General features: G+C 60.9%; 4 protein-coding genes across 8 annotated transcripts in view; 2 read left to right on the top strand and 2 right to left on the bottom strand.

Moving 5' to 3' along the window:
* Srp9 (signal recognition particle 9) overlaps nt 1-3,297 on the top strand; it is a 5,917-nt gene extending 2,620 nt beyond the window's left edge. Inside the window, exon 3 of the mRNA XM_090341581.1 lies at nt 2,830-3,297. Coding sequence (XP_090197707.1) covers nt 2,830-2,952 — 123 coding nt within the window. The 3' untranslated portion in view covers nt 2,953-3,297. The remainder of the gene's footprint in view (nt 1-2,829) is intronic.
* Nucleotides 3,298-8,964: 5,667 nt separating this feature from the next.
* Nucleotides 8,965-25,896, top strand: Ephx1 (epoxide hydrolase 1). 3 transcript variants are annotated; one of them, XM_090341579.1, is made up of 9 exons: nt 8,965-9,215; nt 16,729-16,919; nt 18,943-19,123; nt 21,138-21,365; nt 21,807-21,936; nt 22,255-22,463; nt 23,341-23,449; nt 25,159-25,284; nt 25,577-25,896. In XM_090341579.1, exons 2-9 carry the CDS (start codon nt 16,734-16,736, stop codon nt 25,776-25,778), a joined length of 1,371 nt encoding a protein of 456 aa, XP_090197705.1. In that variant the 5' UTR covers nt 8,965-9,215; nt 16,729-16,733; the 3' UTR covers nt 25,779-25,896. The 3 variants fall into 3 exon arrangements, with proteins under 3 accessions (XP_090197705.1, XP_090197706.1, XP_090197704.1); XM_090341580.1 differs by lacking the exon at nt 8,965-9,215 and adding an exon at nt 14,913-14,965; XM_090341578.1 differs by lacking the exon at nt 8,965-9,215 and adding an exon at nt 14,922-15,027.
* A 431-nt stretch (nt 25,897-26,327) lies between these two features.
* On the bottom strand, nt 26,328-55,272 carry Tmem63a (transmembrane protein 63A). 3 transcript variants are annotated; one of them, XM_090341577.1, is made up of 23 exons: nt 55,171-55,271; nt 52,223-52,425; nt 51,164-51,243; nt 49,453-49,519; nt 49,004-49,041; nt 48,455-48,597; nt 47,892-47,943; nt 47,620-47,728; nt 46,401-46,471; nt 42,867-42,947; nt 42,571-42,694; nt 39,872-40,005; nt 38,944-39,081; nt 37,379-37,532; nt 36,681-36,787; nt 36,486-36,572; nt 35,833-35,895; nt 34,123-34,285; nt 33,597-33,702; nt 33,015-33,182; nt 28,174-28,289; nt 27,719-27,781; nt 26,328-26,955 (listed from the first exon to the last, which is right to left on the bottom strand). In XM_090341577.1, exons 2-23 carry the CDS (start codon nt 52,409-52,411, stop codon nt 26,770-26,772), a joined length of 2,439 nt encoding a protein of 812 aa, XP_090197703.1. In that variant the 5' UTR covers nt 52,412-52,425; nt 55,171-55,271; the 3' UTR covers nt 26,328-26,769. The 3 variants fall into 3 exon arrangements, with proteins under 3 accessions (XP_090197703.1, XP_090197702.1, XP_090197701.1); XM_090341576.1 differs by lacking the exons at nt 26,328-26,955; nt 27,719-27,781; nt 28,174-28,289; nt 33,015-33,182; nt 33,597-33,702 and having other exon boundaries at nt 33,929-34,285; nt 47,620-47,725; nt 55,171-55,272; XM_090341575.1 differs by lacking the exons at nt 26,328-26,955; nt 27,719-27,781; nt 28,174-28,289; ... (1 more) ...; nt 33,597-33,702; nt 55,171-55,271 and adding an exon at nt 54,807-54,858 and having other exon boundaries at nt 33,929-34,285.
* A 2,256-nt stretch (nt 55,273-57,528) lies between these two features.
* Nucleotides 57,529-59,518, bottom strand: LOC150058646 (left-right determination factor 2-like). The gene is made up of 4 exons (XM_090339974.1): nt 59,269-59,518; nt 58,928-59,168; nt 58,610-58,846; nt 57,529-57,898 (listed from the first exon to the last, which is right to left on the bottom strand). The coding sequence occupies exons 1-4, from the start codon at nt 59,516-59,518 to the stop codon at nt 57,529-57,531; spliced, it is 1,098 nt and encodes a 365-aa protein (XP_090196100.1).
* Between the last annotated feature and the right edge of the window lie 7,650 nt (nt 59,519-67,168).

Below are 67,168 nucleotides of genomic sequence, written 5' to 3'. Positions count from 1 at the left end.
TGGTCTCTGCAGTCGTTACCCTTTGTTTCCAGGCTTTTGCACTCAGCTGACATCGCTCTTGATGAGTAGCAGTCTTCCCTCTCCTGTCCAGGGATCTCCTTAGTTCAGATTTGGCTTAATCTCGTCACTTTTGGTATGAAGATCACTCTGGTGGAAGTCCTGGCCTCCATTTTATCTTTGTTTCCTGTGATTCTGTTGTTTCATTCCTTATCAGTGGGTTTTTTTTTTTTTGCCCCAGTCTTCTGTCCTTGTGGCATCTTCATACCACTTCCTGTAAAGCAGTCCATTCCTGGGGGGGTCTGTTGGCCATGTTTGTGTATATTTTCAGAAATGTGTGTATAGCTTCCTCTGACATCCTCACTGCCCCTTGGAGAAGCTTGTGAGCTCCTCTCTGTTTCTTTTCCTGCCTTTAGACCGTTCTTATCCTCCTGGGCAGGAACCCGGAGACCGTGGTTGGTCCCTTTGCCTGGTTCCCTTGCCGTTCTTCATATACTTGAAAGGTATTCGTCTTTCGGTGCATCATATATATACTTCACTAGGTGTCTAGAGTCATGGATTGAAACCCCTGCCCCTTATTTCCTGTCATGAAGTCTCCATCTTCATAGCTACCATTTCTCTTAAGTTAGTTCTTGATCACATTGCTACATATCCATTAGAAAAGTTTGTTAACTACATCCTTGCTTTTGGTTCTGTGTTTCTGCCTGAGGGCATCCATCTATCCTTCCTCCCCTCTCCCTTTTTTTTGTGGGTCCTGGGGCTTGAGCTCCGTCTGGGCACTGTTCCTGAGCTCTTCAGCTTAAGGCTACCACCTGAACTTTGAGCCAATCCTCACTTCCCCTTTTCTATCTCAGGTCTTTTTATGCCAAGCTGGCTTTGAACTTTGAGCCTCAGATCTCAGCCTCCTGAGTAGCTAGGATTACAAGTGTGAGCCACTGCCTGGCTCTCCTTCCCCTTTTATAAAGTACATCCTCTATTACTTGATGGTTGCTCTCTTGTAAAAAACTTAGACTCCATTCTCATATCCCCCGGGTATCTCCCCCCCCCGCCCCCCCGCCCTTCTCTCTCTTTTGTTGGATGTGGGGCTTAAACTCTGGGCTTGGGCCTGGGCCTGGGCACTGTCCCTGAGCTTAGGGCTATCTACCACTTGAGCAACAGCCGCCACTTTTAGAGATAAGAGTCTCACAGGCTTTTGTGCCCAGGCTAGCTTTGAACCTTGGTCCTCAGTTCTCAGCCTCCTAAGTAGTTAGAATCACAATGTGAGCCACCAGGGTCCTGTTCTCCCTCCTTCTCTCTCTCTCTCTCTCTCTCTCTCTCTCTCTCTCTCTCTCTCTCTCTCTCTCTCTCTCCCTCTCCCCCCCTCCCTCTCTCCCTCTCTCTCCCTCTCTCCCTCTCTCCCCCCTTCTCCCTCTCCCCCTCCCCCTCCCTCTCTTTCCCTCTGTCCTCCTCCCCCCTACCTCCCCCCCCTTGAACTCAGGGCCTAGGCACTGTCCCTGAGCTTCTTTTTTGCTGAACGCTACCATTCTGCCACTTGAGCCACAGCACCACTTCTGCCTTTTTCTGTTCAGTAATCGGACCCAGAGCTTCATGCGTGTTAAGGCTACTAGGTAAACACTCTACCACTAAACCACCTTCTCAGCTCAGTCTCTCACTTTTGTATCACTCATTTCTGTATCATATTCTATTTCTTTGCAATTTTCAATCTGCCTTAGTATGACAAGACTATCTTTCAAAACCCAGTTCAAGAGAATTGCTTTATCTCTTGCATTTCTCTTTTGATGCCTTTTGAGTTGATTGACAGTTGATATCATATCTAGCTTTTTAATGGGCCTCAAGTTTCAAGCCAGTAGAGATAGGTGAGTTAATATTCTTATCTGAATTTCCAGTGCTCAATAAGAAACTTTGATCCAGGGCCGGGAATGTGGCCGGGAGTTTGCCAGCTTGCACAAAGACCTGGGTTCTATTCCTTGGTACCACATACATAGAAAAAAGCTGGAAGTGGTGCCGAGCTCAAGCGGTAGAGCTCTAGATTTGAGAAAGTCCAATGACAGTGCTCAGGCTCTGAGCTCAAGCCCGGGACTGGCAAAATAAATAAACTTTGATCCAGAGAATACTCAGTAAATGGTTTTAGAGTCATTTCTTCAAAAAGTCTTACATGATTATTCACCACTTTTTGTTTTTGGTCATATATTGTAATGCGTGATATTTACTAAAGAGTTTGCATGCAGTCAGACTGCTTAGTGGTTGTCACATCATCTAAGACCCAACTAAATTTGGTGATACAACTGAAAATGTAAAATGGGAAGAATAAATGAATACCTAGTATGTGCTATACATAGATGCGTGTGAATCTGAATCAGAGCTTAACCATTTATTGGCATTTTGTCCTTGGAAAAATGTAGGCTGTTTTGTAGAACATGACAATGATAGCCTACTTAACCTAATTGTGCTGTTGTGGAAAGCACACAAACCATGTACGAATACCTAGCAGAAAGATTCCCAGGCAGCCTGAAGCAAGACAGGAGGCAGGAGGGCTAGGTGTCATTGTGTATACCTACCTATCTAGTCCCAGTTCAGTAGGAGAATCACCAACAAAGTCACCACTACCTCCTGCAAAAGCACACTTGAAAAGTAAGCCAGCACAGAAAGGACTGGGAGTGTAACTCAAGAAGAGAGCACTTGTCTAGCAAGTCCAAGGCCCTGAGTTCAAACCCCAGGACCACCAGAAGGGTCGGGTGGGAAAGGAAGAGAATGGAAAGACTCAAATTTTCACCACTTGTATGCTCTCCAATAAGCAGTTTTACTTAATGTGTATGTTTACCATCCTGACAGTGTTTGGTCTATAGAACAGAGCAAGCTCAAGATGTAAAGAAGATTGAGAAATTCCACAGTCAACTCATGCGGCTTATGGTAGCCAAGGAGTCCCGAGCTGTGGCTGTGGCAGAAGCGGACTGAGTGACAGGTGTGAAGACTCACCGTGTTTAGAAAATAAATATCTTTTGGATTTGAGTAAGTGTTGGGACAGAAGATACAGAGTGGGCTCTTGAGTGTTTAAAGAACTTGGAATAAAAAAGCTTTCAGTTGGGAAACCTTTAGTTTTGGAAATTGAACAAGATAGACTAACTCAGAAAAATTTATATCAGTCATTTGAAAATGAAATACCAAGAGAAGCCCATTCATCTTTAAACTTAGTTCATCTGTTTTTTAAGAGAAAATTAAATAGACCCCATTTTGCCTGGACCCATATATTTCTTTTGAAACATAAAATTTATGCTGTTAATAAATAAATGGTTCACTGTGTCCTTAGTGTGAGATGTGTGATAGTGTACCTCTGTTGGGAGTAGCATGCACAGTTAGCTTGTTCCACTCCGAAATGGTCATTAGGGATCAGCTCACTGAGCAGTGGCCAACTTTCAAAATAAGCAGTTATGACTTGAATGCATGAGCAGAGTTCTGACCACTGTGTCTGCAGCCACCATGAGAAAAATCACTCCATGGGCCTGGAGTTTGGCCTAGTGGTTAAAGTGCTTGCCTAGCATGCATGAAGACCCGGGTTCGATTCCACGGTACCACATATATAGAAAAAAGCCGGAAGTGGTGCTGAGGCTCAAAGTGGTAGAGCTCTAGCCTTGAGAGAGTCCAAGGACAGTGCTCAGGCCCTGAGCTCAAGCCCACCACTGGCAAAAAAAAAAAAAAAAAAAAAAAAAGAGAGAGAGAAATCACTCCACATTACCTACCCACAGTGTCTCAGGAGGCTAACAGTTGTTCAGCATGAACTAGAGCGAATGTGACTGCTGTGCTTTTACCCAGAAAGCCAGAAGAATGACAGTGTCACACATCAACCTTCATTTGTCTTCTGATCTTACCATCCAAACATAATGTTTCTGTGTTCTCAGAAGACTCTAAACTTTTGCAATGTTGAACATTTTAGTGTGGGAAGTTTCCTCACTTTTTTTTTTTTTTTTTTTTTGCCAGTCCTGGGCTTGAGCTCAGGGCCTGAGCACTGTCCTTGGACTTTCTCAAGGCTAGAGCTCTACCACTTGAGCCTCAGCACCACTTCCGGCTTTTTTCTATATATGTGGTACCGAGGAATCGAACCCGGGGCTTCGTGCTTGCTAGGCAAGCACTTTAACCACTAGGCCAAATTCCCAGCCCAAGTTTCCTCACTTTTAAGAATTTTGGTTACGTGGGCCTAGTGGTAGAGTGCTTGCCTAGCACGCATGAAGACTTGGGTTCGATTTCTTGGTACCACATACATAGAAAAAGCTGGAAGTGATGCTGTGGCTCAAGGGGTAGAGCACACTAGCCTTGAGAAAGCCCAAGGACAGTGCCCAGGCCCTGAGTTAAAGCCCCAAAACTGGGGAAAAAAAAAAAAAATTTGGCGACATGTTTCAGAGAGGTCAGTAAATATTATATAAACATGCTTAACTTCTCAAGTATTGGCTTCTTCACTGGCATACACCATATTCATTTATCCTGATATGTAGTGGTGAGTCACGAAAGCAGTGGTTTTGCTGATACATGACTTAGAGCTGTATGTTGATGGCATGATTGTTTTCTTGAATTTAGGAAATAGAGAAATATAGTACATACTCTATTCTATACACTGGGAATGTAATAGGAAATAGTGTACGGTGTTTCTGGCTTCAGGGTTTTCCTCAGAATGAATGGGGGAGGAAGGCACTTTCTCTTTCCTCATGTACACCATCTGTTGTGTACTACCTTATATCTAGGGAGGGCCTGGGAGGAGGCCCTGCACATGGGCTCTTGGCGCCCTTGCAGCTTACAGCAGAAGCTCTCTCATCATACATCGTCCCATTTGTAAGGAAATGGAAAGACTTGGAAAAAAATATTAAATGAGGTAAGCCAGACCCAAAGGAACATAGGCTCTATGGTTTCTCTCCTTTGTAATAACTAGTACAAACCTAGAACTCTCCTAGCAGAGGTTGCAATAGCTCAAAACCTAGATACAAAAGGCCCTATCGGATGAGACTAAGTGACCTCCAGAATGCGGAGCTACATAATATGTGATTGCTGTTCTCAATGCACTGTGTTATTTCTCATCTCTTGCTGTCCCTTTGGCTAATCTCATATTGTGACTGCATCTGACCTTGGTACCTAGTATATTGTATAGACGTTTGTTTATTTGAAATAGGAAAGGGAAGGGGGGGAAACAAGATGAGGGGAGGGTAATAGGGACAAAAACAGGAGAAGGGGTATCAATGTGTGTGAAGTCCTGCACCTTCTATCTAGTGAATATAACTGTAACCCCTCTATTAATTGCAATTAAAAATATATGAAAAAAGGGGGGAAAGTTAAGAATTAAGAGAATTACTAGAAAAGTAATGTCTTAAAAATGATGTGCATAGCTGGCGAGGTGGCTCACGCCTGTCACCCTAGAGCTACTCAGGAGACTGAGATCTGAGGATCAGGGTTCAAAGCCAGCCCGGGCACAAAAGAACCCAAGACTCGTATCTCCAGTGAACCTCTAGAAAACAGGAAGTGGGGCTTGGCTCAAAGGTAGGGTGGCAGCCTTGAGCTGAAGAGCTCAGGGACAGCGCCCAGGCCGGGTTCAAGTCCCATGTGCATAGCCAGGCACCAGTGGCTCACGCCTGTAATCCTAGCTGCTCAGGAGGGTGAGATCTGAGGATCCTGATTCAAAACCAGCCCAGACAAGAAAGTCCTTATGAGACTCTTAACCTCCAGTTAATTACTCAAAAACTCAGAGTTAGCTCAAAGTAATAGAGCTCTAACCTTGAGCAGAAGAGCTCAGGGTCAGTGCCCAGGCTCTGAGTTCAAGCCCTAAAAACAACCAAAAAAAAAAAAAAAACATTACCTGACTCTTGAAATGGTAACCCTTGTGTACAACACCTTAATAACATAAAATTATAGTTTTTATTATATTATGTTTGCCAGTCCTGGAGCTTAAACACAGAGCCTGAGCACTGTCCTTGGACACTTTGCTCAAGGCTAGTGCTCTGCCACTTGAGCAACAGCTCCACTTCAGCTTTTTCTGTGTATATGATACCACTAGGCCACATACGGCATATATACAGTAAAAGACCAGATTATAGGCATTTTAAATACGCCTTTTCTCAGAGACTTCCTGAATGTTATAATCAGTTGTATAAATTTGTTTTTACTACACATTTGCTCCAAATACCTTGACTTGGAGCCCAGAGTCTATTATTAAAGTTTCCTGTTGGGGTACATGTGTCCTCTATTCTGAAGTGTTGGCTTCTGTCTTTTAAGAATTAACCTAGCCTGCCAACTTTGTCTTTGAAACAAAATTCCTTTAGTCCTCACTCTAAGTCATTGATTAGGGCAGTGTCTGCAGCACTGTTAACTTCTAGAGTAATCTAACATTAACTCTGCGGTGGCAGTAGTCCTCAAAATACTGTAAAACTGACTCAGAATAACTCAAATGTGAAAGAAGCCAGTTGCCAGGAACGGTAGGTAGGAGATCCTGTTCTGCTTACTGAAAATGAGAAAGCAGCCGAGCTGCCTCTGTGCGCCCTTTACCAAGTGCCCTGCACGGAAAGTATGGTGATGTGAGGTGGCCCTCCTCCATTAGAAGGCGCGGGTGGGTGTGAGGTAGGGTGCAGTGGCACTCCATGTGGGTCTCTTGATGTGTCTGCACAAGTGCCTACCCAAGGTCCTAACAAGAGACTTGAGCAACTATACTGGGGAAAGACGGAGTAGAAGTACTCGTGAGCCAGGGTGAAGCCTGCTAGCGTCTGGTAGCCCAAAAGTGAGTACTGGGATGCCTAAGGTAGGTCCGGAAGCCCTCGGGGGTTGGAGAGGAATTCTAGAATCCAAACGGTGCAGAAGCCTTTCACTTGTTTTCATTTTCTGGCTTGCATTCTGGTAGGCCAGGCTAAACAAAGGACTGCAGCAGAGTGCTTCTGAGAAGGGCAGCCTCCTTGCCATGCCTGTCTGACTCCTTGCCCAGGCCATTCTCAGCCCCGTGTGACGCAGAGGCTGCTGTAGCACCTTACCTACCTCTCCCAGAGAAGTGGGAGGGCAGATGAAAAGCAATTTCGTGCATTCGCTGACCAAGTCGTGTTTACTTTGCACACACCCTGTCTTGAGAGCTTTCTAGGGGATTTACACTAGTTCAGTACAAAGGGGAGGGCAGGGCACTAAGGCAGAAGAGCAGCCCAGGGTGTTTGAGCTTGACCACTGTGAGGCAAACGCGATAACCATCACTGTGCACATAACTGAGCCTGACGCCTGTGCTGCAAGCAGGTTCCACTCCCAGCACTGGCAGAAAGATCCCCAGTGGCACTGCCTGTGCCTCGGGATTGGCAAGCCCACCGGAGAGGAACAGAGGCATAGGTCGGGATACCAGCCTCCTGAGTAGCTAGGGTTGCAGGTGTGAACCTCCACACCCTGCTCTTGGAAACCTATTCCTTACTCTCACCCAGGCCTCTCGAGATCTGTGAACACAGTTGCTGTCTGGTTGTGTTTCTGGGTGTTCCTCTGTTCCACTGGTCTTCAGGCATGTATTTTTGTTAGTGTCATGCTTTTGTTACTGTGGTCTGTAGTAAATTTGAAGTCTAGTCTTGTGTCACAAGCATTGTCCTTTTTGCTTAGGATCACTTTTGCTATTCAAGGTCCTTTATGTTCCCATATGGATTTTAAGATTGATTTATTTCTGCAAAATATCACTTGGGGACTGCACAATGGATATTTCATTAAACCTCGATTGCTTTCGATAGTACAGCCATTTTCACATGCATTCTTCCAATGCCTGAGCATGGGAGGTCATTATCTCTTAGAGTCTGCATTGTCTTTCTTCAAGGTTCTACCGTCTTCATGGTAGAGGCTTCCTTGGTTAAGTTTATGCTTGGGTTTTTTGGTTTGTTTCCTATTATGACTAAAACTGTTTTCTTGATTTCTTTCCCATGAAATACATGAATGACACTTCTTTTTCAGTGTATTTAAATTATTTTGTCAGTCATGGGGCTGAACTTGGCCTGGGTGTGGTCTCTGCCACTTTGAGCCACAGAGCCACTTCCAGTTTTCTGGTGATTAATTGGAGATAAGGAGCTGGTTTTGAACCACAATCCTCAGATCTCAGCCTCCTGAGTAGATAGGATTACAGATGTGAGCTCCTGGCACCTGACTTTAATTTTGTGTGTGTGTGGGGGGGGGGGTTCATGGGGCTTGAACTCTTGGCCTGGGAGCTGTCCCTGAGCTCTTCAGCTCAAGGCCACTGACCTCGATCCTCAGATCTGAGCCACCACACCTGGCTTCAGTTCTTTATTTTCGTCCTGGAATAGTTGTAGGGAGGAATATCAACTCAACCCATCAGTGTATGTGTATGCTATGGTGTTTCATTTCCTAGTGTGCTGCAGGCGGGCGGATCCCATTTTGTGTGTTTTAGTGGAGTCTGAGCCTCTCATGACAGTGTGCGTGCGTGCTAAGCTCCCTCAGGGTGCTGCTTGTGGAACATTCACACACGGGAGGGCAGGGCGGGGAGGTCTCTGTCCACCCAGCTCACTCGGGGTGCTGCTGGCTTGTGGTTCACACAGGGAGGGCAGGGTGGGGGAGGTCTCTGTCCACCCAGCTCCCTCGGGGTGCTGCTTGTGGTTCACACAGGGAGGGCAGGGCGGGGGAGGTCTCTGTCCACCCAGCTCACTCGGGGTGCTGCTGGCTTGTGGTTCACACAGGGAGGGCAGGGCGGGGAGGTCTCTGTCCACCCAGCTCCCTCGGGGTGCTGCTTGTGGTTCACACAGGGAGGGCAGGGCGGGGAGGTCTCTGTCCACCCAGCTCGGGCCCTGGCCCTGGCGGTTTGGCAGCAGGAGCTGTGGAGAGCTGGTGCTGGGCAGGTAGGGGAGAGGCCGGTGCTGGCCTGGCGGGGCGTCCGCCCTGACACCGAGGCCCCCCTTCCCCGCCTCCCCATCCCCACAGCCGGGGTGGGGCAGACGGCAGGAAGGAGGGGGTGAGGGGGCCACCTGCTGGGCCCAGGGGCCAAGCGTGGTGGCCGGCTGGGAAGGCCGGGGCCTCGGGTCACAGGCCAGCGCGGCCGCCCCCAGTCTGCCGGCCCCGGGACTCCCTCCCGGCCTCTCCCTGGGCCCCGTCTGGGCCCTGGGCTCCATTTCTGGCCTTGGGCGCCCGGGAGGCGGAGCCTCGTGGAGGCACAGGAAGACGGGAGCCGCCATTCCCGGCGAGGCCCAGGCCCAGACCCAGACCCAGACCCGACAGCGAGCGCTGTGAGTGGAGGGGGGCGGAGGAGGAGGGGGGGCGGAGGAGGAGGGGAGGCGGAGGGGGGGCGGCGGCCTAGGCCGGGCGCCCGCTGCCCCGCCCGCCCCGCCGCGCCTCCGGGCCCGCACGCCGCCGGCCTGGGTGGCTGCTGGATGGCGGGGGCTGCGGGGCGCGTGCACGTTCGCGTGTTCCTTTTGCAATGCCCCCCCCCCCCCGTCTCCTCTGGGGTCGGGAGGCCCCGAGGGGAGCCCCGCCGCCGCTTCAGTGCCCCCCAGCAGCCAGCGCCCCTCCCTGTCCCCACACCTGGCGGAGCCCTGGCCTGCAGCGGCTCTGGACTGGGGCCGGGAGGGGGCCGAGTGGTAGAGGGCTGGGCTAGCATGCACGAAGGCCCGGGTTCGACTCCTCGGTACCCCTACATGGAAAAAACCGAACGGGTGCCGAGGCTCCAGCGGTAGAGTCCAAGGACCTGCTCAGCCTGAGCTCAAGTTCTGAACCCCCCCCCCCCCCCCGTGCTGTGCCGTGGCCCTAAAGCGCGGAGTGTTGAGTGAGGGCCTGTGTAAGAGGCACCAGGCGCAGCTGTGGGGAGCGGGCGAGGTCCAGCGAAGGCCCACGGTGGGGGGGTAGCGCGGACCTTCACGTCCAGTGCGGGCCAAGCTGCTACTCCGCGACCAGCCGGTGTGAGAGTGCCCAGGTGTTTTCTCCACGCGTCCCCAGACCTCACTGCGGTGTCCTGCTTGCTCAGGTGGCAGAGGTGCTGCTGCTGGGCTGCCCTGAGGCTCTGCAGTGTGCTGGCCAGAGGAAGTGGTGTCCACTCTATGCCCAGTGCCTGCCCATGCAGACAAGCTGGCGTGCCCGGGCACTTCAGCCATTCCTAGTACCCTGGCGCAGGGCCAGGTATGCGGAGGTAGAAGCTACGAGACTCCATTTTCAGCACGGATCACAAAAGGAGTGCATGGGGGCGCCCTGCAGAAGCGAGGCCCAGAGTGTGCCACCCCAGCTGGTGTGGGGGGGCAGGGGAGCCTGCAGGCCATATCTGGGGCCTCTGGGAACTTGTGTTCCAAACCACCAATGATGGGCCTGAGTCCTCTCGCTGATGGTTCTCTCCTTCAAGGAGAAACGCAGAGTGAGGATGGCCTAGGGAGCAGGCCTGCTTCTTCCTCATCCAGGCCTCCCGGCAGGACAAGGGCTCCAGGAAGCTGTTTAAATGGTTCTGTGGACAAAGGGTCCTGGGACCTTACGAAAGTGGAGAGTCAAGCGGCACAGCACTGCTTCTACTCAGTTGGCTTACTCACCTGGGGGTCCAGGCGGTTTCCCCAGGTGTCCTCTCCCACTGCTGCCCTGCAGACGTGTGGGACGTTGCTGCTCGTCTTCCCTCAGCCCTCCAAGGCTGGCCAGGCCCATGCTAGGGGACAGTCTTGTCCTGCTGGAGTTTGACAGGTGTTCTTGGCCTTGGCATGGGTGAGGGTGGTAGAGCTGAGCTCACATCTCCACCTGCTGGCTGGGGTGGTCTGGAGCCATATTGCCATATTAGACCACTTTACCTCCTGGCTCAGTGCTGTCTGAGCTGACCCCTCCAGCATCACCGCCGGCCTCTCAGGGCTGCCTGTCCTGTGTCTATACCCGTCCTGCACTGGGGAGGTCTGACAGCGGACCCTGTAGACACACTTAGCTAGCCGCAGAGGTGGGCAGCCCGGGACCTCCACAGAGGTCAGAGGCCACAGCACTGCCCCTTGGGGTGGGCATGCCCCGAAGGCTTGTTCACCAGCCCAGCGTGCTCTCCCTCAGCAACGGGCCACAGAGGCAGCACTGAGAACCAACGTTCTCTTATGCAAGTGTGCAACCCTTTTTTTTTTTTTCCAGTCCTGGGCTTGAGCTCAGGGCCTGAGCACTGTCTTTGGACTTTCTCAAGGCTAGAGTGGAGCCTCAGCACCACTTCCAGCGTTTTTCTATATGTGTGGTACCGAGGAATCGCACCCGGGTCTTCGTGCATGCTGGGCAAGCACTTTAACCACTAGGTCACACTCCCGGCCATGTGCAACCCTTCTTTAGAGATGGAAGACTTGCATCTTTTGGAAAGCCCAGGAATTCTTAGTAGGGAACCTGACGGGAAGGCCGCGCTGCCTCCAGTGGAAGAGCTCGGGAAGCGGCGGGGCTGTGGGGCCACGGAGTGGAGGGAGTTGATCTGCTCCCTTGCTCCTGGCAGGGACTTACCAGACAGTGAGGAAGCTGGAACCCAAGTTCAAGCAGTGCCCTCTCTGCATGCACCACTGGGCGGTGCCCCGGCCCCGCCAGGAAGGTGGACAGAGCGATGCCTGGTGCAGCAGGTGTGGGACTGCAGGTGGTCCCTTCATTTTTAGGCAGTGCGGGGGTGAGCCGGGCCTGGCTCCTCGAGCTCCACCCTAGCTTGCCCTCAGGGCTTTAATGGGACTCCAGTGTACTTTTAGCCTTTGGAACTCCTCATTCCTTTGCAACCTAGATATTGCCACTGGCACCAGATAAAACCCTTTCTCCAACCCCTGCAGGAAGCTGGCTCGGCCCTCACTACTCACTGCTCAGACCAGAAAGCCCGGGTATCGGGTATCAGACTATCTTGTTACACGCTGTTGAAGAAGCTTCTAGATCCCAGGGTATGGAAAAGCAGCCTGGGAGAGCTGGGAGGCTCAAAGAGAGGGTGGTTAACAGGGAAGGACAGAGCATGCCACCCTCCTAAGGCCTGAAGCTCACGCTGTGAAGCTACACACACCTGCTGGCCCGGGCTGAGCCCCACCAGAGCTCTCCCTTGCAGGGACCCAGCTTTGTTCCACTTGGGTTTTCTCCAGTCATTAAAGCCAGTGCAGCCCTGGACAGCTGCCACTCTAATTGGCGAAGCAGGTGATGGACATCTCTTGCCCCTCCCACCTGCCAGAGTGCTCAAGGAGGAGGGCGAACGGGAGACCCTACAAAACCTAGAGAATAATAAACATGTAACAGGGAGGCCAGACGTGGTGGCTCAGGCCTGTAAATCTGGTGACAGAGATCTAGGAATCTAGTTGAACCAACCTGGGCCCTCTTGTTCCACGGCCGGGGCGGTGGCTGCCCATGACCCCAGCTGTTGAGGGAGTGGACTGGAGGACTGTGGTCCAGTCTGGCCAGCCTCGGGAAGCAAGGCTGCAGAGTGAGATCAAACCCCAGAGCTGTGCCCTGGTGAGGGCACACACAGGGCTTCAGGTCCGCGCGGCTCCACCAGCTCACTCGGTTCCAGGCCTGTTAGCTACGTGATCCCCAGCCACCTGGGACGGGCCAGTGCAGCCCATCCTCAGGCTGCATGGATCACCTGCGCCTGGCGTGCACCTGGATCTCAGTCCTAATCAGACCTTTGTTCTCCGCTAGGCTGACTTCATCAGGAGTCCTCAGGGCTCTGTGCGTGTGTGAAGTGTGTGTGACACTTCAGCACAGAGGAAGTAACTGTCCCCTCCGTGTCCTGACAGCAGCAGGCCAGCCCCGTGGTCCCTGTGGCCCTGTCCCCCACACGCACACCGCCTGCATGTAGAGACAGGCCTTTGTGGGGGAGGCCGAGTGGTCCTCAGGCTTCCTGGCTGGCTGTGGTTGGGGTAGGAGAGCCTAGACCGGGCACACCACGGCCCCTCAGCCCCTGTCTCTCCCTCACTGGGCCACCCCCTTTGTCTCCTTTTGTTTTTTTGCAAATTACATTTTCCTCTTTTCTTCCTTTCTGATTCTGAGCTGTTCTGGGCCTCATTCCAAGTCCTGCACAGAGATAAACAAGGACTTCACTCCCCAGCTGGGCTGGCAAAGTTCAGGGCTGGGCCGAGGGTGCAAGGACAGGTTCACCCAAGCTTCCTGCCGCCCTCGCCCCCGACCCCTGCTCCAGTGAGCAGCCAGAGCTGTGGAGGGGCCTTGGGGCCGGGGCTTGCTGAAGTGTTTGCCGCCCGCTGCTTGGCTGGGCTGTTGGCTTCCTCTCTTAGTCCCCCAGAGCCTCAGAGCGGGGTCTGGCTGCAGTGGGCACCGCCTCATAGGCCTTTGTTTTGGAAAAGTCCCTTCTCTTGGCATCCAGCCAGGGGCCTTTTGCTGAATCACAGTTAGCTGGCATTCACTGTGGTTGGGGGCCTTTGTGACTCTGAGGTGACCCTCTCTGTAAGTTGAAGGGTGGCCTTCATCTCCAGGCGGAACCCACCCTCCCGCATCTGATCCACAGATCAAACCCTACCTGCTGTCTGCCCTCCTGCTCTCCTCCTGCCTCTGCCCACCTGCCCCTACCCAGTGACCTCTGCTTTTATTTTTGTTTTTGTTTTTGTGGGTCATGGGGCTTGAACTCTGGGCCTGGGTGCTGTCCCTGAGCTTTTCAGCTCAAGGCTACCACCCTACCCTGGAGCCAAGCCCCACTTCCCATTTTCTAGAGGTGAATTGGAGATAAGAGATCCTGGGATCTCAGCCTCCTGAGTCGCTAGGACGACAGGCGAGAGCCTCTGCTCACCCGGCCCCTCTTCTTCAGTCGATGCTTTTCCTCAGCTCTCGGCATCTGCTATTCCTTAACAAGAATTGCCCCTCTTGTCCAGAAATGTGTTCACTTTCCACATGGCTATGCAAAGGTAATGAACAGTTACTTCAGTATTTGCCGTGCACCCAGGGAAGGCCAGGCCTGGAAGCCAAGGGCGGCCTGGGGTGGAGGTGTTTCTCCAGCTCAGTCAGGTGGGCATGGGACCTGAGGAAGGTGAGGTGCTGGAGAGACGACCGGAGTGCAGGGCCCAGGAGGGTGGGCAGGGGCAGGGGCAGCAGTTCCTGCCCAGCAGCCACCTGCATGGCAGTGAGCAGCAGAGGCCCCCATGGCCCCCAGGGGCAGCGGCTCTGTCAGTCAGCTGAGGACGGAGCAGGCCTGCAGCCCCCAGGGGCAGCGGCTCTGTCAGCTGATGGGGGATGGCCTGCTCTGGCCAGGGAGGCAGGGGAGGCAGGGCTGGGCAGTTGCCAGGAGACCCAGGCTCCAGCAGTACATCCACTGGCAGAGATTGTTTTTCAAGGTACGGAAGTGGACTTAGAGCATTTCTTGTCCTGTGGTGGGAGCCCATGTTCTCGGCAGCAGGGTGCAGCTCCCAGACAGAAGCTATCCCTGGCTTCTTTCAGTGCTGGATTTGAACCCAGCTGGCGTGCCAAGCCCGCTCCACTGGGCCACACTCCTGACCCTGCTTTACTTCCTCACACAAGCAGTTGGTCTGAGTGGACAGGCTGTGTCTCCCGGTACTGCCCGGCAGTACCGCTCCTGCACGCTCCAAGGACCAGGACTGGTTCCTGACACGGGCCCGCAGGGACCAGACCCCAGCCCTCTCCCACCAGAGGCTGGGCCAGGCCGGGAGGCTCCCATCACGGCAGGATGGCGTGGAGTGGAGCCCATCCTGCTGCACAGGACCGCAGCCCGGGGGCTATGGATTTGTTCAGAGACGCTCCAGACCAAGACCTTTCAGACCAAAGCTGAGCGTGGATAGTGAGCCTGGGGGCGGGGGGGCTCGTCCCAGCCCTTCGCTGTAGAGTCTGGGGTGAGCAGGGTTCAGTTTGCCGTTAGAAGTCCAGGGCAATAGGAGCTGTGCAAACTCGGGATCAGCTGAGTCATGAGGGTTGTGCAAGGGTAGGAAGGGAGGGGCCAGCACACCCTGCATCCTCTCTACAGGCTGGGCCAGAGGAGGGAGGAGGGAGGGAGGAGCGCCAGGCACAGAGGGCGGGCCGGCCTGGGGCCCCAGGGCATGGGCTGATTCTCCCCGAAAGGGGAAAGGTGAGCATTTAAGCCCAGGAGGGTGGTGACAGCCAGCTCTTGTGGTTCCCTGCCGAAGTCAGGTAAGGAGGCCATCGGCAGGCCCCCTGCTAGCCTGGGGGGGGCCTCTGAGCCGGGCAGCTCTGGGAAGTGACCACTTAGTCTCCTGACCTGGAAATGCCAGAAGCCATGCATGTTTTCCTTCCTGAGTTCCTTCACAGCAGATGGCTTGTCTCCAGCCATCCCTGCCTTCTGGGTGGGGGCCTTGGGTCAGCGCTTTGTCTCTTGAGTCATGCCTTGGCCCCTCTGGCCCTCATGACAGGGAGGGGCGGAATCTGTGTGCGCTGTACCTGGAGATGGCTGGGTGAGCAGGAAGGAAGGACAGGGCTGGCTCCAGGTGAAGATGGGGTCAGGGGTGGGTAGGGACCCCGCTGGGCACGGTCAGTGCCCACTAGACTGTGTCTGTGCCCACGGCCCAGCACACAGCTTGCAATGCTGTCCCTGGCAAGAGCAAGCCTAGGGTCTGCAGAGCCCAGCAGGGTCCTGGGGGTCTCATGCATAGTATAGATAGGGGCGTGAAAACCCACTCAGGGGCTAGGGTGCATGTGCGTGCACATACACGCGCACGCGCGCGTGCACACACACACACACCCCACCCCACACCCCTGCCTCTGCTGAGGTCTGAGTTCACATGCCTTCACGCCCTGGCTGGTGAATTCCCGGTATTGGTTGGCAGTAAACAGGTTCTCCTTATGAGAAGAAAGGCTTGAGAGTCTGACAATGGGGATTACAGCTCAGCCAAGCTTCCTGAGGCCTGAGAGGCACAGATGACACGGGGGGAGGAAGGGCGCCCTTGTGTCCACCAGACTGGAAGTGAATGGAGTGTGCACTTCTCTGATGCGTGGTGGTCACACACAGCTGTGAATACGCTCAGCCCCTCTGAGTGGACGCGTAAGCCACATTCCCACATTCCAGCCCTTCCTGCTCCCGGTACTTGGGGTCTTGGTGTATTGAGCCAGGCTGCGGACTCCTGTTCCTCTAGTTATGCTTCCCACCTCGCTGAGGTGCCCGTTATGAATCCACACATCCGGCTTGGCCTTTTCCCTCAAGGCTGGAGCTCTGCCACTGGAGCCTCAGCACCGCTTCTGGCTTTTTCCTATGTATGCGGCACCGAGGACTGGAACCCGGGTCTTGGTGCGTGCTGGCAAGCAGTCCACCACTAGGCTGTGCTCCGGCCCGTGTCTGTTGGGAGGGAGTGTTTCTAACTCTTTGCCCAGGCTTGCTCTGACCTCTTCCTCTGAGGGGCTGGGATCACAGGTCTGAGCCACTGTGCTCAGCTCAGCAGCAAGGAGCCTTCAAGACTGGGTGGACCAGTTCCCTGTCCTGTGCTGAATTTGGGCTACATCCCCAGAGAACTAAACTATGTGCAGACAAAGGGGCCTGGGGCCCGGGCCTGGCCGGGCCTCTCACTGGAGGGTGGGGGGCTGTGGGCCAGGCCTGGCCGGGTCTCTCACTGGGTGGGGGGTGGGGGTGGTTGGGGGAGAGGGGCCTGTGGCCCAGGCCTGGCCGGGTCTCTTACTGGGCAGGGCTGGTGGGGGGGGGGTACTGTGGGCCAGGCCTGTGGCTGGGTCTCTCACTGGGGGGGGGGGGGCTGTGGGCCAGGCCTGGCTGGGTCTCTCACTGGGGGGGGGCTGTGGGCCAGGCCTGGCTGGGTCTCTCACTGGGGGGGGGCTGTGGGCCAGGCCTGGCTGGGTCTCTCACTGGCCTCCCTTGTTTTAACTCAGGAGTCATGTGGCTGGAAATCCTCCTGGCCTGGGTGCTGGGCTTTGCTGTCTACTACTGGTTCACCACCCGGGACAAGGAGGAGACATTGCCACTTGAGGATGGCTGGTGGGGACCAGGAGCCAGGCCCTCGGCCGCAGAAGACCAGAGTATCCGTCCTTTCAAGGTGGAAACGTCCGATGATGAGATCAATGTGAGGCCCTTCTACCACCAGGAGCTGCGGGGTCCTGGGAACACCGGGGGCTGAGGGGGTCCTGGGGCACTGGGGGGGCTGAGGGGGTCCTGGGATACTCGGGGGGGCTGAGGGGGTCCTGGGGCACTGGGGGGGCTGAGGGGGTCCTGGGATACTCGGGGGGGCTGAGGGGGTCCTGGGACACTCGGGGGGGCTGAGGGGGTCCTGGGAACACCGGGGGGCTGAGGGGGTCCTGGGGCACTGGGGGGGCTGAGGGGTCCTGGGACACTGGGGGGGGCTGAGGGGGTCCTGGGATACTCGGGGGGGCTGAGGGGGTCCTGGGGCACTGGGGGGGCTGAGGAGGTCCTGGGGCACTGGGGGGGCTGAGGGGGTCCTGGGGCACTGAGGGGGCTGAGGGGGTCCTGGGACACTGGGGGGGCTAAGGGGGTCCTGGGGCACCAGGGCCTGCACCTGGAGCCAGCGCAAGCAGTCTAGGAGGGGCTGGGGCAGGCACCTGGCTCTCCTCCCCAGCTCTGCCCTCCACCGTGTAACTGGCTGCAGGTGAGGGAGGGCATCAGGAAGTTCAGGAGAGAGCAAAGATGAAAGGTTCCTTCAAAGAGGGGGAGACTGAGGAGGGCTCTGGGACTGGGAGGACTCTTCCGGCAGGACAGTTGAACCTCCTGGATGCCCAAGGCTTCCAGAATCTTCCTGGGAGGGCTGGAGTATAAGAGGGTGAGGCATAGCATGCACAGCCGGCCTGGCGCTGCCCTCACCCGGACCCTCCTGTCAGCGGCTCCCGGCACAGTGTTGTGACCAGGGCAGAGGCTGGCACAGGCCCTGGTCCTGCACTGCTCACATGAGAACCATGTTTGCCCTTTCAAAGACTAGAGGACAAAAATCAAAAGAACGGTTCTTGGTGGCATGTGACAATTCTGTGGCATTCAGCTTTCATCGTCCAGACAGTGTCATAGAAAGTGACATACCTCCTGACACACAGCAGCTGTTGTCCTCTCCACATCTGACAAAGACCTGGTTCTAAGAAGCCTGGAAAATAAAGACGAGGCTTTGAATATGTCTAAGAAATGAGGCTGGGACTTTGGCCCAGTGGTAGAGTGCTTGCCTAGCATGCACGGGCCCCGGGTTCAATTTCTGGGTACCACGAACAGAGAAAAAGCCAAAAGTGGTGCTGTGGCTCAAGTGGTAGAACTCTAGCCTTAAGAAAGTCCAAGAACTGGCCAAAAAGAAAGAAAGAAAGAAAAAAAATGAAAGAAAAGGAAAGAAAAAAAAGCATTGTGTTTTCATGGCCCAGGCAAGGCCCTAGGGCCCATTCCAACAGAGAAAACAGGAAGGGAGCCAGCGCTGGTGGCTCTCGCCTGCCATCCTAGCTACTCTGGAGGCTGAGATCTGAGGATTGCAGTTCAGAGCCACCCAGGCAGGAAAGTCCATGAGACTCGTCTCTAGATAAGAGTCTCTCATCTCTTAACCACTAGAAATTGGGAAATGGGGCTGTGGCTCAAGGGGTAGGGTGGTAGTCTTCAGCTGAAGAGCTCAGGGACAGCGCCCAGGCCCAGAGTTCAGATCCCACAACAAAGAAGGAAGGAAGGGAGGGAGGGAGGGAGGGAGGGAGGGAGGAAGGGAGGGAGGGAGGGAGGGAGGGAGGGAGGAAGGAAACAGGAGGTCCACAGTACCAGGTCCACGGCCCCTGGGGTGGGGGCCAAGGGGTGGGGGCTTTGCTAGTCCGGCCTCTGTGGTGACTCTGGGTGGCTCTGAGTTGGAGAATTGGCCTTCTCTTGGGCTCTGGCCCACCCAGCCCTCCTCCCTCTCTGTGCCATCCTGGGGCTTGAACTTAGGGCCTGTCCTTTAGCCTTTATGCTCAAGGCTAGTACTCTAGCTCTGTAGCCACAGTTTCACTTCCAGCTTTTTAGTAATTAATTGGGGATGAGAGTGTCACAGACTCTTCTGCCTGGACAGACTTGGCCCCTTGATCCTCGTACCTCTGCCTCCTAAGGATGAGGAACCCAGCCCGCTCCTCTGCTCACTCTAGGATTTGCACCAGAGGATTGACAGATTTCGCTGGACCCCACCTTTGGAGGGCAGTCGCTTCCACTACGGGTTCAACTCCAGCTACCTGAAGAAAGTCCTCTCTTACTGGCGGAACGACTTCGACTGGAGGAAGCAGGTCGAGCTCCTCAACCAGTACCCGCACTTCAAGACCACCATTGAAGGTGAGCCCCGCTCCAGGCTCTGCCCTGCCTCAGCCGCAGGGCAGGGCCAGCTCCCAGAGGCAGGCCTGAGCCCTGTGAGGGAGCTTCCTGCAGGCCAGGCCAGCTGTGGAAAGGGCAGGAGAAGCGGAGCAGAGCCCTCACCCAGCCCGCCCGCCATAGCTGGGCACTTGCAAGGATGCGTGTGTCTTTCTTACGCTTAAGACTCAAAGGATGAATTGGTAGAATTCAAATTTAAAATAATCCCACAGCATGCAGGATGTTCCAGAAAAGATAAAATTACCTACTGGAATAAACCCCAAACTGGGGAAAATTTAGCAGCATAGAAGGGTATCTGGAGACATTAAGAGAAAGAAAAACAAAGTTACAAAATGGAATGAACTAGCATTCTATTTTTGTCAAAAGAAACAACTTCTCTAATTGTTGTTGTTGTTGTTTTGGTCAGTTCTGGGGCTTAAAATCAAGGCCTAGGCACTATCCTTGGGCTTTCTCACGGCTAACACTCTGCCACTTGAACCACAGCACCACTTCTGTCTTTTTCTACATATGTGGTACTGAGGAATTGAACCTGGGCCTTGGTGCATGCTAGGCAAACACTCTACCACTAGGCCACACTCCCGGCCTCATTTAAAGTTTGAACTGTCACAACTAACAGGAGTCCAAGGAAGTGGGTACTGGGTGTCACGGACCGGGTTCTGGGACAGGAAAAGGACATCAAGTGAAAGCAAAGGGAATGGAATGACACCCATAGCATCCGGCCCATACACTCAGCAGCCCTGACACCAAGGCCAGCCTGGATAAAGTTTATGAGACTCCAGGCTCCGCAAACAAACAGAAGGTGACGTCCCAGCCACGTGACTTGCATGACTCCATTGACGAGTTCTCATCCACACTGCACCCCTGCCTGCCTTGCCACTCCCCTGTCTTGGGGATGTTGCATTATGAAACTCCTCAACTCAAGAAGGCCATGCAAATACACACATAGGTATCACACCATGGTGGTAGAACTTTGAAACCTTTTATTTATTTTGGTTCAAGTCTTGAACTCAGAGCCTGGGCGCTGTCCCTGAAGTTTTTGTTTGTTTGTTTGTTTGTTTTTTGCCAGTCCTGGGCTTGAGCTCAGGGCCTGAGCACTGTCCTTGGACTTTCTCAAGGCTAGAGCTCTACCACTTGAGCCTCAGCACCACTTCCGACTTTTTTCTATGTATGTGGTACCGAGGAATCGAACCCGGGTCTTCATGCATGCTAGGCAAGTACTTTAACCACTAGGCCAAACTCCCGGCCCTGTCCCTGAAGTTTTTGTACTCATGGCTAGTGCTCTACCACTTGAGCCACAGTTCCATTTCTGACTTTTTTTTTTTTGGTGGGTCATATGGGGCTTGAGCTCGGGTCTGAGCGCTGTCCCTGAGCTCTTCAGCTCAAGGCTACCGCCCTAGCCCTGGAGCCACAGCACCACTTCCTGTTTTCTAGTGACTAATTGAAGATAAGAGTCTCACAGAGTTTAGTGTGTGGGCTGGCTTTGAACCCTGACCCTCAGATCTCAGCTTCCTGAGTAGCTAAGATGACAGGCGTGAGCCACTGCGCCCCTATTTTTTTTCCCAATAGTTAATAAGTGATAAGAGTGTCATGAATTTTCCTGCCCAGTCTGGCTTTAAACCCAAGCCTCACACCTCCGCCTCCTGCGTACCTCTGATTACACGTGAGCCCTAGTGCCCATGGTTGTCTGATTAAATAAGTGCACTTGTGCATGCCTGCTTGCGTTACTTGGCTGAATTACACTCCAGCCAGCATGAACACAGACTCATGCTCGTGTGATTAGCCCCGGCCCCTGGCCTGTGAGGAGACCCACTGAGGGCAGACACTGTTCTGGGCCGTGGGGGTCCAGCTTTAGGAGCTGGGCCTCTCTGCTGCGGTGACGCTGCTCGGCGGTGACGCTGCTCGGTGGTGCCTGCCAGGACGGGGAGCACGGGGCCGCCGAGCCTGCTGACCCCAGGCCCTGGCTGTGCCCGGTCCCCAGGCCTGGACATCCACTTCATCCACGTGAAACCCCCCCACGTGCCCACGGGCTGCAGCCCGAAGCCCCTGCTGATGGTGCACGGCTGGCCGGGCTCCTTCTACGAGTTCTACAAGATCATCCCGCTGCTCACGGACCCCAAGTCGCATGGCCTGAGCGAGGAGCACATTTTTGAAGTCATCTGCCCTTCCATCCCCGGCTATGGCTTCTCCCAGGCATCCAGCAAGAAAGGTAGGGCCGCCAGGGTCCCGTCCCACTGGCCAGCAGGCCTGGGAAGTCACCTGGACCAGTCCGGGAGGGGAGGTGGGCAGGTATGATGCCAGCCCCTGCAGCCTGCCGGCAGAGCAGCAGCCGGCCCCTCGCCCCACCTTCCACAGTGGAGGAGCCACCTTGGGCACCCAGAGCCCCTCTCCCCTCCAGTGAGCTGTCACTTCAGTGTGGACAGGATGCATGTGGGGAGCTTCACAGGTGTCCAGAGAGACGGGGACCCCACGATGGCGCTACCCAAGCCTGGGGACCCCTGCGATGATAGTGCCTGTCCCCGGGACCCCCACGATGGCGCTGCCCGAGACCAGGGACCCCCGTGATGATGGTGCCCGTCCCCGGGGACCCCGCGATGGCGCTGCCCGAGCCTGGGACCCCACAATGACACTGCCTGTCCCCTCACACCAGGCCTCAATTCTGTGGCCACCGCCAGGATCTTCTACAAGCTGATGCTGCGGCTGGGCTTTCGGAAATTCTACATCCAAGGAGGGGACTGGGGGTCCCTGATCTGCACCAACATGGCTCAGCTGGTGCCCAGGTGGGGGCCGGCCCCTGGTGGGGGGGCAGTGCCCGCTTGGCCCTGGGCAGGCCTGCAGGCCTTGGTACAAGCGGCTCAGGACAGGCCTCCACCCCAGTGCCGAGCCTAGGGATCCCGTGCCAGGGCTGCTGTGTGCCAGGAGAGGGGGCCCTGAGAGGGAGGGGCCCTGGGAGATGGGGGCCCTGGGAGGGGGGGCTCCTCACATTCTGGGCCCAGTGGCTCCCCTCCCTGCCCGGCTCCTGCTTACTTCATGTAGACACGTGGAGGGACCGGCTCTGCCTCAGCCTGGCCCCGCTCACGAGCGCTCTCTGCCCTCAGCCACGTGAAGGGCCTGCACTTGAACATGGCTCTAGTCTTGAGGAACTTCCAGATGCTGACTCTGCTGCTGGGCCGGCGCCTGGGGGGCCTCCTGGGCTACACGGAGCGGGACATGGAGCTGCTGCTCCCCGCCAAGGAGAAGATATTCTACAGCCTCGTGAGGGAGAGCGGCTACATGCACATCCAGGCCACCAAGCCCGACACCGTGGGTGAGCGGGGGGGGGGGGGGGGGCCTCAGCGCTGGCCATGAGGAGGAGAGGGGTTCTCAGGGCTGACCTGCGGGGGAGGGGTCAGAGCTGACCTGCGGGGGAAGGGGTCAGGGTGACCTGCAGGGGAGGGGTCAGGGCTGACCTGCGGGGGAGGGGTCAGGGCTGACCTTCGTGGGGAGGGGTCAGGGCTGACCTGTGTGGGGAGGGGTCAGGGCTGACCTGCGGGGGAAGGGGTTCTCAGGGCTGACCTGCAGGAGGAGGGGTCAGGGCTGACCTGCGGGGGGAGGGGTCAGGGCTGACCTGTGGGGGGAGGGGTCAATGTTGACCTGTGTGGGGAGGGGTCAGGGCTGACCTGCGGGGGGAGGGGTCAATGCTGGACCCAAAGCTTGCTGTAAGCCCTGTCTCCCATGGTGGCCACCCCCGAGGGTCACTGTGTGCTGTTCCCCTCCGCCGGGGCTCTGCAGGTCACTGGGACAGTTGTCACCTGTGCCGGGTGCCACTGCTGTGTGTCAGGGTCCCAGGAGTGCCCAGCAGGCTCTGTCAAGCTGGGCACCTCTGGTCATAACCGGCCCTGCACGCTTGTCAGCCCTTCACCTCAGAGCACAGAGCCAGCAGCGAGGATGGGAGGGGCTGGGTCCCAGGCCACCCACTCCCTGCCTGAATCCCCCTCCCATCTGAGCACGTGTGTGCCTACGTGTGCACCTGCCAGGGGGTGCGTGACTGTCAGTGGGTCGCATTTCTTTCTCACTCAGACAAGGGAGATGCTTACGCAGACTGTGGGTCCTGTGGGTAGGTGGGGGGGTTGTTCTACTCCACTGAGGCTGTGAGGGGAGCCGGGACAAGGCCAGCCTGAGTTTCCCCTGTGCTTCCCGTGCAGGCTGCGCTCTGAATGACTCTCCTGTGGGCCTGGCTGCTTACATCCTGGAGAAATTCTCCACCTGGACAGATTCGAGCTTCCGAGACCTGGAGGATGGTGGTCTGGAGAGGTGAGGTCCCCGGCACCCTTGCCACCGGTCTCCACCTCTGCTGCATGGTCAGTGAGGTCCCTGTGCTGCCCCAGAGCTGAGCACAGTGCCTCAGGCCTGCGATCTTTGGGATCTGGGATAGCATGCCCCCCAAAAAAAAACTGTAGAGGCTCTACCTTCATCAGTGGATGAGCCGGGGGAGCCTCCCGTCTTCCCAGCTGCCAAGAAAAGCATAGTGGCTGGGCACACACACAGAGGAGGGTTGCAGCCCAGAGGTAAAATGAGACCTTACCTTGAAAACAGCACCCAGGAAAAAGGGCTGGAACAAGCCTGAGGCTCTGAGTTTAAAAAAAACAAAAACCCATGATAGGTTCAGGGCTGCAGAAGGGAGGTGCGTTTGGGCTAGAGATCCTCTCTAAGCTCTCCACCAGGACGTGAGGGTACTGGGGGCTCACGACGCAGCAACCTCTCCTGAGCGCAGGACAGGCGGGCGGCCCTTGTGTTGCAGAGGGACCGGGCCAGTGCAGTCCGCCTTGCCTTACAAAGCTGGAAACAGGAAGAAGGCAGAGGCGGAGGCAAAAGAGGGCATTAAGAAAGGGTTCACATAAAACAGGAATGCCCCTTGTCCTTCTCTCCCAGGTCCTGACAGAGAAGGGAGAGGGTCAGAGTCAGCGTAAATTTTATTAGTTTTTTTTTTTTTTTTTTTTCCAGTCCTGGGCTTGAGCTCAGGGCCTGAGCACTGTCCTTGGGCTTTCTCAAGAGTAGAGCTCTACCACTCGCGCCTCAGCACCACTTCTGGCTTGTTCTATGTATGTGGTACTGAGGAATCGACCCAGGTCCTCGTGCATGCTAGGCCAGCACTCCACTAGGCCACGCCCCCCGCCCCACAATGTCCTTTTAAATGGAAACTGGTCCATGCCTGTGAGTGCTGGAGCTGGCGTTAGCCGGGTGCTTCCAGGCTCCCATTGTCACCACCTGGGTCACCACATCTGGGTCTCTGTGGCAGTGTGGCGACCTGTCCATGTCCCCACATAAGAGACTCTGCCTAGAACAGAGGAGTTCCACCCCTCCCCACTTGGGGCTGGTCATCTTGGACCCCGTGGACCCCGGGAGAGCCTGCAAGGACCCTGCTTTCCAGACGGGCTGCAGGGCCTGGAAATGCCATTTCACAAGTGAGGCAGGAGATGAAGAGGGGAGCACCCAGGAGTGAGTGTGCACTAGTGTGGTGTGCACGGCTGACTGGGCTCAGCTCTAGTGAGGTGGGATCACTGCGGGGATGGCTTGAGTGTGTGAGGGTGCATGGGTGGAGCTGTGGGTGTGCATGGCGTGAGCACACGGGGTGGGTGTCTGGGTGTGGGCATGAGAATCCACCATTGCCAGCGTTCTGGGTCTCATCAGCAAAATGGCTGAGACCAGAACCTAGCTATGGGGCTCCTGGCCCACCAGTGGGGGCGCAGACTGGCTCAGAGCCCGGCCTGCCCCTGCTCCAGGCCCCTGCGGGGGAGCTCACTGTCCCGAGATGCTTGGCCCTGGCGGAGCCCGCCGTGGGCCCCAGGAGGAGTGACCATGCTTGCACAGGCCCCAGGGCCTCCTGGCGGCAAGTGCGAGTGTGCCGCTCCCAGGGCTGTGGCTGCGTCCAGGCCGGTGGCTCCATCTCTTCCTCCTCCGCTCCGGTGCCCTGGCCTGCTGGTGCGGGCCCCATGGCTCACACCCTCCCTGCCCTGACACAGGAAGTTCACCCTGGACGAGCTGCTGACCAACATCATGCTGTACTGGACCACGGGCTCCATTGTCTCCTCCCAGCGCTTCTACAAGGAGAACATGGGCCAGGGCCTGATGGTCCATAAGCACGAGCGGTGAGCAGAGCAGGCGGGGCGGGCGGCATCCGAGGCCTGGGACACCCCCCTCCCCAGGCCACTAACTGGAAGGATGATGGCAAGATGAACTGGGGAATGCTGGAGTTCCCTGGGGCCGGGCGTGGGCCGCTGTGGGCCTGGGGTGCACAGTGGGGCTGTCCCCACCCTGCTGTGTGGCCCCAGGAGAGAGAGGGACCTTAGGGATTCAGGGTGGAAGGTCACAGCCCCAGGCTCTGGGCCCAGCTGGCTGTGGGCCAGGGCCCGCCTCACGCAGGAGACTCCTTCCTTCCAGGATGAAGGTCTTTGTGCCCACCGGCTTCGCCGCCTTCCCTTCCGAGCTGATGCACATCCCCGAGAAGTGGATGAGGAGCAAGTACCCCCAGCTCCTCTCCTACTCCTACATGGCTGGCGGGGGCCACTTTGCCGCCTTTGAGGAGCCCAGACTGCTTGCCCAGGACATCCGAAAGTTCGTGGCGATGGTGGAGCGACAGTGACACCCCAGGGCCCAGCCTGGCCCACAGCCCCGCCCACAGCTGCTCCCGCGCACCCCCGCGCCCTCCACACCAGCCTGGCACACGCTCGCCTTTGTAATAAATCACTTCTCAGAACAGCCTCCAGTTAAGTGACTCGCGTGCCCGACCGCACCGGGCCTCCCGCCCTGCAGAGCACGGGCCAGCGCCTGCCCAGGGCCCAACAGGGGTGACGAGGGCTGGTGTAAGAAGGCCGCAGCCCCGGGCCAGCCAGGCCTAGACGAGTCCAGAGGGCTGCAGAGCATGGGGTGGGGAGGGGCCGCCTGCAGGCCAGCACTGCCCATGCCGCCACCATCCCCACACGGCACACCCGCAGCCCGCAGCGGCGAGGGCCGCAGAGAGGAGGCCCCTGGGGAAAAGTGCCCCAAGATCCTGTCCTGGGGGAGAAGACAGGGCTGGTGGGCTTCCGGGCCAGCCATGCTGCTCCTCTCTGCAGGGAGGAAGCCAGCGTGGGGCTGGAGCAGGAGGAAGTGGGACAGCACAGCCTGCCAAGGCAAGACACAGCACAGCCTGGCTCAGCGGACACTTTATTGTCCCTGTCTGCTGCGGGCAACGCTGCTCCCCACGGTCCCACAGAAAATGCAGGGCGCCACGAGGTGCGGAGCTGTGCGCACGGCTGGACCCGCTGGCCTTCGAGGCTGCAGCTCTCCATGTCGCCCAGAGGCTGTGAGTGGGGGCTGCGAGCCCTGTGCATGGCCTGCGGAGGATGCAGCAGGCCTGGCTCTCAGGGCGTGGCAGGCCTAGACATCCACCATCACGCCGAGCACCAAAGTCCACCACGTGACCTTTGCCAGGATCCCAGCCACAGAGCCCCTCAAAGGAGCCCTCGTGTCCCCAGGTCTTCAGAGACCAGACATGAAAGAGGTCCCCATCGTCCCTGCAGCCTTGGCCCGGGCCCCTGGCCCCACGACGGGGCTGCCTCCTGGCCCGGGCTCCCTCCAGCACGGTCCAGACCTCAGGCCTCCTGGTGAGCGCTTGCCACCGAGCACTGCCCAGGGAGCGCCCCGCTGCTGTCGTGGACGGTGCCGTGCCCGGGCAGCGCCCCGCCGATGTCGTGGACGGCACCGTAGGTCTGAGGGTGGTGCAGGGACAGGGCCGTCCTCTCCGACACCAGGCCATTCAGGATCCGGGGCACGTAGGGCTGTGGCACATGGCAGAGTTAGTGCTGGGGGGACACGGGCCCCAGGTCCCCTGTTCACCCCCCCCAGCACAAGGGGACACAATTGACGGAGGACATCAGGACACGTGGACAGCTGTGGGACTCGCCCCCCCCCCCCCGCAGGGGCCAAGGAGAGGAGAGTGCGAGCACCCACCCTGGGGGAGCCCCTCACTGGAGGGGAGGCAACAGGACCTGCAGGCCAGGTCCGTGTCCACCCTCCCTCCGCTGCCCACCTAGGCACCGTGCCCATGCACATTCCTTCTTTGCAGACCTAACGCCCAGTACATTTAGGGCTCCAGAGCCCATTTACCCCCCCCCTGCCCCGCTGGCCCTGCTGGAATTCCCCGAGGATGTTCTCTGGGTACCTGACCCCAGCAGGGCTGCTGCTGCCCCTGACCCTGCGATCCTGGAGTCCGGGTAAGCCAAGAAGGAAAGGGCCCCGCTGCCTCCACTAAGGGACTCCCTCAGAAGCAGGCGCCTCCATCCTGTGGCACCCGGCAGGTTTGTGGCTGGTGATAAACTTCATCCAGCATCCGGCCACACTGAGGCCCCCACCCCACCAGGTATTAGAAATAAAGCAGGACCCTGGGGCCCAGGACAAGCAGGCTCGGCCTCTCGAGAGGCCAGGAAGACTGCCTGCCCAGACCTCCAGACTCCTGTGAGCGAGAGCGGATCAGAGCACCCGGGCCAGGCAGTGGATGGGGCGAAGAGGCGGCCCGCAGGCCAAGGGGCACACGCAGCTCACCGTGAAGGGCGGAGGCTCCGGGAACTCAGCCTCGCTTCCTCTGCCACTGGCTGATTCTTCTGTCTGCAGATAACAGAGGACACACAATGACAAACAGAACTGAGCTCACCCCAAAACCAAATAGACTAGACGGGTCTCCATGGGCTCTCCCCAAAACCAAACAGACTGATCTCTGAGCTCACCCCCAAATCAAACAACCAAGCTGATCTCTCTGAGCTCACCCCCAAATCAAACAACCAAGCTGATCTCTGAGCTCACCCCTAACCCAGACAGACTGCACTGATCTCTGAGCTTACCTGCCCCCCAAAACAGACTGTTGGCAGGAAGACAAGATTGGAGGGGGGCAGGGTGGGATGGGTGTGGAACGAGGGAAAGGCCATGTCCTGCCCAGAACGCTGGGGGTGGAGGGCGGTGGCCCGCAGGCTTGGGCGGCCCCAGGGCCCCGGGGCTCGCACCTTGTAGTGGAGGGGGCTGAAGGGCCGGAGGCACCCAAAGCAGGTGTAGGCAGCACAGGCCAGGACGGCGACCAGCACCCCCAGCAGGCTGAACAGCGTGGTTGGGGCCTTCAGACCTGGGGAGAGATGCCAGCCTTGGGGCCTTGCGAGCGAGGCGCTGAGCAGAGCTGTGCTCAACCTCTCCCGGCACGGTCCCGAAGGGCAGCCCGATCCGTCCGAGACGACCCCGCCACACGGGCACAGCCAGGAGCCCACAGTGCCCGAGGCATAGCCACCTCCTTCCTGCTCGGCTTACAGGCACAGGGACATGAAGTCAGTGGCAGTATGGCCAGGTGCTTGCTGGGCCCCTGCCCTCCAGTGTCACCCACTCACCTGTCCAGATCCCACCGGTCCAGATCCCACCTGTCTAGAGCCAGCCTGTCTAGAGCCCACCTGTCTAGAGCCCATCTGTCCAGATCCCACCTGTCTAGAGCCCACCTGTCCAGAGCCATCTGTCTAGAACCCACCCGTCTAGAGCCACCTGTCTAGAGCCACCTGTCCAGAGCCAGCCTGTCCAGAGCCACCTGTCTAGAGCCCACCTGTCCAAAGCCACCTGTCTAGAACCCACCCGTCTAGAGCCACCTGTCTAGAACCCACCTGTCTAGAGCCACCTGTCTAGAACCCACCTGTCTAGAGCCAGCCTGTCTAGAGCCCACCTGTCTAGAGCCCACCTATCTAGAGCCCATCTGTCTAGAGCCCACCTGTCTAGAGCCCACCCGTCCAGAGCCACCTGTCTAGAACCCACCCATCTAGAGCCACCTGTCTAGAACCCACCCATCTAGAGCCACCTGTCTAGAACCAGCCTGTCTAGAGCCCACCTGTCTAGAACCAGCCTGTCTAGAGCCCACCTGTCCAGAGCCACCTGTCTAGAACCCACCTGTCTAGAGCCCACCTGTCCAGAGCCACCTGTCTAGAACCCACCCGTCTAGAGCCACCTGTCTAGAACCAGCCTGTCTAGAGCCCGCCTGTCTAGAGCCAGCCTGTCTAGAGCCCACCTGTCCAGAGCCACCTGTCTAGAACCCACCTGTCTAGAGCCACCTGTCTAGAACCCACCTGTCTAGAGCCACCTCTCTAGAGCCACCTGTCTAGAGCCAGCCTGTCCAGAGCCACCTGTCCAGAGCCCACCTGTCCAGAGCCACCTGTCTAGACCCAGCCTGTCCAGAGCCACCTGTCTAGACCCAGCCTGTCCAGAGCCACCTGTCTAGAACCCACCTGTCCAGATCCCACCTGTCTAGAGCCCACCTGTCTAGAGCCCACCTGTCTAGAGCCAGCCTGTCTAGAGCCCACCTGTCTAGAGCTCATCTGTCTAGAGCCCACCTGTCTAGAGCCAGCCTGTCTAGAGCCCACCTGTCTAGAGCCCACCTGTCCAGAGCCACCTGTCTAGCCAGCCTGTCTAGAGCCAGCCTCTCCAGAGCCACCTGTCTAGAGCCCGCCTGTCCAGAGCCAGCCTGTCCAGAGCCACCTGTCTAGAGCCCACCTGTCTAGAGCCACCTGTCCAGAGCCACCTGTCTAGAGTCCACCTGTCTAGAGTCCACCTGTCTAGAGCCACCTGTCCAGAGTCCACCTGTCCAGAGCCCACCTGTCCAGAGCCACCTGTCTAGAGCCAGCCTGTCCAGAGCCACCTGTCTAGAGCCAGCCTGTCTAGAGCCAGCCTGTCTAGAGCCCACCTGTCCAGAAGCACCTGTCTAGAGCCCACCTGTCTAGAGCTAGCCTATCTAGAGCCCACCTGTCTACAGTCCACCTGTCTAGAGCCACCTGTCTAGAGCCCACCTGTCTAGACCCAGCCTGTCCAGAGCCACCTGTCTAGACCCAGCCTGTCCAGAGCCACCTGTCTAGAACCCACCTGTCTAGAGCCAGCCTGTCTAGAGCCCACCTGTCTAGAGCCACCTGTCTAGAGCTAGCCTGTCTAGAGCCCACCTGTCTAGAGCCCACCTGTCCAGAGCCAGCCTGTCTAGAGCCCACCTGTCTAGAGCCCACCTGTCTAGAGCTAGCCTGTCTAGAGCCCACCTGTCTAGAGCCCACCTGTCCAGAGCCACCTGTCTAGAGCCCACCCATCTAGAGCCACCTGTCTAGAACCCACCCGTCTAGAGCCACCTGTCTAGAACCAGCCTGTCTAGAGCCCGCCTGTCTAGAGCCAGCCTGTCTAGAGCCCACCTGTCTAGAGCCCACCTGTCTAGAACCCACCCGTCTAGAGCCACCTGTCTAGAGCCCACCTGTCCAGAGCCACCTGTCTAGAACCCACCTGTCTAGAGCCAGCCTGTCTAGAGCCCACCTGTCTAGAGCCAGCCTGTCCAGAGCCCACCTGTCCAGAGCCACCTGTCTAGAGCCACCTGTCTAGAACCCACCTGTCCAGATCCCACCTGTCTAGAGCCCACCTGTCTAGAGCCCACCTGTCTAGAGCCAGCCTGTCTAGAGCCCACCTGTCCAGAGCCACCTGTCTAGCCAGCCTGTCTAGAGCCAGCCTCTCCAGAGCCACCTGTCTAGAGCCCGCCTGTCCAGAGCCAGCCTGTCCAGAGCCACCTGTCCAGAGCCCACCTGTCTAGAGCCAGCCTGTCCAGAGCCACCTGTCCAGAGCCACCTGTCTAGAGCCCACCTGTCTAGAGCCACCTGTCCAGAGCCACCTGTCTAGAGTCCACCTTAGAGTCCACCTGTCTAGAGCCACCTGTCCAGAGTCCACCTGTCCAGAGCCAGCCTGTCCAGAGCCACCTGTCCAGAGCCACCTGTCTAGAGCCCACCTGTCTAGAGCCACCTGTCCAGAGCCACCTGTCCAGAGCCCACCTGTCCAGAGCCACCTGTCTAGAGCCAGCCTGTCCAGAGCCACCTGTCTAGAACCCACCTGTCCAGAGCCACCTGTCTAGAACCCACCTGTCTAGAGCCAGCCTGTCTAGAGCCAGCCTGTCTAGAGCCCACCTGTCTAGAGCCCACCTGTCCAGAAGCACCTGTCTAGAACCCACCTGTCTAGAGCCAGCCTGTCTAGAGCCCACCTGTCTAGAGCCCACCTGTCTAGAGCTAGCCTGTCTAGAGCCCACCTGTCTAGAATCCACCTGTCTAGAGCCACCTGTCTAGAGCCCACCTGTCTAGACCCAGCCTGTCCAGAGCCACCTGTCTAGACCCAGCCTGTCCAGAGCCACCTGTCTAGAACCCACCTGTCTAGAGCCAGCCTGTCTAGAGCCCACCTGTCTAGAGCCACCTGTCTAGAGCTAGCCTGTCTAGAGCCCACCTGTCTAGAGCCCACCTGTCCAGAGCCAGCCTGTCTAGAACCAGCCTGTCTAGAGCCCGCCTGTCTAGAGCCAGCCTGTCTAGAGCCCACCTGTCCAGAGCCACCTGTCTAGAACCCACCTGTCTAGAGCCAGCCTGTCTAGAGCCCACCTGTCTAGAGCCCACCTATCTAGAGCCCACCTGTCTAGAGCCCACCCGTCTAGAGCCACCTGTCTAGAACCAGCCTGTCTAGAGCCCGCCTGTCTAGAGCCAGCCTGTCTAGAGCCCGCCTGTCTAGAGCCAGCCTGTCTAGAGCCCACCTGTCTAGAGCCCACCTGTCTAGAACCCACCCGTCTAGAGCCACCTGTCTAGAACCAGCCTGTCTAGAGCCCACCTGTCTAGAGCCAGCCTGTCTAGAGCCCACCTGTCCAGAGCCACCTATCTAGAACCCACCTGTCTAGAGCCAGCCTGTCTAGAGCCCACCTGTCCAGAGCCACCTGTCTAGCCAGCCTGTCTAGAGCCCACCTGTCCAGAGCCACCTGTCTAGAGCCAGCCTGTCCAGAGCCACCTGTCCAGAGCCCACCTGTCCAGAGCCACCTGTCTAGAGCCCACCTGTCCAGAGCCACCTGTCTAGACCCAGCCTGTCCAGAGCCACCTGTCTAGAACCCACCTGTCCAGATCCCACCTGTCTAGAGCCCATCTGTCTAGAGCCCACCTGTCTAGAGCCCACCTGTCCAGAGCCCACCTGTCCAGAGCCAGCCTGTCCAGAGCCACCTGTCCAGAGCCACCTGTCTAGAGCCACCTGTCTAGAGCCACCTGTCTAGACCCAGCCTGTCCAGAGCCACCTGTCTAGAACCCACCTGTCCAGATCCCACCTGTCTAGAGCCCACCTGTCCAGAGCCCACCTGTCCAGAGCCAGCCTGTCCAGAGCCACCTGTCCAGAGCCACCTGTCCAGAGCCCACCTGTCCAGAGCCACCTGTCTAGAGCCCACCTGTCCAGAGCCACCTGTCTAGAGCCAGCCTGTCCAGAGCCACCTGTCTAGAACCCACCTGTCCAGAGCCACCTGTCTAGAACCCACCTGTCCAGATCCCACCTGTCTAGAGCCCACCTGTCTAGAGCCCACCTGTCCAGATCCCACCTGTCCAGAGCCCATCTGTCCAGAGCCAGCCGTCCAGAACCCACCTGTCTACAGCCCACCTGTCTAGAGCCCACCTGTCCAGAGCCCATCTGTCCAGAGCCAGCCATCCAGAACCCTATCTATTGCCTTTTCCTCTTCCGTGTGGCAGACTTCCCTTCCCCTATCCCATCTCTGCCATGTTATGAAGACCTGTCTCCTCCATCACCAATCACCCCCAAAGGAAAACCCACATCTGTTTCCCACACCTCTGGGTGGGGTGGAAGAGGAAGACACAGGGGGGGCAGGGGAGGGACCTGAGGGGGTCATGGGACAGCACCCCTGGCCTCTGGGACTGTCACACCTGAGCGGGGACTAAAGGAACTGGTGCCACAGCCAGGCGGCCCTCGCCACAGAGCCTCCCTGTTCTGCCTGGAAGGAGTTATCTGAGGAGCTGGGGGGGGGGGGGGCACGAGGGTTCGGGCTCACCCAGACGCAGGAAGGAGAAGAAGAAGAGCCAGAAGAGGCAGAGGATGGGAGCTGCCAGGGCCTGGTTCACAGCGGCAAAGTGGATGCCCTTCTCCAGCTTGGCAGGGAGGTAGGCGAAGCAGAGGTTATGCCGGTCCACCAGGTGCTTCAGCAGGATGTAGACGAGGCCTGCGGGCCTGGCTGTGAGTGGGGGGTCCCTCCCCCCCACCGCAGCCAGGGGCAGCCGTACCCCTGGTGAGCGATGGCTCCTCTGCTAGCTCCCTGTGCCGTCCCCTCCCCCAGGGAACGCGGGGCCTGCGTCCTGGAACTCACTCCCACAGCCTCTTGGGAAGGGTGATCAGGTACCCAGGTTGGACCTCCTCTGCCTTTCTATTCTGCCAGGACAGGGCAGGGCCCGGGTGGGGGGGCGCAGTGGGGACCAAACCTGGGCCCTCAGGCACACCGGGGAGGTCACGGCGGGCCAGGAGAGCCACTCCGCTTGGAAACGCCATGGGGTGGGTGTCTCACAGGGCCCCACTGACCAGGGGTGGCTGCCAGCCGTACAGGGCACCCACACATCTGGGGCTGGCCCCTGCCACTCACCGAAGGGCACGATGATGGGGCAGGTGACACTGTAGGCCATGACGACACTGAAGACGCACAGCATCCAGGCGTACATGGCACCAAACTCGTACTCAAAGGCCTGGGTCTGGGAGGAGAGTGAGGGGCTCCCGCCTGGCTCCCCACACTCCTCCCACACTCCCTGGGGGCGGGGACCGACCTGAAGGGAAGCCCTGCACCCCCCCATCAGCTCCCACTCTCCTGGCGCCCCATCCTCATCTCGTCCTCCACCAGCCCCTCTGCAGACGGGACCCCCTCACGGTGCGGCTGGCCTCCACCCTCCCCCACGGGCCTGGACCCCGGGAATCCGGGCTCCGCCTCAATGGGGTTTGGGCTGCGTGCTCCCTCGGAGGTAGAGCGGCCACCCAGGGGCGTCTCCGGGGCCTCCACCTCCCTTCCACGGAGCCACGCCTGTGCTCAGCGCCGCCTTCCTCCGCCTGCGGGGTCCCACAGCGGCTCCCCGCGCGGCCGGCGCTGGCCGGGCTCTGCCGCGGGCCCCCGGCCTCACCTGCTGGACATTCCTGCGGTCGGCGGCCGTCCTGGCCACGAGCATGCGGCAGGTGTAGAGGACGAGGCCGGGCAGACGCAGCAGCTCCATGCCGTTGCCGATGAAGGAAGAGGCGATGACATAGTTCACGAAGAAGGCGCCCTGGTCCGGCAGGAAGACGCACCTGGAGGGGCAGGGCTGCCAGAGAACCACAACTCCAGCCCAGGAGGGGCCTCTCCGCGCCAGGACGGCCGCTGGCGCGACGGCTGCCTCTGCCCTGAACCCCCGTGGGCTCAGGGCCAAGCCCAGACATGACAGCAGGGTGGGGAGGTCAGAGGCCTGCTCCCAGGCGCCCGTGTGCAGCATCACAAAGAAGCAAGTGGTCTGAACTGGGGGGGGCCCAACATTGGCACCCGAAGAGGCAGAGCTCAGGGCTTGTGGGCTGAGAGGCAGTGGCAGGCCAGGAGGGTGGGAGGACTGAGACGAGGACCCCAGAGCCCAGGCCTGTGCACCCTGGGATGCCAGGGTGGTGTGGGGGCCTGGTGGGAAACAGGACCCACCTGGGAGTGGAGCCCTCTGACCTGCACACCCCTGTGCGTTCGGGCGGGGGAGGGAGGAGGTGGAGGTGAACTACGAGGGTTCCTCCAGAGAATGGAAAAGCACCTGGGGAGTCGGGGAACAGGGGACGGTGACGTGTGGACCCAGAGCCAGGCCTGCCTTTGGGCCGGGGAAGCCGGCAGAGGCCGGCTGGAGGCCTGCAGTGCAGACGGGGCAAGGGCGGCCTTGCCCCCCCCCCACCTACAGCCGCCCGGAGCAGGGGCAGGGCAGCTGGAGCCAGGGGTCAGCCGAGGTCAGTGCGAGGGGCAGGGGACAGGACTGAGGCCGGCCCGGCTCTCAACACGGCTGGTTGAAAGCAACAGGGGTTGCTGAGAAATCCCAGGTGAGGGACTGACAGCTGCAGCAAGGCCTGGTCATGTCACAGACAGACAGACAAGAGCCGCTGGTGTGTCGCGGGCTGCCGGCTGGACAGAGTCCGTCTGTTCCTCCCACAAGACCTCACTTACAATGGCGCCTGCCCATGGGGCAGGGAGTGTGAGCTACTGGTAGAGTGCTTGCCTAGCATGCACAAAGACCCGGGTTCGATTCCTCGGTACCACATACGTAGCAAAAAGCCGGAAGTGGTGCTGAGGCTCAAGTGGTGGAGCTCTAGCCTTGAGAAAGTCCAAGGACAGTGCTCAGGCCCTGAGCTCAAGCCCAGGACTGGCAAAAAAAAAAAAAGCCAATGGCGCCTGTCATCGCGGGCCAGCAGCCCCGGACACCTTCTCCTGGGACCCCAGCGCTGAGCGTGGGGGCCTCAGGCCGAGGCTCAGCTGTGGCAGACGTGGCGCACTCCAGACACCCTGAGCCTCCCTATCAGGGACAGGGAAGCAGTAACCGTGTCCACACGCCCGCAGCCAGGGTAACGACCAAACGAAAAACGCGTGGGTCCTGCACGTCGTCCCCAGCACAGAGCCTTCTAGGGAAGCCTGGTCCCTGAGGAGCAGGGCGTGCTGCCCCCTGTCAGCGCACAGCCAGTGGCTGTCCCCACCTGTCTCCCCGGAGGCGCGGGCCTGACAGAGTGGAAACCTGAGCCTTCTCCGTGTGGCGGGTGGGGTGGGCGTGCGTGCCCCAGGCCAGCCCTCGGCCTGCCGGCCCCCACTGTCCACACACGGCAGCCTGCCCCATACTTACTCCAGCCGGATGGACGTCTCGGAGGAAGTTTTGTCAAACAGCCACCGGAAGAAAAAATCCAGACTGAAAAACAAGCGCGCCCCCTCTGTGAGCACTGTCGTGCCCTCTCCCCCTCCCTCCCACTTCCCTCTCCCCTTCTCTCTCCTTCCTTCCCCCCATCCCCACCCCACCCCTCCCAGATCAAGCCCAGGATCCGGAACCCCTCACCATGCTGGGAAAACCTTCTACCTCTACCCCAAGCTACCTCCGGGCCTCCAGCCCCCCAGCCCCCAGCCCTCTGTGACTGTACCCCGCTTCCCCACTCCAGCCAGTCCAGAACCTGAGGCCGGCACTTGCTGATGGACGAGACCCTCCCTGCCTCCTGGTGTGGTGGGTGTAAGGTTTGAACACAGGCCTCACACTTCCTGGGCAGGTGCTGTACCGACCCCCTGCTGTGCCATCTTTCTGCCTGGCTGCTCTGAACTGTGACCCTCACAACCCCTGCCTCCTGGCAGCCACCACACTGCTGCCAGCTGCTTTGGGGAAGATCCCATTTCCAGAATCTGTCTGGGCAGCCTGCCGCCCGAGAGGTACAGAGGCCTCACGTCAGGACGCGGTCCTGGGGCGAGGGTCGGGGGCTCTTGACGTGGTTTGGAGGTGGGTGAGGGCAGGACCTGGTGAGGCCCAGGGAGGGCAGGATGAGCGTCATGAAGATGAGAAATATGTACAACTTGGCCATGACAGTCCGGTTCTCTCCCGACCTGCAGAGTCAGAGGCACAGGTCAGGAGGGCTCTCAGCGCCCCCACAGCCTGTGCCCGGGCACTGCTGTGGGCCTGCCGCGCTGGCCTTCCCGGGCAGGGCCACGCACCTGGTCCAGTGACGCTCCAGCAGCGTCGAGTAATACACCATCGTTGGGAGTAAGGCGGAGAAAGACCAGAGCAGGAGGGTTGGGAAGAACTGGCTGACAACGGGGTTCTGAAAGACAAGGTCCACAGCAGTCAGAGGGACCCCTGGGGGAGCCCCGGAGCCCCCGGGGGGCCGGGCAGGCGGCCGGGAGCCGGTCGAGTAAACCCACAGCCGACGGAACTTCACACGATCCGGACCAGCGGAGTCCAGTCTCGCCACTGCCCAGGAAGAGCCAGCACCCTCCACCAGGGCACGCAGAGCCACACAGGACCCCTGCCCTCCTGGCCCCGCTCAGTGCCCACAGCGTCCACTGGTCCAGCGCAGCTCGCCCGGACACTCCGTGCTGAGCGCAACCTCATCAGAGGTGGACAGAAGGCAATTCCGTAGAGGACAGGTCGGCTGGGCCCAGGGTGGGTGGCAGCAGTCGACCCACCCACAACTAACGGGGAAGCCTTCCGGAGGCCACGCTCTAAAACTGCTGCTGAATTACTGAGGAACCAACCAACTGTAAAAGACACTGACCGCGCGTGAAGCAAAGGCGGTTCTGCGCTTAGAGTGGCTTTGCTGCAAGGCCTGCGGAGGCCACGCCTGGCTGGCTCCACCCCGTGCACCGCGTCACTGCGCACAGGGCCGGCCCTCCGGGGCCAGGGGGTCACTCACGTTCAGCGCGTGGATGGGCCTGGTGACGTTGAACTTGTCCATGGTAGACAGGATGATGGAGGGTGTGGTCAGGAAGAACAGCACCAGGAAGAGGGCGAAGTTGATGGCCAGCCACTGCAGCCACCAGCGGAGGCCCTGGACGGAGAGGTTCTTCCTGCAGACGGAGGCAAGGCTGGGCTGGGCGCCCGCAGAGGCCGCCGCCCCCAGGTGCAGGGCTGGGCCGCTCCAGCAGGCCCCGGCAGGAGACGGGCTGTGTGGGCCTCGGGACTCAGGGCAGCTCCCGGCCTCGCCCTTCAGCTTGGTTTCTGGCCTCTGTGACTCAGTGGCCAGAACCCACACAGGGACGGCTCGAGCGGCTGAGCCACCAAAACCAGACCCACGGGTCGACCCCAGGTTGGGAGTCCCTGTGACGCGCACAGAGCTGTCTGAGGCCGGCAGGGTTGGCCTCCACTCTGAGCCCGGGGGAAAGCCACCGCCGCGGCCTGCGGACACAGCATAGTCTGCCACCACCATCCCAACTTCCCTTGAGACTGTGTGGATGCAGCCACAAGCATCCAGGGCACGGATGGAAGTGCTCGAAATATAAAATGTGCCACGGAGACCAGAGAGAAAACCAAAAGTGGGCCAGGCCTGGTGGCTCACAGCTCCGATGCTGACTACGGGAGATGAGGAGGCTGCAGGCTCACAGCCAACGCAGGTAAAAACTGTGCACCAGGCCCCCGTGGCTCACACCACCATCCCACCAGCGCCGGAGACCAGCCTGGGTGCGACACGCTGAGACTCCCGTCTCCAACCAAGCACTAAAAAAAGCCGAGGGTGGAGCAGTGGCTCAAGTGGTAGAGGGCCAGCCTTGAGCACAAAACCTCAGTGCCCAGGCCGAGTTCAAGGCCCAGGACTGACACCAAAAAAAGAGAAAAAGAAAAAGCTGAGTGTGGTGGCACCTGCCTATTACCCCAGCTTCTCAGGAGGCTCACAGACCAGGCACAAGCACGCGGCACTGCACAACAGAGCACACAGCACCCAGGAGTCCTGAAGTTTATGTTTCAGTACTGCTAAAAAAAAAAAGTGGATTTCTGGCCAGGGCCTGGGGCCAAGAAATAAGATCTGGATTTAAAATATGACATGTTCAGCCAGGTGCTGGCGGCTCACCCCATCACCCTAGCTACTCAAGAGGCGGAGATCCGAGGAGCGTGGTTCTAAGCCAGCCCGGGCACTAATGGCCGTGAGACTTATCTACAATTAACCGCCAGGAAACCAGAAGTGGGGCTTGGCTCAAGGGTGGGGCTGAAGAGCTCAGGGACAGCGCCCAGGCCCAGAGTTCAAGCCCCACGCTCGACATACACAAGTAAGTTACTATTCCATGTTCACAGGCAACATTTTACATGTTCTAGATGAACTACATCAGCTACTCACGGCAGCTCCACTGCTCTTCAAGACATTGCTCCCCTGTCAGGAGCTGTGATGGGGTCTGGGGGTGCACGCTGGGGCTCAGCCGCCTGCGGTCCCCTCGGGCTCGGGCACAAGGCAGCCCCCCCACCCCCGGCCCATCCAGGCCCTAGGCGCACCAGCAGACGTCCTCGGGGTAGCTGGCAAGGGCCACGGTCCATCCGGAGGCGCCCAGCTCCCTGCTCTGGGGGGACGGCTGTGGCTCCCCCTTGCAGCTCAGACCCTGACACTTGCAGGCGTTGAAGTCTTTCAGGATGCTGAGGGGGGGAGAGGGGACGGGGAGGCCCCTGAGGAGGGAGCCCCACAGGCAGGGACACCACTCCCCTCCTCCTAGGGAAACTGAGGCTCACAGAGGAGGCTTTATTCCTGCCTGAACCAGGTTCCTACTCTTCACACACGCACGCGCACACACACACACACACACACGCACACACACATGCACACACACGCACGCACACACGCACACACGCACAGACACACAGACACACACGCACACACACACGCACACACACACGCGCACACACACACATACACACACACGCACACATACACACGCACACACACACATGCACACACACACATACACACACACACATACACACACGCACATACACACACAAACACACACACACGCACACACACACATGCACGTGTGCACACACGCACACACACACGCACACACACGCACACACACACATGCACACACACACATACACACACACATACACACACGCACATACACACACAAACACACACACACGCACACATGCACGTGTGCACACACACGCACACACACACGCACACACACACGCACACACACGCACACACACACGCACACACACGCACACGCACGCGTGCATGGATCCCCTCACCCCGCCATCCTGACCACACAGGCCTGCCGGCTCCCCTTCTGCCCCCCTCCCTGCCTCCCCTCCCTGCCCGGGGGCCCTGTGACCCCTGGGCAGGCCTGGCCTCCTCAGAGCAGACTCCCCATCTCCCCAGGCGGGCAGGTGGGCAGCGGGTGGACAGGGGGGTGGGGGCACTCACTAGGTGGCCATGGCTGGGTCCCGGAAGGTGACAAAGGCCATCCCCAGGGGCTGGCCCTGCACCAGGCGCTGCTCCTCCCCAATCCGCCCCTGCAGCTGGGCCTGCATGCGCTCATAGTAGGAGACAGCATCCTCCTGCAGCAGGGGACTCACAGTGGGCAGGGTGGGCGGGGCGGGCAGGCCCCCCTCCTCACCCCTGCACCTCACCACCCACGCCCTCACCCCTGCACCTCACCACACACACCCTCACCCCTGCACCTCACCACACACCCCCCCACCCCTGCACCTCACCACCCACGCCCTCACCCCTGTACCTCACCACACCCCCCCCACCCCTGCACCTCACCACCCACGCCCTCACCCCTGTACCTCACCACACACACCCCCACCCCTGCACCTCACCACCCACGCCCCCACCCCTGCACCTCACCACACACACCCCCACCCATGCACCTCACCACACACCCCCTCACCCCTGCACCTCACCACACCCCCCCACCCCTGCACCTCACCACCCACGCCCTCACCCCTGTACCTCACCACACCCCCCCCACCCCTGCACCTCACCACCCACGCCCTCACCCCTGTACCTCACCACACACACCCCCACCCCTGCACCTCACCACCCACGCCCCCACCCCTGCACCTCACCACACACACCCCCACCCATGCACCTCACCACACACCCCCTCACCCCTGCACCTCACCACACACACCCCCACCCATGCACCTCACCACACACCCCCACCCCTGCACCTCACCACACACCCCCTCACCCCTGCACCTCACCACACACCCCCTCACCCCTGCACCTCACCACACACCCCCCCACCCCTGCACCTCACCACACACACCCCCACCCATGCACCTCACCACACACACCCCCACCCCTGCACCTCACCACACACCCCCCCACCCCTGCACCTCACCACACACCCCCTCACCCCTGCACCTCACCACCCACGCCCTCACCCCTGCACCTCACCAACCACGCCCCCACCCCTGCACCTCACCACACACCCCCTCACCCCTGCACCTCACCACACACCCCCTCACCCCTGCACCTCACCACCCACGCCCCCACCCCTGCACCTCACCACACACACCCCCACCCATGCACCTCACCACACACCCCCTCACCCCTGCACCTCACCACACCCCCCCCACCCCTGCACCTCACCACCCACGCCCTCACCCCTGCACCTCACCACCCACGCCCTCACCCCTGCACCTCACCACACACCCCCTCACCCCTGCACCTCACCACACCCCCCCACCCCTGCACCTCACCACACACCCCCTCACCCCTGCACCTCACCACACACCCCCTCACCCCTGCACCTCACCACACACCCCACCCATGCACCTCACCACACACCCCCTCACCCCTGCACCTCACCACACACCCCCTCACCCCTGCACCTCACCACACACCCCCTCACCCCTGCACCTCACCACACCCCCCCCACCCCTGCACCTCACCACCCACGCCCTCACCCCTGTACCTCACCACACACACCCCCACCCATGCACCTCACCACACACACCCCCACCCCTGCACCTCACCACACACCCCCCCACCCCTGCACCTCACCACACACCCCCTCACCCCTGCACCTCACCACACACCCCCTCACCCCTGCACCTCACCACCCACGCCCTCACCCCTGCACCTCACCACACACCCCCCCACCCCTGCACCTCACCACACACCCCCTCACCCCTGCACCTCACCACCCACGCCCTCACCCCTGCACCTCACCACCCACGCCCTCACCCCTGCACCTCACCACACACCCCCTCACCCCTGCACCTCACCACACACCCCCTCACCCCTGCACCTTACCACCCACGCCCTCACCCCTGCACCTCACCACACACCCCCTCACCCCTGCACCTCACCACACACCCCCTCACCCCTGCACCTCACCACACACCCCCTCACCCCTGCACCTCACCACCCACCCCTCACCCCTGCACCTCACCACACACCTCCACCCCTGCACCTCACCACACACCCCCTCACCCCTGCACCTCACCACCCACGCCCTCACCCCTGCACCTCACCACCCACGCCCTCACCCCTGCACCTCACCACACACCCCCTCACCCCTGCACCTCACCACACACCCCCTCACCCCTGCACCTCACCACCCACGCCCTCACCCCTGCACCTCACCACACACCCCCTCACCCCTGCACCTCACCACACACCCCCTCACCCCTGCACCTCACCACACACCCCCTCACCCCTGCACCTCACCACCCACCCCTCACCCCTGCACCTCACCACACACCCCCACCCCTGCACCTCACCACACACCCCCTCACCCCTGCACCTCACCACCCACGCCCTCACCCCTGCACCTCACCACACACCCCCTCACCCCTGCACCTCACCACCCACGCCCTCACCCCTGCACCTCACCACACACCCCCTCACCCCTGCACCTCACCACCCACCCCTCACCCCTGCACCTCACCACCCACGTCCTCACCCCTGCACCTCACCACCCACGCCCTCACCCCTGCACCTCACCACACACCCCCTCACCCCTGCACCTCACCTCACCCACCTACATCCTCACCCCTGCACCTCACCACACATTCACCTTCCCACATCACATTACACCCACCTCACACTCATCCACCCACACTCGCTCACACCCCCTCACCCCTCACACCATCCCTCACTCTCACCCGCTCACAGCCCCGCACTTCACAGCAGCAGAACTGGCCGCAGGTCTTGGGGTTGATGAATGCTGGCCGGCCGGTCTGCGCCCGGAGGTTTGTGTAGTAGGCCAGGCTCTTCTGCACCTTCCTCCTGTGTGGAGGGAGTGGGGCAGGACAGCACACACACTCGTGCTCCTGCCGCCCAGGCCGGGGCCAGGCCGGGCTGTGCCCTGCCCAACAGAAGAGTGCCAGGCCCACAAGAAGCAGGGGTGAGGGCCGGGAAGTTTCCAGCCAGCAGAACAAGGTGTGGTCGTCACACTTACCTCTCTCTGCACAGATACATCAGCTTGGCCACATTATAGCACAACTGCACATCAGCTACCTCACAGGTGATGTATGCATTCCTGGAGAGGGCAGAGCCATTGAGAGACCACAGCTGAGAGACCACAGCCTGAGAGAAAAACAGCCTCAGAGACAACAGCCTGAGAGAAAAACAGCCTAAGACCACAGTCTGAGAGACCACAGCCTGAGAGACCACAGCTGAGAGACCACAGCTGAGAGACCACAGCTGAGAGATCACAGCTGAGAGATCACAGCTGAGAGACCACAGCTGAGAGATCACAGCTGAGAGACCACAGCCTGAGAGACCACAGCTGAGAGATCACAGCTGAGAGACCACAGCTGAGAGACCACAGCTGAGAGACCACAGCTGAGAGATCACAGCTGAGAGACCACAGCTGAGAGACCACAGCCTGAGAGACCACAGCCTGAGAGACCACAGCTGAGAGATCACAGCTGAGAGACCACAGCTGAGAGATCACAGCTGAGAGACCACAGCTGAGAGACCACAGCCTGAGAGACCACAGCTGAGAGATCACAGCTGAGAGACCACAGCTGAGAGACCACAGCCTGAGAGACCACAGCTGAGAGAAAACAGCCTGAGAGACCACAGCCTGAGAGACCACAGCTGAGAGACCACAGCCTGAGAGACCACAGCTGAGAGACCACAGCTGAGAGACCACAGCCTGAGAGACCACAGCTGAGAGATCACAGCTGAGAGACCACAGCTGAGAGACCACAGCCTGAGAGACCACAGCTGAGAGAAAACAGCCTGAGAGACCACAGCCTGAGAGACCACAGCTGAGAGACCACAGCCTGAGAGACCACAGCTGAGAGACCACAGCTGAGAGACCACAGCCTGAGAGACCACAGCTGAGAGATCACAGCTGAGAGATCACAGCTGAGAGACCACAGCCTGAGAGACCACAGCTGAGAGACCACAGCTGAGAGATCACAGCCTGAGAGACCACAGCTGAGAGACCACAGCTGAGAGACCACAGCCTGAGAGACCACAGCTGAGAGACCACAGCCTGAGAGACCACAGCTGAGAGATCACAGCCTGAGAGACCACAGCCTGAGAGACCACAGCTGAGAGAAAAACAGCCTCAGAGACAACATCCTGAGAGAAAAACAGCCTAAGACCACAGCCTGAGAGACCACAGCTGAGAGATCACAGCTGAGAGACCACTGCTGAGAGACCACAGCTGAGAGACCACAGCCTGAGAGACCACAGCTGACAGACCACAGCTGAGAGACCACAGCTGAGAGACCACAGCCTGAGAGACCACAGCCTGAGAGACCACAGCTGAGAGATCACAGCTGAGAGACCACAGCTGAGAGATCACAGCTGAGAGACCACAGCTGAGAGACCACAGCCTGAGAGACCACAGCTGAGAGATCACAGCTGAGAGACCACAGCCTGAGAGAAAAACAGCCTAAGACCACAGTCTGAGAGACCACAGCCTGAGAGACCACAGCTGAGAGACCACAGCTGAGAGACCACAGCCTGAGAGACCACAGCTGAGAGACCACAGCCTGAGAGACCACAGCTGACAGACCACAGCTGAGAGACCACAGCTGAGAGACCACAGCCTGAGAGACCACAGCTGACAGACCACAGCCTGAGAGACCACAGCCTGAGAGACCACAGCCTGAGAGACCACAGTTGAGAGAAAACAGCCTGAGAGACCACAGCCTGAGAGACCACAGCTGAGAGACCACAGCCTGAGAGACCACAGCCTGAGAGACCACAGCTGAGAGACCACAGCCTGAGAGACCACAGCTGAGAGACCACAGCTGAGAGACCACAGCCTGAGAGACCACAGCTGAGAGACCACAGCTGAGAGACCACAGCCTGAGAGACCACAGCTGAGAGACCACAGCTGAGAGACCACAGCCTGAGAGACCACAGCCTGAGAGACCACAGCTGAGAGACCACAGCTGAGAGATCACAGCTCAGAGGTCACAGCCGAGAGGTCACAGCCGAGAGACCACAGCCTGAGAGACCACAGCTGAGAGACCACAGCCTGAGAGACCACTGCTGAGAGACCACAGCTGAGAGACCACAGCCTGAGAGACCACAGCTGAGAGACCACAGCCTGAGAGACCACAGCTGAGAAACCACAGCCTGAGAGACCACAGCCTGAGAGACCACAGTTGAGAGAAAACAGCCTGAGAGACCACAGCCTGAGAGACCACAGCCTGAGAGATCACAGCTGAGAGACCACTGCTGAGAGACCACAGTTGAGAGACCACAGCCTGAGAGACCACAGCTGAGAGACCACAGCCTGAGAGACCATAGCTGAGAGACCACAGCCTGAGAGACCACAGCTGAGAGATCACAGCCTGAGAGATCACAGCTGAGAGACCACAGCCTGAGAGATCACAGCTGAGAGACCACAGCCTGAGAGACCACAGCCTGAGAGACCACAGCCTGAGAGACCACAGTTGAGAGAAAACAGCCTGAGAGACCACAGCCTGAGAGACCACAGCCTGAGAGACCATTAGCCTGAGATCATAGCCCAAGAGGCCACAGCCCGTGAAATCACAGCACATGAGACCTGTGTAAGACCCTGAGGTCCAGCGCCACCAGAGCATGGAGGAGTATCTGCCAACAAGGTGTCCTGCTCTGGATCCCTCAGGCTGCAGCTTTCCAGCAAGGGAAGGGTAGCAGGGAGGCAGACCATGGTCCTGTCCCTGGTTCCACTCCCCAGGGCAAGCAGGTGACCTCCTCTGGGGAGGGGCAGTGCTTCTGGTCCCTGTCCCCCAGGGCAAGCGAGCTGATCTACCGTTTCCAAACACAGGCCTAGCTGGCAACTTCAGGAAGATGCTTCAAGGCACAGAGAAAAATCCCAGTGCTGAGGGAATACACGAGTTCTAAAATAGTCATTGTTTCTCCACAAAAGGCTGATCAAGTTTAAATACTCATTTATGATTCTGTGTACACTGGTCACGGGCTCCAAGCGTGCCCTCTACACACAGCCCAGACTTCCTCCGGGCCAGGGCAAGCTACCTGCCAGAGGCTAAGGAATGGAACAGGAGTGAGGAGAGGAGAGACGCCCAGCCACAGAGGCCCTGCAGCGTCGGTGCCCTGGCGCTGTCTGCAGATGGGCACAGAGGCTCAGTGAGCACAGGAGCCAGGCAGAGCTGGGGACCTCTGCCCTGACAAAGGGGATACCCAGCCCTGTGGACGGTTCCACAGGGGAACCCAATGTGCACAGCCACACACATGACACAGCCCCACCCACACTGCACCACTCACACAGCCTGACACACACACTTCCACACAGCACAGCCCCTCACGGCACAGCCCCTCATGGCACAGCCCCACCCACACTGCACCACCCACACAGCCCGACACACACACTTCCACACAGCACAGCCCCACACGACACAGCCCCACCCACACAGCCCCCCCCCCACATGGCACCATGCAGCTCAGCCCCTCGCAGTCCCCCCCAGGTGGCAGTCATTTAACACGTGCAGCAGGATGTCAGTGCCTGCAGACGTCTGCTTACCGGAAGTGGCTCTCCACGGCCTCTCTCGTGGCACCTCTGGGCAGTCCTGTAATAAATAAGGTCTGTCGTACCTGCCACAAAGCACACCAGACAGAGACGTCACTGAGGCCAGCCACTGGCTGGCAAGCCAGGTCTCCACCATGCAAACTGGGAAAGAAAGCACCAGCCGCGGAGGAGGTGCAGCCAGGAGCCCGATTTATACTGGGCGTCTTCTTCCAGCCACTTCCAAAGCAGGTCTGCAAGCCCAGGCAGGGCCACACATGGAGAGGCCTCAGAGGAGGGGCCCGGGCCCAGCTGCAGCCCTTGGGGCAGCCTTTCCACAGACTGGGTGAGAAATTCACGCAGCGCCTGCCCCACGAGGCCATGGCCAAGCCACACGCCCAGCTCCTTATCCTACTTCTATCTTTTTGAGTCTGTGCAGCCACGCTGGTCTTAAACTCACCGTCTTGAACTCACCAACTCCCGAATGCTAGGATTACAGGTGCGTAACACCAAGCCCGACTTAATTTTTATGTGAGTATATTTTTGGGGGGAGGGGGGTCCTGGGGCTTGAACTCAGGGCTTGGGTGCTGTCCCTGAGCCCTGCCACTTGAGCCACAGCGTCACCTCCAGTTTTCTGAGTAGTTTATTGGAGATCAGCATCTCACACCCTCTCCTGGCCTGTCTGCCTTTGAACCGTGACCCTCCTGAGTAGCTGGAGTCCAGTGGGAGCCACCGCACCGGCCCAGCTTAGTTCTTCACTGAGCGTGCTTATCTGCAAGCCTGAACCCCACGGACCAACCAACAGGCTGGCAGAATGAGGGGAGCACGGCCACGTCTCAGAACAATCCGCCAGCATGTTTTAAAAAAGAATGCGAAGTCTGGCTGGGAGTTTGGCGTAGTGGTTAAAGTGCTTGCCTAGCATGCATGAAAACCCGGGTTCGATTCCTCGGTACCACATACATAGAAAAAAAAAAAGCCGGAAGTGGTGCTGAGGCTCAAGTGGTAGAGCTCTAGACTTGAGAAAGTCCAAGGACAGTGCTCAGGCCCTGAGTTCCAGCCCAGGACTGGCAAAAAATAAAAAAAGAAAGAAAAAGAAAGAAAGAAAAAAAGAATGCAAAGTGTGACTACAAATGTCATCCCGGGTGGCTCCAGGGCCTCAGAGGCCCTGCCTGCCCCCTCCCCCCTCCCCACCCCCCCCCGCCCTCCCCCCTCCCAGCGTGGCTCTGGCCTCACTCACCAGGCTCTCCTCTTTGTACCTGATGGACTGGGTGTGGCGCCACATGAAGCCCACGGTGAGCAGCAGGTAAAGGACCGAGAAGACAGTGTGCAGCCACAGGAGGTCACTGCTGGGGGACCCACGCCAGGCCCTCAGGTGCTGGGCCCCTGGAGCCAGCCCTCCCCCTCCCTCCAGGTAGCCCTGCCCAGGTGTGCTGGCACCCAGGCTTCCCTGAGGGACGGCGCTGGCCTGGCCCAGCTGTCAGCGCCTTCTCTCCACACGTCTGTACTCACTTGGTGTTCAGGTTGGCTATGGTGGTCCTCCCAAAGCTGTAGGGGTCTTTGTCTGCAGGGGCGAAGAAGTGGGAAGGGTGAGCCTGGGAGGTGGGGCTGGGGGGGAGGAAGCAGGGGAGGAGGGAGAGCCTGGGAGGTGGGGCTGTGTGGTGGAGGAGGGGGGCCTGGGAGGCAGGGCTGGTGTGGTGGGGGAGGGGAGTCTGGGAGGGGGGGCTGGTGGGGAGAGGGGGGCCTGGAGGTGGGGCTGGTGTGGTGGGGGAGGGGGGCCTGGTATGGGGAGGGGGGCTGAGAGGTGGGGCTGGTGTGGTGGGGGAGGGGGGCCTGGTGTGGGGAGGGGGGCTGAGAGGTGGGGCTGGTGTGGTGGGAGAGCAGGGGAGAAGACCTGCAGCCCCACCGTGGCTCTTTCTCCAGAGCTGCCTGGCAAGGGCCTGGGGCCACCCCGACACTGCCTCAGCACTCACCACCACCTACCACGTGGGGTATGTTCTGAAATGTGCCCAGGAAAGCTGGACGCACCCTCTCAATGGGCAGCTTCCCCCAGCCCTGGGCGCAGGGGGTCTCACCCAGCAGGTCTCCCGAGAGGTTGGCGGGCAGGATGACACACAGGGACAAGAGGCTGACCAGCGCCAGGAGGAAGATGATGTGCCGCTGGAAGGACAGGTAGTGGATGGCGTCCTCCCCACACCACTCCAGGATCCGTTCGTCCCTGGCAGAGACAGGCGTGCTGGTGACCGCGCGGTGACCGTGTGGGTGGGAGCAGACTTAGACTTAGCATCTAAAATTTCCACGGATGTTTTGAGAGGAAGAACCCTTGGTTGGCGGGGTGTCTCACACTGAAATCCCGCTTCCCAGGAGGCCGAGGGCAGGAGAATCCGGAGAGCCCCGGGCTGGACCTGTGGCTGACGTGGCTCAGTGCCAGCCCCAGCGTGGAGGGGGGGGCGCCTGGAGCCCAGCGGCCTGGAACCCCTCTGCTGCGGAGACTCGGTCCCAGAGGCCGCCTTCCTGCCGGGGCCTGCTCCGGGTGTCCAGGCACCTGGACTCCCAACCGGAGAGTATCCCCCAGAGGCGTTCCTGACTGGCCCCCACCCCCAGCAGAGTCCCAGGGCACTCACTGCAGACGGAAGACGGCGGTCAGCCAGGGGCAGCATCCCTGCAGGAGAGAGAGCAGAGGATGAGATCCGGGCCTTGTCTCCAAGTCCCATGGCCCCCAAACCTAACTGAAGCCATGAGCTTCCTGCCATGCAAAACAGCTTCACACCTGCAGCCTAGATGGAACCGGAGCCCCAGCTGCCCTGCAAAGCGGTACACGGGAGGGAACACTGCTGGGGGCTGCAGCCACGCCCCTCTCTGCCTGGGGTCATTGCATCTCAGGGTCTGGGGTCCAGCAATTCTGACCCTCCCGGGGCCTTGGTCCACACAACATTGGGGACCCCGGCCACACTGCTCTGCTGGCAGCTGCCCTGACCCCACCGATCACAACTGCCAACCTAGGGCCCACCCCGCCTCAACCCCATCCGCCTCCCCCACGCCTGCCCCGCCCCAGCCGCCCTTGGATACCAACCAGCTGGTTTTCGAGGTCGTACAGGCCTGAGGAGGAGGTAGAGGACAGCCTCCGGAACCTGGACCCACTGGAGACAAGAAAGGCAGAGTGAAGGCTCGCCTGGCCCCGCTGGCCTGAGCAAGAGTCTAAGGTGCCCCGCCCCCAGGTCCCCCAGTGAGGAGTCCCAGGAGGGGAATCCAGGTCTGTGGTGCCACAGGGCCCAGCTCTGTCCATCCCCAAGCTCAGCCTTGGTCACTCCGGAAGTGGCCTCGAGTGGTGCTCCAACGCGAGGCAGAGGGACACGGGCGAGGACGGTGGAACAGGAAAAGGAATCTGCTCATGGGTATGGACACAGAACCAGGAAGTTGCTCTCAGAAGGGGCAGTGGGGGGGGAGGGGGCAGGAACACACTGCCCACGTGCAGAAATGGCACAGCTAACATATGCCAAATAAAAAAGGTGGTGCTGAGGGCCGGGAGCGTGGCCTAGTGCTAGAGTGCTCACCCAGCATGCAGGAAGCCCTGGGTCTGACTCCTGGATACCACACAGATAGAAAGAAAGCCAGAAGTGGACCTGTGGCTCAAGTGGTAGAGCTCTGGCCTTCAGGGAAGCCCAGGACAGTGCTCAGGCCCTGAGTTCAAGCCCCAGGACTAGCAAAAAAAAAAAAAAAAAAAAAAAGGTAGTGCCTGTTTACAGTGGGTCTGCAAGTGCAGCAAGCAAAATCTCGAATAAATTGCATCTGGAATGAGTCCCCCTGAAACAAACAGCCTCATTCTATGACATCTAAGACTGTCGGGTGCAGGGTAAGCTATGAACCACTATGAAAGAAATGTTAGCTGCGATCTGGTACCACAGGACGCACCTCAGAGCAGAGGGGCCAGAAGGGGTTCTGTCCTAGGTCCTCAGCCAGGGCCCTTCTCCCACGGTCCCTGTGACACCCTGTGTCACCTGCATGCCAATCTCCACTCCACAATTCTGGCTCCTGACCACAGAGTCCACAGAGCCCACAGAGCCCACAGGGTCCACAGAGCCCACAGAGTCCACAGAGCCCACAGAGTCCAGAGCCTACAACACTGACACTGCAAAAAGCACCTTCCAGGGGCACTGTGGGGTGACCCTGCAGTGGCTGGGGGAGGGGAGGAGACAGGAGGCAGGCCCCTGGCTGGGGACAGACCCCAGGGCACCAGAGGGGCACAGCTCCACCGCAGCCGCACTCGGGCTGAGAGCGTGTCATGAAGTGGGGTGGGGTGAGCTCACGGTCTCTCCTGGTGGGGCCTCTGCAGATGCCAGACAAGGGGAAGGCCAGCCCCCACCAGGCCTGACAGCTCAGCGGCCTGCCTGCATCCGCAAGGGCACTTCCTGCGTCTGCACCTGCCACGGAGCTGGCCGGCTGGATTCTAGAGCCAACCTCCACCCTTCGCAGGAGGGGCAGAGCTGGGAGCCCAGATGCAACTGCGCGTGCTGAGGGGGCCCTCTTTGAAACAGGCTCGTGCACCACTGCCAGGGCCCTGGAAAGAGGACCGGCAGCCTCTCCACGTCCCTGCTGCCCCGAGGGGAGCCCAGCCAGGACAGCGTGGCCCCGTGAGCCGCAGTTTCCAGAGCGCGGAGCCTGTGTTTGCTGAGGAGCAGGGCCACAGCTGCTGGCAGACGTGACACACCCTTGTACATACGCACACAGGACACACACATTCCTTCACACGGACTCCCTCACGTTCCCAGTCTACACTGCATTACCTGTCTGCTTCAGACACCAGGGCGATGCGGCCGTAATCCCAGAATCTTCTTCTTATGATGGAAAACACCAAGACTAGAAACTAGAAGTAGAAAAGAAACCAAGTATAAAGCACCCTGGATGGCTCTGGGGCCGCCAGACTGGGCAGGGTGAGAGGGAAATCGCCCAGCCGCTGCCTCACCAGCCCCACCTAGACAGACCCCTCTGTCAAGAGCAGGAAGGCGGAGACTGCGCTGCTATGGTCAGAAACTGGGCTCCCACTTAGTTCTGTGTTTTGTGGGTGGGCTGAGGTGCTGAGAACGCGCCCAGAGCCTGGAACACCCCCGCAAGCACTCCACCCCAGCCCAGAAACAGGGGATTTAAAGGCAAGGGGCGCCTGAAGGGCTCAGGGGAACCCCAGAGATTGTGGGTCACACGGGCAGCTGCCCCCTTCCCCCTGGTCTTGCAGAGGACAGAGTGGACGTGTGCCCCTTCCCGTGAGCTCAGGCCCGGCTCTGACACGTTCCTCCTTCACACACGTGATTCTCTGCAGTAAAACCCACACCCAGGGCTGGGAGCAGGGCCGAGTGGTAGAGCTCTGGCCCAGCATGCACGAAACTTGGGGTTCAACGCCTCAGCACCACATACACAGAGAAAGCCAGAAGTGGCGCCGTGGCTCAAGTGGTAGAGTTCTAGCCGTGAGCAAAAAGTGTCCAAGGACAGTGCCCAGGTCCTGAGTTCAAGCCCTAGGACTGGCAATAATCATAATAATTACTATTTTTTAAATCCATATCCAGAGGCTGGGGTGCAGCTCAGCTCAGGAAGACTGTGCATGCTTAGGACCTGGGACTCTGTGGGGTCCACTCCCCACATCCTGGGGACATGGGGACACGAGGACACGCAGGCCTCAGCTCTGTAGCCAGCTAGGGTCATGTAGGTTCCTCACAGACACGGGAGGAACCATTCCACCCAAGTGTGTCCCATACTACAGTGTCTCCAGACTCAGAAGCCTGAGGACCAAGCCAGCCATGTCCCTGAGGGTCCCAGGGAAGCCCTGGCTGGGGGGCGCCCCGGTGTCTCACCAGGAAGCAGGTGACATCTATGAGCAGCACCGTAGGGACGCCTCCAAAGGTGACACCCTGGAGCACTGTGCTGCTGTTCTTGGCGGAGTTGTAGCAGTAGGAGTCGTTGGGATGGTCCCCAAGGCCCAGCCGCTCACGGACGGACACATCCTTAGACGCCCACCACTGCAGGAACAGGGAGCCGTTCATCACGCCGGCAGGCCCTGGGGACCGGGAGGAGAAGGACACGGTGAGCGGTGTTTGACCAGCAACGACAGCTGCATCCCAGCGGGGCTGGCGAGGAAGAAGCAGCCAGCTGCATGGACACTGCGTGCCAGGCAGCGCCCAGAGAAGAGCTGCCTTGTGGGGACGGCCACGGGGAGGCCATGCTGCAGGCAGGGGTTGGGGGGAGACAGCAGGGCACAGGCAAGGGTGCATCCACGAGCTACAGAGAACCCCCCTCACACCAGCACAGATGGTATCGGGGCTCAGAGGTAGGTGTCAGCTGTCAGCATCTGCCCAACATCTGCACGATGGGGCAAAATGATCTCCAACCAGGTCCCTGGCCTCTGGCCTGGGTGGGGGCACCATGCCCCGCTCAGGCCCACTCCCCTGGCCCGCCCACAGTTGTCAGCAGTGGGATGCAGGCTGGAGAAGGGATGGTCGGGGAGGGAGGGGCAGCACAGGGAAGGGAAGGGAAGGGAGGTCGAGGTGCGGGCAGCCCAGTGCCAGCCGCCTGGGGCTGACTTCCCTCCAGGAGGCCCCGCACCAGAAGTGAGTGAGTGGAAATCTCGTCTGCCCTGGCACCCAAGTGAGGATTCCAGGGCCTGGTTCTGGACCCCTCCCTACCCAGGTGCCCAGTGAGTGAGGAGAACTGAACCCCTTCCCTGAGCTACCACACCCCAAAGCTGCAAAACAAGAATTCCCAGCCAGACCAGTGGCTACTCAGGAGGCTGAGATCTAGGACACAGGTTGAAGCCAGCCCAAGCCAACAAACCCGAGGCTTATTTCCAATTAACCAGGGAAAAAAAAAGGAGCTACGGCTCATGTAGTAGAGTGAAGTCTTGGTTAAAAAAACTAATGCCCTGAACTCAAGCCCCAGCGCTACACCAAAAAAAAAATAAACTGGATCTTTAAGAAAGACAGGGTGCCAGTGGCTCACACCTGTAATCCTAGCTACTCAGGAGGCTGAGATCTGAGGACTGGGGTTCAAAGCCAGCACAGCATGAAAGTCCATGAGACTCTTATCTCCAATTAACCACCAGAAGCCCGGAAGTGGTGCAGTGGCCCAGGGACAACACCAGAAGTGGAGGTTAAGAGGGGTGAGCCCAAATAAGAGTTGGGATTCCTTGGGGAGCTGGAGGGGTGCTCGTGCTTGGGTGTGATCCTGGTTCTGAGTCCTGGAATGGCCCTGCCTGGGACCACACACAGTCACACACAGTGGCATGTGCACACACACACACATGCACTTGCACACGTGACAGCATGCGCATAAAACATGGGTGGCCGGCAGGCCTGCCAGTGTGAAAGAAATGTCCAGATGCCCAAACCACATGGAGACAGGAAGACTGAGACCCCAGGCACAGACTGGTGGCCCGGAGCAGCCACCACAGGTTCCTCTGGGGCCGTCCCCACACAGGGCCCCGCCGGCAGGTCAGGGTCTCCCCATGCCCGCACTTGTGGACAGCGGAGGGAGGAAGGTCATGGCAGACGCAGGGGAGACCCTCTACTGCAGCTGAGCGGGCCAGGGCCCCGGGCGCTGGGCCCCGGCCCCCGTGCTCTCCTGAGGAGAATCAGACGAGGGGTGTCCGCAGGTTACCCCTTCCAGTTCCACGACCCGGGATAAGCGGCTCTGCGCACACGCGCACACGCGCACTACCGTCCAGACGTCCACTGTCCTAGCTCTGCCTCATGGCCGACCCTCTTGTCCTGGCTCTCCCCATCTCTCTCCTCCCTGGCCAGGCTGTCTCTCTCCTCCACCTAGCAGCTCCTGAGAGGCTCCTGGTCCCCTCCCCCTCCTGTCCAGTTCCCTAGAAACACCTGGCCTCCCACGGGGCCAGAACGGGGAGGAGGACACTGCCGAACACCCACGGGAGACTGGAAAGCAGGTGGGAAGGGAAAGAATGCACAGGCTGTACACAGAGGCCACGGAAGGGGGCGCTGCCCCGGAGTGCTGGGGATGGGAGGAGGGCCCTTGGACCTGCCCCCCTGCCCCGCAGACCCTGCCCCCCTGCAGCCCCCGACCCCCGCCCCCCCTGCAGCCCCCACCCCCCCCCCGCTCCCCCGCCCCCCTGCCCCTGTAGCCCCCCCCCGCCCCCTGCCCCTGCAGTCCCCGCCCCCCTGCCCCTGTAGCCCCTGCCCCCCTGCAGCCCCCGGCCCCCTGCCCCCCCACCCCCTGCCCACCCTGACCCTCGCCCCCCCCGCCCCCGCAACCCCCGCCCTCCACCTCCCACCCCTTGCCCCCCCCCCCCCGTCCCCCGGCAATCCCTGCTCCCTGCCCCCCCACCCGCTGCCCACCCTGCCCTCCCCCCGCCCCTTGACCTCTGCAGCCCCGACACACATCCACGTCATTTCCCAAGCCAAACACTCTTGAGGGTGGACTTACATTTGATGAGAACCCAGCCAGCAAAGCCCCGGCTGGGTCTCCACCGCCAGGGGCCCCGCCCGGCCCCGCGGTCACCCCGCCCGCCCGCCGAGGCTGTCCACGGCCCCGCTCCCCGCTCCCCCGCTCCCCCGCTCCCCGGCTCCCCGCTCCCCGCTCCCCGCTCCCCCGCTCCCCGCTCCCCACTCCCCGCTCCCCCGCCGCGGCCTGCCCCGGCCTGCTCGGGTTTCCGCGCGCCCTGGGCTCCCGCTCGGCCGGCCTCCCCCTCTCCGCCCGCCCGGCGCCCGGCCTCCAGCCCGTCCAGGCCGCTCCCCGCTAGCTTCGCGGTCCGGCTCCCCCGCCCCGCCGCCCCCCCCCCCCCACCGACCTGCGGCAGCCGCGCGGCCGGCCTGGGGTCCCGACGCTCGGGCGGGAGGAGAGGCGACCGCGGAAAAGTTTCGGAAACTCCGGCGCACGCGCAGAGCGGCGCCCGAGCCGGCCCAGGTTGGAGAGTTAGTTCGTGGGGCGGCCATGGGGCGGCCGTGGGGCGGGGCGGGGCGGGCGGGGGCTGCGCCCGGGGCGGAGAGGTGCGCTGCGCCCGGCGGACTCGGGGCGGGCGCGGGGCGGGCGCGGGGCGGGCGGGGGCTGCGCCCGGGCGGGCCGGGGCGGACGCGGGCCGCCTCTCCGGACGGGATCCCGGAAGGCCCGCCGCGGCCCCTCCTCCACCGCCCGGCACCCGCGGGCCTGGCTCCTGCTCGCCACCCGGCGGCACCTCGGGGAGCCCCGGCGAGCGCCTGCGCCCCCCCCCCCCCCCGACTGCTCCAGGCCGGGCGGCCCCTCGCGGGGAGCCTCCTTCGCGGCCCTGCACCGTCCAGCCGGCGGAGCCCGGCGTCCCAGCGACCCGTCTGGCTCTGGGTCCCGCGGCCAAGGGCAGATGGCGCGGGGCGCCGAGGGAAAGCGCGGGGGATCCGGGAGGGGATCACGGGTGGATCGAGTGGGGATCCACGGGGGAGCGCGGCGGGGGGGATCGGGTGGGGATCCACAGGGGAGCGGGGATCCGGGAGGGGATCACAGGGGGGGAGCGCGGGGGGGGGATCGGGCGGGGATCCACAGTGGAGCGCGGCGGGGGGGATCGGGTGGGGATCCACAGGGGAGCGCGGCGGGGGGGGATCGGGAGGGGATCGCGGGGGATCCGGGAGGGGATCGGAGAGCAGAGCCCTCGCTGCCGCCCGGCCTCCCCTGCCCAGCTCTTCTGGGGACCCTGACCCTCCCGCCCCTGCGCCGCCCTGGCACCAGGACCCGTCCCCATTCCCCCGCCGGTGCCCGCGCAGGCCCCTGTACCAGTCGTATTCGTGGAGGAGCCGCTGTCAAGAAGGAAGGAAGGCGGGGGGGGGGGGGGGTGAACTTGTGGTGTCACCGCGAGGTGCCTGGAAGGACCAGAGTGGGCCGACGCCCCGCCCCGACCACCCTGCCCGACCAGGCCCCACACCGCGCCCGGCCCGTCCAGCGCACGAGGAGCGCGGGAGTCAGCGCGCCCCTCCGGGACAGACCCGCCCGCCCCCGCCGACGACACCACCACGCACGAGGAGGAGACGTTTTATTTGTGCCCGCAAAGTCTCCCTCTCGGGGCAGGGACCGGGCGGGCCTCCCAAGTAAGTGCTCAGCGGCTCCTCCCTCCCTCCTTCCCCGGGCCAGCCCGGCCTCTGGCAGGCGGGCCAGGCCCTGGCCCTGGCCCTGCGCGGCTGCGGGACCGCTTCACACCACGCACACAAGTCCCCTCGGGAAGCGTCCACGGGAGACGGAGCTGTCCCACGAGAGCTGCCCACGGGAGCCGGGGCGGACCCACTGGGGAAGACCCACGAGGACCGACCCACGGGGACCCACGGGGACAGATCCCCGAGGACAGACTCACGGGGACAGACCCACAGGGACCCACGAGGACAGACCCACGGGGGCAGACCCATGAGAGCCAGGACAGACCCACAGGGACCCAAGGGGACAGACCCATGGGGACAGACCCCCGGGGACCCACGAGGACAGACCCACGGGGGCAGATCCACGGGGACCCAAGGGGACAGACCCACGGGGCAGACCCACGGGGACCCAAGGGGACAGACCCATGGGGCAGATCCACGGGGACCCAAGGGGACAGACCCACGGGGCAGATCCACGAGGACAGACCCACGGGGACAGACCCACGGGGCAGATCCACGGGGACCCAAGGGGACAGACCCACGGGGCAGACCCACGAGGACAGACCCACGAGGACAGACCCACGGGGACCCAAGGGGACAGACCCACGGGGCAGATCCACGGGGACCCAAGGGGACAGACCCACGGGGCAGACCCACGGGACAGATCCACGAGGACAGACCCACGGGGACCCAAGGGGACAGACTCACGGGGCAGATCAACGGGGACCCAAGGGGACAGACCCAGGGGCAGACCCACGGGGACCCAAGGGGACAGACCCACGGGGCAGATCAACGGGGACCCAAGGGGACAGACCCAGGGGCAGACCCACGGGACAGATCCACGAGGACAGACCCACGGGGACCCAAGGGGACAGACCCACGGGGCAGATCAACGGGGACCCAAGGGGACAGACCCAGGGGCAGACCCACGGGACAGATCCACGAGGACAGACCCACGGGGACCCAAGGGGACAGACCCACGGGGCAGATCAACGGGGACCCAAGGGGACAGATCCACGAGGACAGACCCACGGGACAGCCCCGCGGGCCGCCTACGGGAGCAGGCGCCGGGGCACCAGCGCCCCGTCCGAGGCGCAGCCGCAGCGCTGCACCCTCATGTTGGGCAGGCTGACCACCTGAGGCCGCGCCCTGCCGGCCCCGGCCCCGGCCCTGCTGACGATCACGGGCAGCGAGGCCATCTCCGAGGCCACGCACTGCCGCGGGCCCAGGAACCGCCACCGCAGCGCCGCGGGCTCCGGGGGCTGCGGGCAGCTGCCCGCGCACTCGTGGACCAGGAAGCCCGGGGGCTCCAGCACCCAGTGCTCCGCCCACCGCAGCCCCTGCAGGTCCAGGTAGGTCTCCTGTCGGCAGCAGCGCGTGCCTTCCGTCACCGGGGCGTCCGGGGGGCAATTGCCCTGAGCCCTGCAGAGGCGGGGCGGAGGTCAGGGCGGGGCGGGGCCGAAGACGAGGGGCGGGGCGGAGGTCGAGGAGGGGGCGGGGCCGAAGACGAGGGGCGGGGCGGAGATCGAGGAGGGGGCGGGGCCGAAGACCAGGGGCGGGCAGAGGTCGAGGAGGGGCGTGGCCGAAGACCAGGGGCGGGGTGGAGGTCGAGGAGGGGGCGGGGCCGAAGACGAGGGGCGGGGCAGAGGTCGAGGAGGGGGCGGGGCCGAAGATCAGGGGCGGGGGGAGGGCGGGGAGGAGGCGGGAGGCCGAAGATCAGGGGCGGGAGGGGGCGGGGCCGGATAGGAAGGGGTGGAGGTCAGAGGCCTGGAGGGGCGGGGCCTTGTCAGAGGGGGCGGGGCCGGAGGTGAAGGGCGGGAGGGGGCGGGACCAGAGAGGGAGGTGTGGAGGTCAGAGGCCTGGCGGGGCGGGGCCTTGTCGGAGGGGGCGGGGCCGGAGGTCAGGGGAGGGAGGGGGAGGGACCAGAGAGGGAGGTGTGGAGGTCAGAGGCCTGGCGGGGCGGGGCCCGGGAGGAGGGGGTGGGGCCTGGAGGAGAGCGGCCGGCGGGGCCGGGGCCGGGGGCGGGGCCGGGGCGGGACGAGGCGGGGCGGGGTCCACTTCGCCAGCCGGCCCCTTCCCGTGGGAGCCCCCTCCACCCCCCTCCGCCCCCTCCGCCCCCCCAGCCCCTCCTACCCGTAGTCCTTGAGGTCCAGCGTGTGCAGCTCCAGCTGCGGAGCGGCGCCCCCCGCCGGGCCCTGCGCCCCGAAGCGGACCAGCCGGTGCGCGCCCGGAGAGCCGGGGCCCAGCGGCTCCCGGCGCACCGACACCTGCAGCAGCAGCGGCGGCCGGGGCCGGCTCAGCTGCTGCCAGAAGGTCACGGCCTCGGTCACGTCGAAGGCCTTCCAGCCGCTGTCGTGCACGGACACCAGCCTGGAGGGGGCGCGGCCGCCGTGAGCGAGGCCTGGGGAGCGCCGGCCGCCCCCGCCCCCTGCCGCTCCCCGCCGCCCCCACCTGGAGTCGATGAGCCAGGTGCGGTTGGAGCCGTCGTCCAGGACGCGCAGCCACTCCACGGTGACCTGCGCGCGCGCGCTGCGCTCCGGCCTGCGCGGTGGCGCCGCCGCCCTGGGCGCCGGCTGCTGGAAGAGCCGCAGCACCGCCTGCACCAGCTCGCGGTTGGCCGGCAGCCGCTGCTCCAGGCCGAACACCAGCACGTGCGTGGACGCCTCGGACACCAGGAGCCGGCCCGCCACCTCTGCGGACGGACGCAGCGCGCTCAGCGGCCCCGCCGCCACCCGGCCCCGCTCCGCCCCGCTGCGCCCCGCCTGCCCGCCGCCCTCCGCCCCGGGCCTCACCCTGGAAGTGCTGGCTGAACCTCTTCCCGCGGGAGCGGTCGCCGTGGCTGCGGTGGAGCAGAGCCACGTACTGGGCCCGCACGTGGGCCGGGATGGCCAGGCCCTGCGCGTCCGCCGGGCCCAGCGCCGGCGCCTGGCTCAGCCGCAGCTGCTGCAGCAGGCGGCCCAGCACCTGCCCCCCGGTCAGGGCCGCCGCGGGGCCCCCGAGGGCCAGCACGCAGAGCGCCCAGCAGAGCCCCGGGGAGCACATGGCGCCGTCCGGGGGCGCGGGGAGCGCGGGGAGCGCGGGGAGGGTGCGGAGAGCCGGGGCCGGCGCTCTTTATAGCCGGCCGTGGCGGGGGAGGGGAGGTCACACACCCCCGCAGACCCCGGGGAGCCGAGCGAGTGGGGAGGGGTCTAGAGGGACACAGCCCGGCGGCCTGCGCGAGCCCACGGAGCCCGCTCCAGCTGCGGGCTGCTCAGTAGTAGGGCGCTTTCCCCCGCCTCGGAGGGGGCCGGGTCCGGGCGGGGTCTCAGCCTGCTGGGACAGGTTCCGTGTGTGGACCAGCGGTCTCCCTGGCCGTGTCCACCCTGGTGGCATCGGCCCCCAAACCCAGCCCTGGCGGCACAGTCCACCCGGCCATTGCTCCCAGGGCTCCCGACGGGGCGCGGGAGCGCGCGGCCAGGGCAGGTTGGGGAGCGCAGTGTTGAGAACCTTTCCTCCAGACCCGTGGAGGCCTGTCGAATGGGAGCTCCATCCTCCCCTCTTCCCTGCTGTTGAGAGTTTGAAAGTCCACCCTCCACCCCGTTTTGGGGGTGCAGTGGTGCTAGGACACTTGCTAGACCAGGTCCGCCACTGAGCTCCGTCCCTGCCCCGCCCTCACTTTTGAGCCCGGGTCTTAGAGGCTCCACAGGCTTTTACTGTCCCGGGTCACCGCCCCGTCTGGGCTCCAGGGCACCGGTGCTGTCCCCGGCATCGCTTCAGGACCCAGCCTGCCGGCATCCTGGGTGTCCTGGGTGAGGATGTGGGCTCTGGATTTGGTTGCTCCGGGCAGTCAGCCAGGAATGGCTCCGGGTAAACAGAGCGCACTGTTTGGAACATTCTCACCTAAAATGCCTCCCGCTGTCATTTAGATTTCCTGGGGCACTACTCTGTCATTTGTTAACCCGGAGGCCTTGCCAAGGGCTGTGGATGTGGATTGGAAGGCTTTTGCTAATGAGCTGATAGGCCGGCCTCTGGGAGGTCCACTGCCCCCTGGGGATGCAGCACCCCTCCCCCAGCCTCCACCAAGGTAGAACCTGATCTCCCAAGCTGGGAGCAGGGGCAGTGGGACGGGGCTCCGAGCCCCAGGCACTGAGGGAGGGCTCAGACGCTGGACTCAGGGCCTGTCTGGGCCTTGAAGAGGGAAGTGAGCTGACACCTCCAGGTGTGTGAGGCTGGGCCTGAGGTAGAGGGGGCTTGGTGTTCATCATCTCACACACACACTGCTCCTGCCAGGCCTGGATTTGACCCCCAAGCCCTAGCCAGGCTAGCAGGTAAAGGCCAAGGGAAAACCCAAAGTGAGAGATCATCTTGGGGCAGGCTCTGAGGTCAGCCTGGGTCTGGGAGTGGGGCCCCTCCAGGTTACAGCCCTGATGGAAGTGCACAGGAAATGGCCAGACATTAATACGCTGGGCAGCCTGGCCCCCGCCCCTGTGGGGCTGCTGGGAACCTCCAGGTCCAACCCAGTGCACCCCTTTTTCTACAGCAGCGGGGCGTGAGAGGTCCAGCAGGGAAAGACCACATTTCGGGCCACTCCTACCCTGGCCCCTGTCCTCCTGTCCTCACGGGCCAGGCACTGGGCCCTACTGCTGGCTCAGTGCTCCAGACTGCAGGGAGACCTGTCTCCTTCACCCCACACCCCGCCCCAGCTTTGGCTTTTGCTGTTTCCTTCCTTCCTAAGTTGAAGCCTTGAGGCTATGGGTCCATCTGGGATAACTTGTTTTTAGAGAAGTGGGCGGTGAATTCAGGGCCAAGCTGCTACTGCTGGAGGATGGTGTTCTACCCCTTGAGCCACGGCTCCATTTCTGGCTTTTTGGTGGTCAAGGAGGCTCCTGGGCTTTTCTGCCTGGAATGGCTTTGAACCATCATCCTCAGATCTCAGCCTCCTGAGTAACTAGGATTAGACATGAGCCACTGGCGGCCTGATTCCAACATAACAACTCAGTCAAGAATGGAAGCTAGGGGGCTGGGAGTTTGGCCTAGTGGTAGAGTGCTTGCCTAGCAGGCATGAAGACCCGGGTTTGATTCCTCAGTACCCCACATACATAGCAAAAAGCCGGAAGTGGTGCTGAGGCTCAAGTGGTAGAGCTCTAGCCTTGAGAAAATCCAAGGACAGTGCTCAGGCCCTGAGCTCAAGCCCAGGACTGGCAAAAAAAAAAGAGAGAATGGAAGCTATAGGACTAGTCACACACACACACACACACACACACACACACACACCACACGCTGGTATGAAAGAAAAGATGCCCCTCTGTACAGGCTGGAAATGAGCTGCTCTAAAAATGAAATAGCAGGCAACGCGCGAGGCCCACGGAACCCTCCTGCAACATGGACAAAGGTCTTCAGACACCTCACTGGAATAAACAGATTAATTTAGAAGTCATTTACTCAGCATTTGCCAAGCACAAAGGGCCTGCAGACCGGGCCTGGAGAAGGTGAGCAGGCTGTTTACTCTGGCTTGTTTGTACAGGCACAGGTGCTCTTGCCCAGTCTGGCTTGTTTGTTCTGTGGCTTTAGTGACACCTGTGCTCTACCTTTGACAAGTCACTTCCAGTTGGGGGCTACATGGAGGTGAAGGGTGGAACCCTCCTGCCTCAGCCAGAAAACCACGGGCCAAGCAACAAGCCAGAGACCCAGCACCTCTCCCTCTCCCGGCACAGCCACCCAGAGCCGTGAAGGAAAAGGCGTTTCTATATCCAGAATGTCAGAGGGAGTGGACGCAGCCCAGCCGTGGAGCGCCCACCTGCCCTGTGCAGAAGGACCATTCCCCTCCCCAAGGGCTGGATTCCACCTCTGCACCAAACAAATCCACGCAGCCTCCGTCAGCCCCACCTGTGAGGGGCAAGGGTTGCCTTCCCTTCTCTCCCACCAGGGAGAGAACAGCTGTCCCAGCAGAAGGAGCTCCAGCACGGCATCTCTGAAACCTCCCTGCCTCCCTTTCTATCAATTAATTGAGTAAATATGTTTTGATAGATTTGGCAGAGAGGCAGCTGCCCCCACCCCGGGAAGCTCAGGGGCAGGGTGGGCGGCATTGAACGGGCAGGAGAGTCTCTGAGGACACAGCTGGCAGGTTCTCCTTGCCCTCCCCCTTGGCCTCACCCCAGTCCTGCTCTGCCCTAAAGAAGGGGAGAGGGTAAGCCAGCTGCTCAAGCCCAGGCTACCTTCTCTGCCAACCGGTCAGGAGCCAGCGTCCACCTGGAGGCCCTGGGAATTGTTCATCCGGAGACCCTGGGGAGTGTCCACCCGGAGACCCTGCAGAGTGTCCACCCGGATACCCTGGGGAGTGTCCCCCCGGAGACCCTGGATAGTGTCCACCAGGATACCCTGGTGAGTGTCCACCCGAAGACCCTGCAGAGTGTCCACCCGGAGACCCTGGGGAGTGTCCACCCGGAGACCCTGGAGAGTGTCCACCCGGAGACCCTGCAGAGTGTCCACCCGGAGACCCTGCAGAGTGTCCACACGGATACCCTGGGGAGTGTCCATCCGGAGACCCTGGGGAGTGCCCACCAGGAGACCCTGCAGAGTGTCCACCCAGAGACCCTGCGGAGTGTCCACCCGGAGACCCTGGGGAGTGTCCACCCGGATACCCTGGTGAGTGTCCACCCGGAGACCCTGGTGAGTGTCCACCCGGAGACCCTGGGGAGTGTCCACCCGGAGACCCTGCGGAGTGTCCACCCGGAGACCCTGCGGAGTGCCCACCCGGAGACCCTGGGGAGTGCCCACCAGGAGACCCTGGGGAGTGTCCACCCGGAGACCCTGCGGAGTGTCCACCCGGAGACCCTGGGGAGTGTCCACCAGGAGACCCTGCGGAGTGTCCACCCAGAGACCCTGGGGAGTGTCCACCCGGAGACCCTGGGGAGTGTCCACCCGGAGACCCTGCGGAGTGTCCACCCGGATACCCTGGGGAGTGTCCACCCGGAGACACTGCGGAGTGTCCACCCGGAGACCCTGGGGAGTGCCCACCCGGAGACCCTGGGGAGTGTCCACCCGGAGACCCTGCGGAGTGTCCACCCGGAGACCCTGGGGAGTGTCCACCCGGAGACCCTGGGGAGTGCCCACCCGGAGACCCTGCGGAGTGTCCACCCGGAGACCCTGGGGAGTGTCCACCCGGAGACCCTGCGGAGTGTCCACCAGGAGACCCTGCGGAGTGTCCACCCGGAGACCCTGCGGAGTGCCCACCCGGAGACCCTGGGGAGTGCCCACCAGGAGACCCTGGGGAGTGTCCACCCGGAGACCCTGGGGAGTGCCCACCCGGAGACCCTGCGGAGTGTCCACCTGGAGACCCTGGGGAGTGTCCACCCGGAGACCCTGCGGAGTGTCCACCCGGAGACCCTGGGGAGTGTCCACCCGGAGACCCTGCGGAGTGTCCACCCGGAGACCCTGGGGAGTGTCCACCATAGGGCCCTGGGTATATTTTTGTTAGCCAGTGCCTGGCAGAGACCTCCTTGGCCTCTGACACAGGTGAGGACCACCATGCTGTCAGAGACGAATGGCCCCTGGCTTGTCCAGTCCCAGCAGTCAGCTCCCACACAGGGGCTCAAAACCCCTATGCCCGGAAGGAGAAGGCAGGGCAGGACCTGCCTGAAACCAGGATCCTTACCCTCCAGTCCCAGGGTGCCAGGGAGGCCGGGCTTCTCAGGGCCTGACCAGGGCCACACAGGCCCCCATGCTGGACAATTGGACAATTGGGGCTGAGGTGTGGACACCAGGGCCACCAGAGGATGGGGTGTGGACCCCTGAGCTGGGGTGTGGGCATCAGAGGCTGGGGTGTGGACATCAGAGGCTGGGGTGTGAACACCAGAGGCTGGGGTGTGGACCCCTTAGCTGAGGTGTGGACACCTGAGACGGGGGTGTGGACATCAGAGGCTGGGGTGTGGACACTTGAGCTGGGGTGTGGACATCTGAGGCTGGGGTGTGGACATCAGAGGCTGGGGTGTGGACATTTGAGCTGGAGTGTGGACATCAGAGGCAGGGGTGTGGACACCAGAGGCTGGGGTGTGGACATCAGAGGCTGGGGTGTGGACATCAGAGCCTGGGGTGTGGGCATCAGAGGCTGGGGTGTGGAGCCCTGAGCTGGGTGTGGACATCAGAGGCTGGGGTGTGGACCCCTGAGCTGGGGTGTGGACATCAGAGCCTGGGGTGTGGGCATCAGAGGCTGGAGTGTGGACATCAGAGGCTGGAGTGTGGACATCAGAGGCTGGGGTGTGGACATCAGAGGCTGGGATGTGAACATCAGAGACTGGGGTGTGAACACCTGAGCTGGGGTGTGAACATCAGAGGCTGGGGTGTGGACACCTGAGCTGGGGTGTGGACACCTTAGCTGGGGTGTGAACACCAGAGGCTGGGGTGTGGACCCCTAGGCTGGGGGTGTGGACATCAGAGGCTGGGATGTGGACATCAGAGGCTGGGGTGTGGACATCAGAGACTGGGGTGTGGACCCCTGAGCTTCGGTGTGGGCATCAGAGGCTGGGGTGTGGACCCCTGAGCTGGGGTGTGGACACCTTAGCTGGGATGTGGGCATCAGAGGCTGGGGTGTGGACATCAGAGACTGGGGTGTGAACACCTGAGCTGGGATGTGGACACCTGAGCTGGGGTATGGACATCAGAGGCTGGGATGTGGACATCAGAGGCTGGGGTATGGACATCAGAGGCTGGGATGTAGACATCAGAGACGGGTGTGAACACCTGAGCTGGGGTGTGAACACCTGAGGCTGGGGTGTGGACCCCTGAGCTGGGGTGTGGACATCAGAGCCTGGGGTGTGGACACCTGAGCTGGGGTGTGAACACCAGAGGCTGGGGTGTGGACTCCTGAGCTGGGGTGTGGGCATCAGAGGCTGGGTGTGGACATCAGAGGCTGGGGTGTGGACACCTGAGCTGAGATGTGAACACCAGAGGCTGGGGTGTGGACCCCTGAGCTGGGGTGTGGGCATCACAGGCTGGGGTGTGGACATCAGAGGCTGGGGTGTGGACATCAGAGGCTGGGATGTGGACATCAGAGACTGGGGTGTGAACACCTGAGCTGGGGTGTGAACACCAGAGGCTGGGGTGTGGACACCTGAGCTGGGGTATGGACATCAGAGGCTGGGGTGTGGACCCCTGAGCTGGGGTGTGGACACCTTAGCTGGGGTGTGAACACCAGAGGCTTGGGTGTGGACCCCTAGGCTGGGGTGTGGACATCAGAGGCTGGGATGTGGACATCAGAGGCTGGGGTATGGACATCAGAGACTGGGGTGTGGACCCCTGAGCTTCGGTGTGGGCATCAGAGGCTGGGGTGTGGACCCCTGAGCTGGGGTGTGGGCATCAGAGGCTGGGGTGTGGACATCAGAGGCTGGGATGTGGACATCAGAGGCTGGGGTGTGAACACCAGAGGCTGGGGTGTGGACCCCTTAGCTGAGGTGTGGGCACCTGAGACGGGGGTGTGGACATCAGAGGCTGGGGTGTGGACACTTGAGCTGGGGTGTGGACATCTGAGGCTGGGGTGTGGACATCAGAGGCTGGGGTGTGGACATTTGAGCTGGAGTGTGGACATCAGAGGCAGGGGTGTGGACATCAGAGGCTGGGGTGTGGACATCAGAGCCTGGGGTGTGGGCATCAGAGGCTGGGATGTGGAGCCCTGAGCTGGGTGTGGACATCAGAGCCTGGGGTGTGGGCATCAGAGGCTGGAGTGTGGACATCAGAGGCTGGAGTGTGGACATCAGAGGCTGGGGTGTGGACATCAGAGGCTGGGATGTGGACATCAGAGACTGGGGTGTGAACACCTGAGCTGGGGTGTGAACACCAGAGGCTGGGGTGTGGACACCTGAGCTGGGGTGTGGACACCTTAGCTGGGGTGTGAACACCAGAGGCTGGGGTGTGGACCCCTAGGCTGGGGTGTGGACATCAGAGGCTGGGGTGTGGACATCAGAGACTGGGGTGTGGACCCCTGAGCTTCGGTGTGGGCATCAGAGGCTGGGGTGTGGACCCCTGAGCTGGGGTGTGGACACCTTAGCTGGGATGTGGGCATCAGAGGCTGGGGTGTGGACATCAGAGGCTGGGGTGTGGACATCAGAGACTGGGGTGTGAACACCTGAGCTGGGATGTGGACACCTGAGCTGGGGTGTGGACATCAGAGGCTGGGATGTGGACATCAGAGGCTGGGGTATGGACATCAGAGGCTGGGATGTAGACATCAGAGACGGGTGTGAACACCTGAGCTGGGGTGTGAACACCTGAGGCTGGGGTGTGGACCCCTGAGCTGGGGTGTGGACATCAGAGCCTGGGGTGTGGACACCTGAGCTGGGGTGTGAACACCAGAGGCTGGGGTGTGGACTCCTGAGCTGGGGTGTGGGCATCAGAGGCTGGGTGTGCACATCAGAGGCTGGGGTGTGGACACCTGAGCTGAGATGTGAACACCAGAGGCTGGGGTGTGGACCCCTGAGCTGGGGTGTGGGCATCACAGGCTGGGGTGTGGACATCAGAGGCTGGGGTGTGGACATCAGAGGCTGGGATGTGGACATCAGAGGCTGGGGTGTGGACCCCTGAGCTGGGGTGTGGACACCTTAGCTGGGGTGTGAACACCAGAGGCTCGGGTGTGGACCCCTAGGCTGGGGTGTGGACATCAGAGGCTGGGATGTGGACATCAGAGGCTGGGGTGTGGACATCAGAGACTGGGGTGTGGAC

The sequence above is a fragment of the Megascapheus bottae genome, chromosome 10, assembly GCF_031878675.1.
Source record: "Megascapheus bottae isolate mThoBot1 chromosome 10, mThoBot2.hap1, whole genome shotgun sequence".
In the NCBI taxonomy this organism is placed as follows: Eukaryota; Metazoa; Chordata; class Mammalia; order Rodentia; family Geomyidae; genus Megascapheus; species Megascapheus bottae.
The sequence above is the reverse complement of the archived record's forward strand: the minus strand, read 5'-3'. Positions and strand labels throughout refer to the sequence as shown.

What these genes read in the sequence shown, in the direction of transcription:
- Tmem63a (XM_090341577.1), bottom strand. Translation starts at nt 52,411, where the DNA reads ATGAACGGCTCCCTGTTCCTGCAGTGGTGGGCGTCTAAGGATGTGTCC. An exon ending in AAGTGCGGGGCTGTGAGCGG is followed by an intron (nt 40,006 to 42,570) that starts GTGAGAGTGAGG and finishes CCCCTGCTGCAG; the next exon opens with GAGGATGCTGTCTCCTACTA. An exon ending in CTGGAGCGTCACTGGACCAG is followed by an intron (nt 36,573 to 36,680) that starts GTGCGTGGCCCT and finishes CTGACTCTGCAG; the next exon opens with GTCGGGAGAGAACCGGACTG.
- Ephx1 (XM_090341579.1), top strand. Translation starts at nt 16,734, where the DNA reads ATGTGGCTGGAAATCCTCCTGGCCTGGGTGCTGGGCTTTGCTGTCTAC. An exon ending in CCAGGCATCCAGCAAGAAAG is followed by an intron (nt 21,366 to 21,806) that starts GTAGGGCCGCCA and finishes CCCTCACACCAG; the next exon opens with GCCTCAATTCTGTGGCCACC. An exon ending in ATGGCTCAGCTGGTGCCCAG is followed by an intron (nt 21,937 to 22,254) that starts GTGGGGGCCGGC and finishes CTCTGCCCTCAG; the next exon opens with CCACGTGAAGGGCCTGCACT.
- LOC150058646 (XM_090339974.1), bottom strand. Translation starts at nt 59,518, where the DNA reads ATGTGCTCCCCGGGGCTCTGCTGGGCGCTCTGCGTGCTGGCCCTCGGG. An exon ending in GTTCAGCCAGCACTTCCAGG is followed by an intron (nt 59,169 to 59,268) that starts GTGAGGCCCGGG and finishes GTCCGTCCGCAG; the next exon opens with AGGTGGCGGGCCGGCTCCTG. An exon ending in ACCTGGCTCATCGACTCCAG is followed by an intron (nt 58,847 to 58,927) that starts GTGGGGGCGGCG and finishes CGCCCCCTCCAG; the next exon opens with GCTGGTGTCCGTGCACGACA.